The sequence below is a fragment of the Apiospora aurea genome (assembly GCF_038362705.1).
Source record: "Apiospora aurea strain CBS 24483 chromosome Unknown utg000006l_segment0_segment0, whole genome shotgun sequence".
Classification (NCBI taxonomy): Eukaryota; Fungi; Ascomycota; class Sordariomycetes; order Amphisphaeriales; family Apiosporaceae; genus Apiospora; species Apiospora aurea.
In genome coordinates this window covers 2,843,897-2,901,480 of record NW_027117393.1, presented here as the reverse complement: position 1 = coordinate 2,901,480, position 57,584 = coordinate 2,843,897, and the positions used below count along the sequence as shown (strand labels likewise).

The 57,584-nt window shown below is 53.6% G+C and overlaps 15 protein-coding genes across 15 annotated transcripts; 7 read left to right on the top strand and 8 right to left on the bottom strand.

Moving 5' to 3' along the window:
* Positions 1 to 2,166: 2,166 nt before the first annotated feature.
* On the bottom strand, positions 2,167 to 4,619 carry PG986_009462 (uncharacterized protein; the record flags this gene model as incomplete). Its single annotated transcript, XM_066845684.1, has 5 exons — positions 2,167 to 2,248; positions 2,327 to 2,387; positions 2,452 to 3,260; positions 3,315 to 4,247; positions 4,291 to 4,619. 5 exons carry the CDS (start codon positions 4,617 to 4,619, stop codon positions 2,167 to 2,169), a joined length of 2,214 nt encoding a protein of 737 aa, XP_066698082.1.
* Positions 4,620 to 5,813: 1,194 nt separating this feature from the next.
* PG986_009461 (Di-trans-poly-cis-decaprenylcistransferase) lies at positions 5,814 to 6,997 on the bottom strand (the record flags this gene model as incomplete). The annotated part of the gene is made up of 3 exons (XM_066845683.1): positions 5,814 to 6,390; positions 6,449 to 6,708; positions 6,776 to 6,997. 3 exons carry the CDS (start codon positions 6,995 to 6,997, stop codon positions 5,814 to 5,816), a joined length of 1,059 nt encoding a protein of 352 aa, XP_066698081.1.
* A 1,466-nt stretch (positions 6,998 to 8,463) lies between these two features.
* PG986_009460 (uncharacterized protein) lies at positions 8,464 to 9,354 on the top strand (the record flags this gene model as incomplete). The annotated part of the gene is made up of 2 exons (XM_066845682.1): positions 8,464 to 8,718; positions 8,794 to 9,354. The coding sequence occupies 2 exons, from the start codon at positions 8,464 to 8,466 to the stop codon at positions 9,352 to 9,354; spliced, it is 816 nt and encodes a 271-aa protein (XP_066698080.1).
* Positions 9,355 to 11,420: 2,066 nt separating this feature from the next.
* PG986_009459 (involucrin repeat protein) lies at positions 11,421 to 14,229 on the top strand (the record flags this gene model as incomplete). The annotated part of the gene is made up of 3 exons (XM_066845681.1): positions 11,421 to 11,594; positions 11,657 to 14,041; positions 14,140 to 14,229. Coding segments are annotated over 3 exons (2,649 nt in total), but the record flags the coding sequence as incomplete, so codon positions are not given.
* Positions 14,230 to 15,550: 1,321 nt separating this feature from the next.
* On the bottom strand, positions 15,551 to 16,525 carry PG986_009458 (uncharacterized protein; the record flags this gene model as incomplete). The annotated part of the gene is made up of 3 exons (XM_066845680.1): positions 15,551 to 16,036; positions 16,096 to 16,365; positions 16,445 to 16,525. The coding sequence occupies 3 exons, from the start codon at positions 16,523 to 16,525 to the stop codon at positions 15,551 to 15,553; spliced, it is 837 nt and encodes a 278-aa protein (XP_066698078.1).
* A 5,713-nt stretch (positions 16,526 to 22,238) lies between these two features.
* On the bottom strand, positions 22,239 to 25,140 carry PG986_009457 (ribonucleotide reductase; the record flags this gene model as incomplete). Its single annotated transcript, XM_066845679.1, has 5 exons — positions 22,239 to 22,282; positions 22,348 to 22,646; positions 22,708 to 24,848; positions 24,908 to 25,065; positions 25,122 to 25,140. The coding sequence occupies 5 exons, from the start codon at positions 25,138 to 25,140 to the stop codon at positions 22,239 to 22,241; spliced, it is 2,661 nt and encodes an 886-aa protein (XP_066698077.1).
* A 1,622-nt stretch (positions 25,141 to 26,762) lies between these two features.
* PG986_009456 (uncharacterized protein) lies at positions 26,763 to 28,222 on the top strand (the record flags this gene model as incomplete). The annotated part of the gene is made up of 3 exons (XM_066845678.1): positions 26,763 to 26,855; positions 26,915 to 27,092; positions 27,156 to 28,222. 3 exons carry the CDS (start codon positions 26,763 to 26,765, stop codon positions 28,220 to 28,222), a joined length of 1,338 nt encoding a protein of 445 aa, XP_066698076.1.
* A 215-nt stretch (positions 28,223 to 28,437) lies between these two features.
* On the bottom strand, positions 28,438 to 29,986 carry PG986_009455 (uncharacterized protein; the record flags this gene model as incomplete). The annotated part of the gene is given in 2 exon segments (XM_066845677.1): positions 28,438 to 29,247; positions 29,261 to 29,986. The coding sequence occupies 2 exon segments, from the start codon at positions 29,984 to 29,986 to the stop codon at positions 28,438 to 28,440; spliced, it is 1,536 nt and encodes a 511-aa protein (XP_066698075.1).
* Positions 29,987 to 32,278: 2,292 nt separating this feature from the next.
* On the top strand, positions 32,279 to 33,732 carry PG986_009454 (uncharacterized protein; the record flags this gene model as incomplete). Its single annotated transcript, XM_066845676.1, has 2 exons — positions 32,279 to 32,564; positions 33,188 to 33,732. 2 exons carry the CDS (start codon positions 32,279 to 32,281, stop codon positions 33,730 to 33,732), a joined length of 831 nt encoding a protein of 276 aa, XP_066698074.1.
* Positions 33,733 to 34,492: 760 nt separating this feature from the next.
* PG986_009453 (uncharacterized protein) lies at positions 34,493 to 34,876 on the bottom strand (the record flags this gene model as incomplete). The annotated part of the gene is made up of 1 exon (XM_066845675.1): positions 34,493 to 34,876. One exon carries the CDS (start codon positions 34,874 to 34,876, stop codon positions 34,493 to 34,495), a length of 384 nt encoding a protein of 127 aa, XP_066698073.1.
* Positions 34,877 to 35,447: 571 nt separating this feature from the next.
* PG986_009452 (carbon-nitrogen hydrolase) lies at positions 35,448 to 37,535 on the bottom strand (the record flags this gene model as incomplete). The annotated part of the gene is made up of 3 exons (XM_066845674.1): positions 35,448 to 35,505; positions 35,616 to 36,487; positions 36,969 to 37,535. The coding sequence occupies 3 exons, from the start codon at positions 37,533 to 37,535 to the stop codon at positions 35,448 to 35,450; spliced, it is 1,497 nt and encodes a 498-aa protein (XP_066698072.1).
* Positions 37,536 to 38,528: 993 nt separating this feature from the next.
* On the bottom strand, positions 38,529 to 39,860 carry PG986_009451 (uncharacterized protein; the record flags this gene model as incomplete). Its single annotated transcript, XM_066845673.1, has 1 exon — positions 38,529 to 39,860. One exon carries the CDS (start codon positions 39,858 to 39,860, stop codon positions 38,529 to 38,531), a length of 1,332 nt encoding a protein of 443 aa, XP_066698071.1.
* Positions 39,861 to 41,307: 1,447 nt separating this feature from the next.
* On the top strand, positions 41,308 to 44,317 carry PG986_009450 (DNA mismatch repair protein; the record flags this gene model as incomplete). The annotated part of the gene is made up of 2 exons (XM_066845672.1): positions 41,308 to 41,527; positions 41,631 to 44,317. The coding sequence occupies 2 exons, from the start codon at positions 41,308 to 41,310 to the stop codon at positions 44,315 to 44,317; spliced, it is 2,907 nt and encodes a 968-aa protein (XP_066698070.1).
* Positions 44,318 to 44,773: 456 nt separating this feature from the next.
* PG986_009449 (vacuolar membrane protein) lies at positions 44,774 to 47,949 on the top strand (the record flags this gene model as incomplete). The annotated part of the gene is made up of 5 exons (XM_066845671.1): positions 44,774 to 45,025; positions 45,084 to 45,209; positions 45,272 to 46,147; positions 46,201 to 46,536; positions 46,600 to 47,949. The coding sequence occupies 5 exons, from the start codon at positions 44,774 to 44,776 to the stop codon at positions 47,947 to 47,949; spliced, it is 2,940 nt and encodes a 979-aa protein (XP_066698069.1).
* Positions 47,950 to 48,603: 654 nt separating this feature from the next.
* Positions 48,604 to 50,306, top strand: PG986_009448 (uncharacterized protein; the record flags this gene model as incomplete). Its single annotated transcript, XM_066845670.1, has 4 exons — positions 48,604 to 49,006; positions 49,184 to 49,482; positions 49,717 to 49,836; positions 50,268 to 50,306. 4 exons carry the CDS (start codon positions 48,604 to 48,606, stop codon positions 50,304 to 50,306), a joined length of 861 nt encoding a protein of 286 aa, XP_066698068.1.
* Between the last annotated feature and the right edge of the window lie 7,278 nt (positions 50,307 to 57,584).

The window sequence follows — 57,584 nt, the reverse complement described above, 5'->3', positions numbered from 1 at the left end:
AGTCGGGAAATCCGGGGTAAAGCCTAATGCTAATGCGCCGCGGCGGCTCCCTATAGCCTAGCCTACATAGCCATGCCCCTTGTATATCATCAAGTACCTGATGCACGTTGGGGCCAATACTACATAGTCGTCTCGTCCATCCATTCACCGCATTACATAAACTAGAGCAAACATAGCGTCATTGGACATCATTACTGTCTGACTTCCAACCTCTCACGTCTGACAACTAACGACATATCAAAAAGAGCAAACAAACCCCGAATAAGGTGTAAAAATAAATACAAAATACAACCCAATAAGCCAACAATTAATTATACAAGAACCCTCGTATCGATCACATTGGCCAGTCCGTCGCCATAGCCGATCTGGCGAGACATCATTTCCATTCCGGCATGCGCACTAGACCTCTCTGACTTACCTGCCTACCTACCTGCCTACCTACCTTAGGTAAGGTACTCTTGGTACCGTAGCGTAGCTGCGATATCGCATACAGCTGCTCGTTCCAGTCGGCGCCCGCCAAGGTCGTTCGTGCCCAGGGCCGCGACAAGCTTTCGTCCCTAAACGACACGGCACATCAGACCAGTGTCAAATCATCAGCTGATGGGCGATGGCGAGGCATGGATCGTGTAGGAGCTGGAGCGAAATGAGAAGGAGGACAAGAGTGACGGTGACGGACTGACTGACCTGACAGACTCCAGAGAGCCCTGACTCTTTCCCATCCACCGACATGCGGAATCTAACCCCCCGTCAGCCCCCTCGTCTCATCCCCCGTATTCCTCCCATGGTTCTCATCTTCTTCTGGCTCTTGCAAGCTTGCCCAGGGACCCAACAAGAACTGACACCCCCGCCTTGGCATATTCTAGAAAGTGGTGACAGGGCGGTAGGCTTGTAGGGGTAGTTCGAATTAAAAATAAGGGGACCTGGATCTGTGGCCGTTGCCAACCGAACCATGCGTACGTACGAACCACTGCCGGGGGGGGGTACCAGCTTAAAAGTCCAGTTCATCCACCTAAAGCTTCACGTGGGCAATTTTTGTTGGCGCTGGAACCAAATTTGTCTACTATTTTTCTCGTACCATGTGACCCCCTCACGGCCCCATCCCCCAGACCAGGGGGCCTGATAGGTCAAGGAAACACCCAGTTACTGAAAGGGGTAATAGGTAAAAAAGAAATACATGCCACTACATGCCACCACAGTAGGGAGAGGAGGCAGAGAGAGCTAACGCGCGAGCGGGCAGTCGTTTGTAGCCGCTGCCTCAAAATCGATCTATTCTATGTGTGTCTGTTTACTGATCCAGAACGGGGGCATCTCCTCTGTCTCTCTCGGAAGTCGCACCATCCCTTGCGGCGGCTTTGGATCCGTTGTCAATCGACATGCAAACCACTCATCTCATCTTCTTCGCGATTCATCTGGACCCTCATCCGTCTCCTGCAAAACCCGAAAAAAGCTGCATCTGGCTGTCGGGGCTGCTCTCTTGTGTCCAGCCGGGATTTGGTGTAGGCAGGCAGGCGACGCAGTCACCAGGCGTGCATGACAGGATGCGAACTTTAGCCAATCGTCGGATCTTGTCCAGTCCGATCGATACAAAGCCACTTCGGGCCAGCTGAGCGCGCGCCATCCCTGCTGCCGGCCTTAGGAGTTACACAGGAGGCCCCGAAAGTATGTAATAGAAATTGGACCATTTCCTCGGGAACAACACCTCCCAGTTTTGCATCCGTAGGTCGTTTGATGGCGCCATTCCAGACACCGGCAGACATGACCGACATTGGACATCTGCATCACGTTACCGTGCCTCCAAACCTCCATTTCGTCAGCTCACCGTATTCGCACGTAGTCGCACGCAAGACCGTTTCCACTTAGCTGGCTTCGGTATACGTCGATTCGAACAATGTGTGTGTGTGTATACATGCAGCCCCCTTTGAGGGGGCTTCTATCCGACAAGCATATTGCGGCGGCGTGCTGGAACATCCAGTCCAGTCAGTCCTGCCCCCAATTTATAATTCCATTTCATATCCTCATTACGCCTCGTCGGAGTGCTGTTGCTGTTATAATGAAAAGGCCCCCGGGGTATCAACATAATGATTTATCCAGACGACGCAGGTCTTCGTTCCGCCCGACGCCAAAATCGACCCCCAAGAGGCAACCCAGTGCCACGAATGGCCAGAATCAGTACTTTAACAATGCGCAGCGCTTGCGCCATGGATCAGGTATTCGCTTCCAAATACTGTCCTCGCCAACGCCCGAACTCCTTCAAATGTGATTGTGATCGCTCAATGTTATACGGGAAAGCATCTAAATGCGCTCGTTATTGACTCCGAGCGCTCACCTGCCATTCACCTTCTTTCCGTTCTTCATGCGATTCTTGCAATTGTCGCAATACCATTTAGCTGCAAGCAAATGTTAGCGTCCGACGCATTCGACTCATAGGAAGCGACTGTGTTTTGAACTTACTACTAGAACTTGGTGCCGACTTCAGACCAACACATCCGAGATGGAACCACTCCTTGTCGCAGTCATCGGCATCGCACGCCACCATCTCCCCGTAGGAAACGCCGTTGCAGTAACAGTAGCGTGGCTCGTTGGCATCGATATCGCCATCCTCATCACCATGTGCGCTGCTGTGGGCGTCCTCATCCACGGCTTGAGCCGCCAGTGCAGCTTGATGAGAAGCCCCTTTCTTGTGACTCCGTTTGGGCTTATCAGTCTGCGCATTTCGCGCCGACCGTGATCTTGACTGATCAGGGAAATTCCCTAGGGCAGGCGTCGATGGCTTGCTTGCCCGGCCACTTTTGGTCGTAACCACTGTGGTAACGGTTTGTTGGGGCGTTGGTGTGCTGTTTGGCTTGGGTTCCGTCTCATCCTTGGCCACAGAGCTCTTCCTGCTCCCGCCCAAAGCAATGTTTGTAGTGAGGCTCGGCTGCGGTGTGTCCTCTTTGGGGTTCTCGGTTTTGACAGGCACGGGAGTCTCTTTCGGCTTGACCTCTGCAGGCGGCCGCGACCCGTTCTGAGCGGCGTTTGCGTCGGAAGCAGGTGGTACAGCGCCATTGGGCCTATTCGAAGCAGATGAAGACGGCCGGAGTTTCGCGTTGTCAATATTCGATACATTCGAATTTTGCCGCGCCCTTGAGGTGACCGGACGAGCCGCAGTAGCAGATGGCGCAGGCGAGCTTCGAGCGACGGTCTTTGGGTCGATCAAGTTGGGCATAATTGGGGAAGTAGCTGCAAGCGAAGGCGAGAGGGTGGAGGGCGGGCCGTTTTTGCTACACCGGGTCAGATATACAATACTACGTTTTCAGGATATCGCCAACACGTACCTTTTCTTTGATTGCCCATTGACAGTAGGCAAAGCTTTGCGTTTCTTAGAGGCTGGGGCCGTTCCAGCTTCTGGAGTTGGAGTTGCCCTAGGGCTAGATGTCTTCGCCTTCGGGGCGCTGTTGCCGTAGACGCCGCTCAATGCTCGCTCCATAGGTGGTGCTCCGTTCGCGGTCTTGTCTTTATTATTGTCGACCTTGCGTTTCTTCGGTGCCGAGTTGCCGTTCACAGGAGGTCCATTGGTAATTCCTAAGCCGACGGGCGTGTTCGCGTCTGCCGCCGCCTTACGTGACTTGCTGCCATTTGCGGCCCTTTTGTTCGGCTCGTGCCTCTGTTTCGCAGTGTCGTGATCGGCATCCGCATCGGAAGCATGCTGCTGCTGTTGCTGCTGCTGCTGCTGCTGCTGTTGTTGTTGTTGCTGTTGCTGCTGCTGTTGCTGCTGTTGCTGCTGCGTTTTTTGCCCTTTCCTTGCAGCAACAGCTTGTTTTCTGGCGTCACTTCTAGCGGCCGCCTCTTCAGCGAGGGCCTGAGCGGCCGCCGTAATCGCCTGGGCACCGTCACGGCGCGATCGCTCGGCAGCGTTTGCCTTGTTGACCCTGTTCTCGGGATAAGCCCAGTGTGTAGCGCTGCCGTATTTGGCTTCCTCGCTGAATTCATTCTCGAGGTGCGGCCAGACGTCGTCGGCGCGACTTAATTGCTTGGACAGCGCTTCGTTGGCAGTCGATATGACGTGGTTTTTCTCTTCTAGAGACACTAGCATCTCTTGGATCTTCAGAGCAGTGTGACGAAACAGCTGACGCCGGGGGAGATTGGCTGGGTCGTACAGCGAAGCGTTGTAGCTCTCGTCGGCCGAGGGCGCGGGCGGCAAGCTCCCGTTTGTACCAAAACCGGTCGAGCTATTCTGGGCGCTCATGGGCGCGGAGCCGGGCGCGACACTGCTCGCATTGTCGGTGGTCGGTCGAGGCTCGGGGGGTTGACTTGAGGGCAACGTCGACGAGCTGGAAGAGGGTGTCTTCGGGAGCAAAGATCTTGGCGTCGACCTCCTTCAATAGGGTAAAGTGGCGGACGAGATCTTTAGGAAGGGATGTAATGGCATCGGTGAAGTGTGTAATGGCAGGGAAAATGTCGATAGGTTGGTCGCGGCCATGCGCCTCCCGACCGGCCAAGGAGGACGCAGCACCGAGCGCGGAGGCTGATGATCGCTGAGGATTGGTGCGGGCCTGGCGAGCTGGCTGAGCTCGACGACTCGAGGAAGGGGTGCCAGAGCTAGGCCCTGCCTCGGATTGGGGAGGCTTTGCGGTTCTCATGGTGGCCTGGATTGGAAGAAGGAGGTGGTGGGCAGTTGGGGTGGTTGTGTTGAGTCGTGACGAGCAAAGTCGTGTCTCGATCGTGCTGGGGAGGGACGCCGCAAGAGATGAAAAGTTGGATCTCTCGAGCGCCGCGAAAAAAACAAGCCGGGGGGACCTCGAAGTCTGGGATAGAGGAAGGGAGACTATGTCATATTGCAATAGAAAGTATGAGAACCTATGCGCAGAAACACATGATCGAGGGATGCTGCTGGGAACGTAGAGAGGGGATGCGCAAAAAGTGATCCAAGTGACCAGCTGCGAAAGACCTTGGGTTCGACTGCAACTGCTCGGGAGAATGGTGGTGGATGGGATGGACCTGGCCTACAGCTGGGACTGGATACTGGATGGGATTGATTTGATGCACAGCGCTGTTCCCGGCACAGCACAACAGCACAACAAGCTGCACCACTAAAAGCACGGCGACTTATGGGCGGTTGCCCGTCCCGGACTAGCTGCCAGTGCCTTTCTCGCGCAGCGCCAATGCGAACCGCGAAATGGCTGAATGGGGGGGGGCTCAAGTTTATCCGAAGCTGATAAGATAAGATCAGGGCGGTATGATCTCATCCTCCGACTTTTATGCATCTTGCACATCTTGGCTGGAAAGGGGGTCAGCCTTCAGTCGCTTCAGCCTTAAGGTTACCTAGTCGTCGGGCGAGCCGATCCACGGCGTAAGTGTCTAATTAGCATTGAATACTCAGCTTTATAGGTGATGTAGTATATAACAATTGTACGAGGCTATGAGGCTACCTACCTACATGTTCGTTCCTTTGAACATCCAGTGACGGGTGGATCTGTGTTTTCGTACCGCACTTTTTGGGGGGAGGGGCAGATACACGATATATGCTTGAAACAAATACAAATCTACTTTATACACACGTTTGATTTTATGTGCTATATACTTTGGGGTCACCTATGGTCTACATGGGTATGCTTGGTGTATCGCAGCTTGTAAGTGGCAGCTGCCACAACATTAATAAGACTTCCTTGAACAAATTCAACGCCTGGGGTGCACATTCTATAAAACGCTGAGGCGCACCATCAAATGCAGCAAAGAAACCCGTCCAACTGCCGACGGGGAACAAGCAAAAGACTGCGCTGATGCTCTCGACTCCCGAACAACAAAAACCTCGCTACTGATAGCCATGCTCACCCTTACTCCGTCTTAAGTCGCCTGCCTGACGTGCCCTCACGCTCCTTCTTCTGCCGCCACTGCCACTCAAGGAGCACTGGAATAAAGTGCCACAGGTCCATCTCAGGCCAGAAACACTTCAGGAAAAATATGTGTGTATCTTCGTGACACTGCCACAGCATAAAGTCACTCAGTCGCATCACGTTACTAGTCCGGATGAAGATGTCGAGTGGAGGGCAGTCGGCCGTATACATGTGGCTGTTGATAGAATCCACCGTGATCGACTCCGCATCCTTGAACGGGATCGCCTTCTCCTTCCCCTTTGCTTCGGTTCGGGGCGAACCCGGGTTGAGCGTTGTTGTGGACGACACTGAATCGTCTACATCTGACTTCGCAGCCGGGTCCGGCGAGGCCTCTCGGAGTGATGTGGATGAATCCGTCCTCTTAGGTTGCTTGGATCTGATTGTCTCGGTAATTCTGGCTTGCGAGAAGGGCGTCGCTGGGGGTTCGGATGGCATCGAGAATTCATCCACTGTGGCCTTGATGGCTGCTGTCATTTCTGCTCTCGAGGTGTATGGGAAGCAGATGTTGAGTACCGCGCTAAAAGTAACGCCATTAGCCCAGTTCAACGATGCTTCAACGGCGGCAAACCACGTACTCGGTATTGTGTTTAGTCATCTCAATGGCTCTGTCGACAAAGGGCAAGACGTCATCAGGGATCAAGGCACGCTCTCCCAGCACGCGAATACCGGCGCCGTATCGATCGAGTAGCTCTCCGTGCTGGCACAGTTGTTCGAGCTTGAGCTTGGCCATCTTCATCAGCCCGCTAACTTCGGATTTCGGTCGGTTGAAGTTCTCGATGCTGAATGCGTAAACGGTGACGACCTTGACTCCGCACTTGTAGCATACTTCGAGTACCTGTCCGAGGCAGAGTGTGTCAGCTGTCAGTGGCCAAATCACCAAGTCTGGCTGTCGGCGCATCTACCTTGGCAAGGGCCTCGAAGCCCATATTGTGACCTTCTATCGTCTCGATATGGTTGTTCTTGGCGAAGCGGCGATTGCCATCCATCTCAAAGGCGACATGCTGTGGGATAGGGCCCTGTCGCAAAGTGCCAATCAGTGTTTCGCGGGCCTGCCTAAGAGCCCATGCTATGGGTGGCAGTGTAGCAATCCATCTCTGGACGTTCGCATCCGCTTTAATAGACATGGTGCCGGGTGTGAAGCGCCGAGCAGGAAAGAAGAAGCCGTCGCGTGGGTGTCAATTGAACTGGGTATCTCGTGATGCTGCAGTTGGCGCCGTCGCAATACTCGCAATACTGGCTCTGGGACAAAAGAAAGAACGGGTACGAATGCCAGAAGTGGGCTGGGCTGGGCTGGGGCGATGCGATGCAGTACGATGCGATGCGATGCGATGCGATGACTTTATTCGTAACACATAATATAGTTGTGTAATCCTTTCTTTTTCTTCTTCTTCTTCCCGACGAGGCACAAAGGAATGCTCTGTTGAAGGCGTACTAATTACACAAACATGGAGGGACAGCAGCAGAAAACGAACGGACGGCGACTAGTATTTGTGGTCTCTAGAGGCTTGGAGGTACTGTGGATGTCTTGGTTCATTCCTGCGTGGTGTGGTCAAAAACGTCGCCTTTTTGGACGTGGACGTGGACGGCACGGAGCTTGGGCCATTCGTCATTGGTTCATTCAATTTCGCCTGCCTGTCGCTGCTACCCTTGCCCTTGTCGGTCGGTCGCTCTTGAATTACGAACTACCAGACCCCGGGTGCGAGGCCCGAGGTCGTCGAGGTGGTGCCATTGATTGGAACGAAATCGTGGCACATGAGTGATTGCAATCCAGCAAGAGCAATGGCGCATGGCCAGCCTCGAATATGGAAGGTTCAAGGCTGTTTTTAAGTCGAGAGGAGTCTGGAAGCTCGCCTTTCGCACCGCAACTGCGGACGCTGCTGCATTTTATGTTTCTGGAGCTCAGATATCAAGCCCGGCAACTTCCGTGCAGCTGGACGGTCCCCCGAGTAATGGATGCCTTGGTATGTATGTATGTACATAGGTACCCATCAGGAAGACAGTAGCCTGCAGCATGCTCTTTTGAGAGTTTGGAATACTGGCTACTTGCGTATCTTCAATTCTCCAAAGCCCTCAGGCCAGCATGGTCAGATCGTTGTTCTGATTAATGTCTCGTATCAACCTGGGTTTATGTGAGTACGGAGGTGTTTCCATGGTCCCTATCGTTGTTTGGTGGTGGCTAACAAGGTGCTCAGTGCTCAGTGCGCGCACGGCTCGCGGCTCACTCACAGCTGTGACATGTGCTTCTAGCAAAGAGCGGGGCATCTGTTTAATGGCTCGTCGCAGCGCTTCATTCGCTAATTCCATCCACCACCCTTGCGCTTAAGGACAGACTGACACTTCAATTCAGCTCAAGTCCACGACCTAGCCTCGCATTCCCATCTTCGACCGCAGTAAGGCTGAAATAACCTCCCACTTCTGATGCCACGTCCGTCATCCGGAAAGCCTACTGCATGCCGATAGAACACTACGCACGTTATATATAAGCGCTGCCATAAAGATTGGCTGTTCGCTCTCTACCTGACCCTCGGCCTTCTGATCGCAGTCCCCATCCAGGACTCTTGTCATGACAGTGAACAGGTGACGTGGTATCATGTCTTTCACGAACGCACCCATCTCCCGTGGTCTTGTCTATGGACTCATCGGCACATCCATTGCTGCCAGCCTTCTGGACGTCAAGCACTACTGCTACATCCTGGTCGACACCCACCTTTGGCGGTTCCATCAGACATGGCGGACGTTGATATTCCAGCTATGTTACACCAACTCCTCCGAGGTGCTCTTCGCCGGCATGACGCTATACCATATGCGAACAATTGAGCGTTTCTGGGGATCGAGGAAGTACGCTGTAAGTTGCCGAGGACGATCGCACGAGGTACTCGCTCAGGCTATACTTTTCGTTGATAACTAATGCAACTGGTAGTCTTTCATCATCGTGACACTAATGCTTACGAGCATTTTAACCCCTGGCATCCTCGCCTTCGTCCTGCGGCCACTTACCCTCGGTCTGTTCAACTATCTCCCTGCAGGACCGACACCGGTCATATTTGCGGTGCTCGCCCAATACCATGCTATGGTACCGCACATGTACAAATACAGACTGGCCACATCGTCGTCCGCGCCGGCAAATGGGCAAGTCCCCGGCATTACGTTCTCCAACAAATCGTACATCTACATGATGGCCGGCCAGTTGGCACTGTCGCAGTGGCCCGGGTCACTCTTGGGCGCTCTGATCGGCTGGGTTGTGGGATACTCGTGGAGAATGGAAATCTTGCCACGATCGTTGACCAAGTGGCGGCTTCCCGGCTGGATGGTGGGAGTCCGTACGCAGCGACGAAGTGAGGAATTCGAAGGCTTGAGGCGCAGACTAGAAGGGGAGGACGCGTCGACCGCCACGACCAGTGGTGCACAAGTAGGAGGAGAAGCTGGCCGACGCAGAACCATGGGCCAGCAGTTCATGGACACCTTTCGAGGAGCTTTCTAGAAATCGTTAACGAGACTATATCCTCTGCTAAATAAAGCGCCTACCTACGTACATCCGTCGAAGCCAATAAGTGATGCGTGGGAGCTCGGCCTGCAATGAAAGTATATGCATGCAGTCCTTCCGGATTTGGGCCCGCTGCCGTGGATTCGAATATCGGTCGGTCCCTTCAGATGGCACACCAGGGCGTAGTAATAGCTGTCGCTGGCCGCAAGCTTCGGAGAGCGGCTCAGGCGTGCCAAAGTTGAAGTTGACTGAGGCCAACGCGAGCCTAGCAAGTGCGATCATAGCTAAACGATGCTCAAGTATAAGAATAGGCTTATAGTCAACGCTAATATGTACGGCTTACTATTTACGAAGTGACTCGTACGGCGGCCTGCGTACGGAATGCAGTAGGCGCTGGCTTGTATCAGCTGACTGAGCCTCGACACCCATGCCTCCTGCCACTCGTGCCCAGCGGCAGATAGGCGAAATTAACGGCATGCACGTATCCATGTATTTATGTAGGTATATTCAATATTTCTCTCTCCAACCAGCACCGCTGCAACTGCAACGTGGCGACGCGGGTAGAAGAAACATCAAAGGTTTGCACACAGCCCACTGCGCTTCCTCAAGCATTCCCGCACGCTCAATCGGCGGTCATCCAAACCTACCTATCATCTAACATACCAGGCCCGCGCCGCTGGCAGGGTCTGTGTGGGTGTTTGTGCTGTGTAATGTGTTCGGCTGATAGCCGTGCCGCACAGATGTCGGCAGGGTCTCACTTCAAGCTGTGCGACTGTCCACTTCGCAACCTTACTCTTAGGAACGCTGCCTCGCACGCCGTACGCGTAGCATGACCTGGTAGTTCTTAGTCGGAGGAGGCGATGCACACCACGAGTGTGTGCCGAAGCCAAACGTTGGCTTATTTATAGAAATGTTTGCGGGTTGGCTAAGCGAGCACACGACTGCGTCGGTCACATACCCTAGTAAGCAGCATGCAGTAGGCAAAAGACGTCTAGAGAAGCATGGCGAATGAAGACGCAATATTAGCGGAACCATTTTTGGACAGACTTTCTGCCACGCCAGCCACGCACGTTACGCCCGGGGCTAGCAAGAGGAAAGGAACGAGGCAGAGCGTAGGAGTCGATGTGATTCACCAGATTCTTCTGGGACTATTGCCCTTCTGGGGGGCTAGCTGGGGATCCCGCCAGGCCGGCGACCTGCGCCGTTACTGTAAATGGCAGATTAGCAGGGATTGAGGGGGGGTGTTGCAGTGTTCCAGCATGTCAGCCATTTCTTGTTTTACATACGCCCAATTTAACATGCCCCTAACGAGTAACTTTCTTTCTTGCGCTGACCCGCCCGGACCTGCATAAGCCGCCATTTCCATTCTTCAAGGTACCTGGAGCAGCGATGCAGCGATCCGGCGCTGCCACAGTACCGCATGTTTGGCAATGGATTTCCTCTGCCTGCCTGGCCTGCCACACCCAAACCACAGTGACCACACCCCATCATCCCATCCTTGTCCATCTGTCGTCCAACCCCATACTTCAAATGTAATAATCAGCCGCCGCCGGCAGAAGCGTTCCATCATCAATTCCCAATTCCTCCTTTTTTCCCGGTTCTGCACTACACTCACTCACTACATACCACTTTTCCTTCGATCGATACCCGGCACTCATTGCTTCTTCGCTATAATCCACTCACCTTCGCCCGCCCTTGCGCCCTATAATAAGACTTCTTGTTGGATAATTACTTTTCGCAGTCCTCCCGGCCTTTGTCTTCTCGCGCGTGTTCGATAATCTCCGCGTTCCCTATCTGTCTGGTGTACCCCGTAAAAAAGTTACATAGCCGCCCGGAAATTTGGCCCTCGAGTTTCGCGCGTCTCCCCATCCATGGTACGGAACCATCGATCGATTCCGTAACGAACACCAAACCGCGGATCAGGAAAGGTAGAGAGAGGAGAAAAATTCGGAAAGAGCCATAGGTCGCTTCGAAAACTATACCATGTCTTTGCTGTGACGACGAGTGCGATCCATTCAAGATTGTTATTGTTGGTGCTAGGAAGTCGGTCGTAGGAGTCCAAGATGAACGCCTTCTCTAGTCGAGGGCCGGGTGCCAATGGCTACGAGGGAGGAGGGATCCGACCACTGCAACCATTGCAGCCGTTGCGCACGAATCAGGGACCGAAACCAAGTCTGCTCGTCGATGGTTACAGGCACGAGGCCGATAATGGCGACACGAAGCCGCGCTATAATCCTGTAGGACATGCCCATCTTGACCATGCCCGGCCGCCCCCTAGCATACTAATTTACTTGCGTAGATGAACCCCGATAGAGTGCAGAGCTCGGTGCTTGTAGATCTGAAAGACCCCGTGCAGGTACACCTGCTTACCGAAACTGCTATGCTCGACAGCAAAGAGTACGAGATCCTGTCCCAGGAGGAGGTGGACGACTTGAAGAAGCAATGCCAACTCCTCAACCAGCGGATAGAGAAGACGCGCTCCAGTCTGGCCATCCAGTCCAAATATCGAGATGCTGCCATCTCCATGGCCAGGCTATACTCGCCGACCAACCCCAAGCGAGGCCTCTTAGGGAACAGAGCATCTGGAGGCGACGCCGCTCGCGAGGCGGAAGCTGAGCGGGAGGCGATACAGAAGAAATGCGAAGATTTGGCCTCGGAGCTCTGGCAGTTGGAGAAGCGCGTGATGGAACCGCAAAGGAGGCTGCTCCAGCACACCGCCGGCATCCTGCAGATGACGCACAAGGTTGCTACCAAGGGCACATCAACCCCCAAGATGCCATCGCTGAACGGCATACCCGCAAGCCCCGAAAGCATGTTTACCGGGTCGAATGGTCGGAACAGCCTAGAGCCGCCAGACGACTTACTATTCGACGAAGGAAGCTTGTATCAGTCCATCGAGGACATGGCCAACTTTGGTGCGGATATTCCGAAGAAGAATACCATAGAGATACCCCCAAAATCGCCCGTACGACAACAAACGAGAGAACTGACGGAGGAGAGTGACCGGTTACGCATGGAAAACATCCAGCTCAAACAAGAAGCGGATTCTCTAAGGACACAACTGGAGGAACTTAAGGGGCAAGGTAACAACGACCAGCTGATAACCGACACAGAACGGAAGTTGGAGATGTACAACCAACAGCTTCGGGAGCTCGTGGTGAACGCGAACCCGGCCAAGAACAATGCCTACAAAGCACCTCCTTCTGGTCAGCTAGAACCCGGCGAGATGATAGGCAGCCACCTAGACTACCTAGAAGGAGCGCTGGCAGAGATCAGAAGCAGCCAAGGCAACAACCCCGAAGCTATAGAGGCCTTCCATACCGCCAATCAGCAGATGCAGGCGCTTCTCCTGTCACACGGCAGCGTTGGTTATCCTAGCCCACCTCTAGAGGAGGCTGATCTAAATGATCAGTTCGATTACATGCAGGACGGTATTCGCGAGGCAGGACAGCTTATGGAGCGAGCCGCGGCCCTTTCGACGGCAAGCTCGGCAGACAAACAAAAGGGGGAGCAGTCCGAGGCTGTCCTTATGGGTCTGTGGGATATCATCCAGACAGGCCTAGCAGATGCCGAGCAGCGCAAGCGCGACCGTAGGAAGACGCGCATGGACAAGGGTTACAGTCCCGAGGAGGAGGACATGTCCGACAACGAAGGCTTCGACCCCAATGAGACTTACTCGCTCCAGGCCTTCTCCGCCAAGGTACAGTGGCTCTTCTCACAGGCTGCTAGCCTCAAGGATAAGCAAGGTGTCCTTCAGCGACAGATCAAGCAGCAGCGCGAGCTGAACAACAAGTCGGACGTGGAGAAGGAAGAAGCCATGAAGGCCAAGGACGAGGAAATTGATCAAACGCGTAGCCAATTAGCCCAGCTAGAAAGGGAGGCGGACGGCATACGCCAACAGCTCTCCGACGCCCTAACGGAACTCGATACAGCGCATAACAGCCAGAAGATGGACTCGGAACAAGAGGCAGCTATCAAGGAAGCCACGGAAAAGCTCAAGGAACGCAACGCCAAGATTGCGTCGCTGGAAGCCGACAGCCGGGATATCCAGATGCGCCTGTCAACGGCCGAGGCCAACGTCGCCATTGCCAAGGCGCAGCTTCGGGACGCCAACGAGGCCAAGAGCACGGCGGACAGGGCCGTCGCCGCGAAGGAGGCCGACGTCACGGCCAAGGCGGACGAGCTAAAGGCCAAGCAGTCCGAAATCGAGGAGCTGATGGGCCAGTTGGCCGAGTTTAAGATGCGCGCAACCATGGCCGAGGCGGAGCTGGACGGTGCCTACGGCAGCCGCCGCGAGCGCGCCCTCGAGGCCGCGGCCCTGTACGACAAGGACGGCACCAAACAGCTACAGGCCCGGGTCGACGAGCTCCAGCCTCGCGTCGCCGAGCTCGAGACGGAGCTGCGCGGCACTGTCAAGGACCTCAAGGACATCACCAAGCAGGCCATCGATGCCGAGGCCAAGATCGCCGACCTCGAGGCCGAGCTCGACAAGACGTCCCAGCAGGCCCGCCGCGAGAAGGAGGAGCTCCAGGAGGCCCTCGACCGCGAGAAGCTCTCCCGCGGTGCTCTGAGCCCCGGCATGGTGCCCCTTTCCCCTGGCGGATCGCGCGGCAGCTCCATCGTGACGGACTCCTACCGCGAGGCCCTCCGCTCCGAACGGAAGAAACACGACGAACAACTCAGGGTAAGTACTGATTTTTCTCATGTACACACTCGCCCAGACCGAGCCACTTACACCCAAATGCCGAAACGTAACAAAAAGCTGACCAATCTGCAATACAGGCCGAGCAAGCAAACCGCAGAAAACTCGAAGAAGAGCTCCGCGCACTCAAGAGAGCCCAAGGCCCCGGCAAGAGCCCCCTCAGCCCGCGGGTATAACCTCGAAAAAGTCCTTGCTGGCACCTCCATTTCGACTCCTATCTTTTGTTCCTCCTTTTTGCGGTTTATATCAGGACCCCTCACGATTGTTACTCATTATATATGCCCCCCCTCCCCCAACACACTCCTATTCCTACGCTGTTTCCTCGCTTATTACTACGTCCTCTGGCCTGGTCACAACACATCTCTTCGCACACTTATTCATCCTACCTGTTCGCCTGTACAAATTACTCTTATCTCTCACGACACAAACGCTCTACATCTACCTACCTACTTCTACTTGTTGGGTATCGGGTCTATTTGGATTTGGACATGCGAGCCCATTCATATAGACTGCGCTCCATTGTTGCTTTTCGCTTCTTTTTCTGGCCGTTTTGCTTTTATTTTATATTTTTTGGGTAGAAAGGGAATGTGGGACAGGGCAGCTGTGCCTGCCTCCTTTTCCCCTTGGAGAACATGTGGTGGCACTTGCATTGGTTGGTTTGGAGGGAATGAAGACTATTGGATCTATCTATCTTGCTGTTTGTTGCTACTATAGTACATATTTGGTCGTCCGGGGTGACGGGTTAAGAAATGGTTACAGCCGGAGTGGTGGACTAGGCGAGCACGCCTCACATGATGATGTGTATGTATTTTATGTATTCGAAGAGAGCCACTATATGCTTGGCTGACACATTGCGCTTGCCCATTGGTAGGCCGGGCGTCGCTTGAACACCGACTTGCATGTTATATTACCTTCCAACATGGTCGTGAACATTGAATAGAGTGATCATACATAGAGGGATGATAACTGCTTCACGTAGGAAATTCGCAACGTTTCTAACAGAAGAAAACTCGGTGGGAACGTTGCCTAGTGGTAGGCTCGGAGGGCGATTATACTCGAGTTAAATATCAAATACTACAACAGAGAAAATCATGACAGTTTGGGACACTTGCAGAACTTTGGTATGCTGCCACCAGCGTTATGGTCTTTTATCAATAGTGACTTCGTAGCTAGAGAGCCAATTTCCACTACCTGGACGATAAGCGTCCAGGGCTGGGTATCTTAAATCATACGGTATTAGTGGCCCATCATCCCAAGCCTCGTCCCCTTTTTGTACATGATACAGAACCCCAGCTGACAGGCCCTATTGTAAGTTCGTTGCGTCGTAAAAGCGATGGGACCTTTACTTCATCCCCACCCATCAAAGTCCATGCATGAAAAACCAATATCATTATGTCATCCGTCATTGCCTTGCGCGCCAGAAATGTTGAACGTGTAGAAACGAAAAGAGCTCGTAACGTCTTCGATGAAATTAGGAAGCAATCGACGACTTTACAGCATCATCAAACCGAAACCGGCAGCGGCAAGGAAAGCACCCGCCGGGGCAATGGTCTTCATAGCAGCGGGGTTGGAAGAAGTCTGAGAAGGAGCCTCCGGGTTGGTGGCGGTGGAGGTTGACTCGGCCTGGGTCTTGGTGGTGAAAGTGCTACCATCGCTGGTGACAGTGGTCTCGACCTCGGAGGTGTTGGTGGTAACGGAGGCAGATCCAGACTGAGTCTCGGAAGGGCTCGCGCTGTCGGTTCCGCTAGCGCTGCTGAAGATGGTGGACTTGCCAGTGGAGGTGATGGAAGAACCATCAGACTCAATGGTAGTCACAACGTCCTGGGTGCTGATAGGGACGGGGACGCCACCAAAGATGGTAGTCTGTGAAACGGTGGAGGTGATGGTTGATCCATCGGAGGTGATAGTGGACAGGATGTCAGAGGTCGTCACTGCGCTCTGGGAGCCTGTAGCAGTTGCCGAGCTGCTCAAAGAGTCCTGTATATTTTGTAAGTATTCGATCGAAATGGATGTCAGAATGCAACGTGGTCACTTACACCAGACTTGCCAGTAGCAGTCACAGTGGTGGTGGCAGAGGGAGCCGAGCCAGTGACGGAGCCGCCAATGCCTTCGATGTCAACACCAACGGAAGCGCATTGGGTCTTGCCCCACATCTTGACGACGGCGGCATCACTCTGAGGGCAGGATTGATCCGAGCAGTCTCTAATGCCGTAGATGAAATCCTTGTTGGAGCACAGACAGCGCCAATCACCGCCGCTGCAGTTGAAGTCGGAGGCTTTGTTCACCATGCTGGGAATGCAGACAGTCTATATTGAGGTAGAGTTAGCACCTAGTTTGCAAGGACGGTTTCAACATGCTTGATGAGTGCAGGGAGATAGTACTTACGCCACACTGAGGGAAGTTATCAGGGAGCGACTGGGCCGAGACAAGGGCGGAAGCACCCAGGATCATAATAGCACTCTTCATTTTGGCGGGTGTGTATTGGTTCGAGAGATCTGGCGACGAAGAACGCGTGAGTATTGTACGGATGTGTTTAGTCTGAACAAGAAAATGATGCTCGAAACGGTGCCAAAAGGACAAGATAGACGAGAAGGCTTGTTCTGCAGAAAGACAAGACTTGGGAGATGCTGTGGATGTTTGGACGAGAACGGTGAAAGTCTGAAAGTTGGAGTGCGATGTGGAAGAAGAAGAGACTTGGGAGACGAGCAGAGGGAATTTGGGGATTCAAATGGGCCTCGACTGCAGAGATCTGTCTTGGTTGGACGTTGCTGGGAAGTCTCGGGGAGGACAGGAAGAGAGGCAGGGAAGGTGCGATGGTTGGCGTGAGAGTTCTGACCGATGATGTGTACAGAAGCCATCTCAGATTACTCGCGGCAGGTGCAACTGCGACTGCGAGTACAGAGGCTGGAGTTCTGACGAGAGTACATGTGTGCAGTTGCAGCACGGTATAGGGAAGGTGGAAGGTGGAAGGTGGTCCAGGGAGAGGGAAGGAAGGAAGGGGCCGGCAACACTTGAAGCCACACTTGCATCCCATCCTATTGCATCCCATTCCATCCCGTGTTTCGTTTCTGATGTCTGGCAGGCAGCCCCGTTCCGGCAAGCAGTGTCCGAGCAGGTGGGTGACAATGTTGACTTACATCTCTTGAAAGTGATTAGTGGGAGTATTAGGTACCTAAAGTAGGTCGGGATATGGTATTAAGGTTAGAGGTCGAAGAGTGAGGATCCTTGTGTGGTGGTTGAGTCCAGGGAGAGAGTCGAAGGGGAGGGAGGGCGGCAGGTCGTTATATAATCCCATCGTCTACCATCCGCGAGCCGGCAAACCTGTGTTTCCTTGGTCCTGCAACTCAGTTCAAGCCTGTTCTACAGACCGACGATGCAGACCTACTACGTAAGTCGTGTATTGACTGCCCTCTTTTTCCATGGCAGCTTGTCATTCGCTAGCATGTCCCATCCATGCCATGCGGGTTTAAGTTGCTTTGCAGGTTGCAGCCGCTAGCAGCACGTCGTGGTATTTGCACCAACCTCCCTCTCCACCTGCTCTAAAAGCTCTGCCCCTGTCTGCCTGTCCTCTCCTACCTCCCAGCAACCTATATCCCTGCCTAGCACCTGGGCATCGACCTCCCTGACGAGCCAGCTCCTGCTAGTACCGCAATCATCACCTACGTCCGCATCAGAATCGTTCGCATTTGTTTCCCGCCCGCCTTCCCTAGTTCAATCGGTGGCTGTAGCGTGCCCGCCGTTCATGTCAACCCGCCATTGCTTACCTACACTTACCTCATTGTGGGGGGGTTCTGTGACCCGTTTTTTGTTTCCTGGGAATCGAAGCTCCGACAGGAACTACATACAGTACATCATCACCTCTGGCGGGCCCGGCAAGCCGGCTCGTTCAGGCTAGTCTGTGTCTTGGAAGGGAAGAGGATATGCATATGGGTTATGATATCAACAAAGAAGTGATCCATCAATTGACTGCTGTCTGGCTCGGCGCCATCGTGGCAGATCTCCGATTCTACGGTTGCGACGGCTCCAATCGAGAGCCAACAGCGCTGAAAGAAGAAAGCACACCAACGTCAACCAATCTACTGCTGGTAGTGTTGGCAGAATGCTGGTACTACTAGCCTTGTTTCCTTCTTCGAGCTGCACGACGTAACATTGAAGGTTGATAATGTCTGCAAGCCATTGTTTTTCAGGATACAGCGACCTGGGCATGGGCCTGGGCCTCGTCTTTTCCCCCCTACCCCAGTCGCCCACCGCCCCTACCCCCTACCTACTTACTACCATGTGTAATCGAATAGTTCAACTGTTCTGGTCAATAAGATTTGCTCGACCAATGGCATGTATGTACGACTAAACCTATGCCCCTGCCATTTCCCGACCATGATATCCTGTTTTATACCTGGCCTAGCTCGGATGAACATAGTGTGGTGCTACCGAGCTCGTCTTGTTGATCTTGATTACATAGTCAAGCTCACCTTGCGGACTGACGTCCTCTATTTGATGCAGCATGGACCATCGGATTTATTGCCTACCTAGTTGTAGATGTCTTCATCGTCACCTGGCTGGAGATGGATGGTGTACATGCAATTACGGCTGGCGTGCTGCATGTTTCACGAACGATCGGTTTCAAACCATCATCGCCTGCACCTGCACCTGCACCTGCACCTGCAGTCCCAGCTGTACATACTTTACCTATGGCCTGATGCTTGCTGTTTCCATTGGGAGTCTATACATCGGATGACAGACAATGCATGCGATGGAATAGATGAGAGGCGGGCAGCGAGACGGGCCGGCACCGTCCACCGACTTTCGAACGCTACCCAAAACAAGGCACGACAGCAGTGTTGCTTCTGGAAGAACGCATCGCAAGGGTTGAGGTCAAGATTCGACGATCGAAGTGGCTGGAGCTTAGTTGTTGGCAAGAACTCATTGGCTAGCGGGGTCCCGCAAAGCCACGTTACCGGGTTGGGCCTGGCGCAATGTTTTTTCACTGCGAGACTGCTCGACAGTGAATAACGGCGCTAGCCGGCCAGCCATCCAGAAAAAAAAAGAGAAAAACAAAAAAACCGGGAAACAAGACCTTGGAAAAGGCAGTGACGTGGATCGACAGGCTGTCCCACAGGTTGACATGGAAACACCACACAGCGTGTGCTCGATGCTTCTGGACGCCCGCGTACATTGATACCTGCCTGTCTGCCTTCCTGCCTGCTCGTCTATAAATCAATAAGGGTGAATGCCAATTCGAACCATTTGCGCTCATACTTGGCTAGCGCAACCGCAAGTGCCAGCAGCACGATGCGGCAGAATCCGCATTGATGTCATCCAGTTGCCAGAACGGGAACCTCTCAAGCTACATCGAGTCTGTACCCCCCCACCTAAAGCGATCCTGGTGGCCATGCACGGCGATCCTGGCTGGAGATCTCTCCAATCTCTCGACGCTATGCAGCTGAATCCCAGAAGCAGGATGGAGCCCGTCGGTCCCAACCGCCTTTCATTCACATTTTCTCACCAGGTACTACGTGGAGCACGCTGGAGAGTGGATGGTAGTGGCATGCAAACGCTTAAACTGATATTGCGTGTCTGGTCGGGGAGGATCATCTAGGTTAGGTGCTCGTGGAAGCCGTGGCTGCGTGGCACGGTTTTCTGCTGGCAGCAGGTGTATGCCGAGTAGGCCGTTTTCGCGTGACGAAATAGCACCCCTCCCTCGGCCCCTCCGCCTTTCCCTCTCGCAGAGCAAAGTTCAGCTTGCAGTCAGGCAGTCGATCATCTTTCATTTTTCTTTCGCGTCCAATCCAGTGTACCTAGGTACGCCTCTCCCCACAACCCGTGGGCCATGGCTGGCAACTCTGTTTCTGCTTTGACAAGGCCCAGATCTCTGTTCGCGACCTGTCCCCGTCCATCGGCCTATCAACCTCAAAAGTCTATCAGAAACAGTTGAGCGTCACCTGGACAACAACTACAAGGATGCCACCAAACCATGTTCGTCATCGTGTGTGTAAATACCCATCTCCCCCCAACGCGGTGTGAATCTGGGTCTTTCTAGTGCGAAAATGACGAGATCGACAAAAACCACCCACTCACTGCGGCTCCAGGATAGTCACATCAAGTAGTGATCAATAGCTGAGTTGTTGCTACTAGGGTCGGCTTACGTACAGCTGGACATCTGGCTCACAACAGATGTCGGCTAATGACAGCAGAGGCCTCCCTTCGCATATTTGCCTTGTTGCCCTCTTTCCGAGGAGGGGAAGCACGGGGAGTTGCTGCATTCTCGTTAGGTGAAACCTGCCTGGGTGTATGCAAACGGGCAGCCCGCTTGCCCAATGGGTGTGTTCCCACGGTTTCCAGCGATGACGACGCCCATGAGGGAAGACAACTACTCTTGGGTTCTGTGGACGAACACTGATCTACAGCTGCCAAAAGGCGACGGTCTCTGGGCTCGACACGGGCTGATCTGCCGCCCAGAACGGATGTTCTACCCAAGCCCGGTTCGATTGAAGGATTGTCCGCATGTGAGCTAGTTGGCTAACCTAGCTGTGTACCGACATGGCCGAGTTGGCTACCGTCTTTTGGACATGACGTCTCAATGGTAGCCGGAAGCCATCGTCCGACTTTGGTGTTTCATTGCCTATCACAAAGAAGCTTACCTGCTTTGGTGGCCGTTCTAGCCATTTGGCCACACCAACCCTGTTGCGTGGCGAAGCCTCGTAATATTGAATAGAGCCAGTTGCACTATCGGTATACACAGATACGCCCAGCCCGACAGCAATGGTTACGTTGCTCACCGCGTTACTTTGGCCCTGCCAAACGCCTTGGAGAAGCGCCTGGTAAAGATCGTCCCGGATGCCTATCATTTTCTGTGTGACGATATGCGATCTCGATACCCACTTCGACGTTGTTCAAAGGAAATTTGACCGCCCTGTTTGTGGTCGCAGCAAATCTCGGCAGGTGTGGTAAGTGTACGGTATAGGGGCGCCGTAGAGTATGGTTTCCTGTCACTTGCCTACCTACCGTCAATCTCTGGTGTTTGCGGGACCTAAACCTGCGGCCACTTTCTGATGGCCTCGAAACGGCTGCTGTATAATCTTGAGTTGCAGTCACTTCCTGTCGCAATACGCATAGAGAGGGTAGAAGGGTTAATGCGACCATTTCACCACGGAGACGAATTCATCTTCACGTGACCCTCTTGTCTCGCCAACTTCATAAAAAATACGAGTACAAAGCCGTCAGCTCTGCAGATCGCGCACGAGGACATTTTTCCTTCTGTGAAACATTCATGTCTCGCAATTGACTCTTCGCTTTGATGGTTCAACCGAAGCTGGTTTGTTCTAGAAGATCAGCCCCCTGGCCCAGCCCCTGACCCAGTCGCCCCTCTATTGACTGCAGCGTAGAGACCAGATGCATGCAATGTTCGGGTCCCTGGGTTGGAGGCCCTCTCTGACAGTCCCTTTTTGATTCGGCCACATACCTAGTTTGGTACCACCAGTCTTGAAGAGCTTGGGCAATCGTTGGAAGATATCAATGCCTGTTTTTGGCCTAAGCCTGCCAAGCCCCCTTTTCTGCTCCAACAGTGGTCACCATAGCAGTTGGAAGCTAGTAGGTTAATACAACATGGTTTACAGTCAGCCTTTCCCCGCGATGTTGTTATCAAGCCTTTCAGACTATAAAATCAACAGTGTCTGCCGATTGCACATTCCTATTATCTATTTGTCTCCTAGCCTTGGCTTTATGACGATGATGGTAACGGCCTGGACTAAGCCCAGCCGCTTGTTCAGGCGTTTACCTGAAAAGCACAGCAACTAATGTCACGTCAGAAACTAGGGAGTGATTGTTTAATATTTGTTCATTGAGCTCGCAAACCGCCTTGCCACCCTGCCCGTGAGAAGCACTGTGGCAGGCAAGGGACCGACTTACGAAAACACCAGGACCTGTTGAATGTGTATCTCTACCATAGAAAACCAAAACGCAAAATGGGAAACATAACCTTATCCATAGTACAATGCATCGATGCGTCAACGTTCGGTACCTCACCGCTTGAGGGACCTCGCACATGGACAAAACCCCCAAAAGCCATCAGGGCCACCGGGGGAATTGGCCGTAATCAAATCCCAAAACATTATGTATATCCATCATCAGCCGTCTCATATCGTCATCTCTTCCCGGAAACCTTATCGTTACGATGCAGCACTTAACCACTGCACATCACGCAAGATTCGGGGTTCTCAATGCTGCCTGTGAAGTTTGTCAGTTGATGGAACTCAAAACGCTTAATGCTATAGGGATACGGGGCAACTTACAGGCCAGCACAGCTTCGTTGTAGATATCAAACTCACGCTCCTTGCTCTCATCACCCTTGTCCTCTTCTTGGCCAGGCGTCTTCTTGCCCTGGAGAACTGGCTCAGACTCGTCCTTAACCTTCTCATCCGGCTCAGTGGGCAGAGCCTTGGGGCTCTCGCCCTCCTCAACATCAGCCTTGAAGGGCACGGTCTTGATTGGCGAAGGTGCAGGTTGCTGGACCTGGGCCGCGGGCGGAGGGGTGGTGCTTGGCGTGGGCATGCCACCAGGGCTGCTGGCAAGGCTGTTGTTCGCCATGGGTCTAGGTCCCGCAGCAGGGGAGGAGGGGTGAGATACGTAGCTGCCGGACGGGGGGTGCGCGCTTCTTCAGGGCTCCTATCCGTGAAACTTGGCTATCCTCAACCTTCAGCTGTTCCTGGTCCACGGTGAACTGGATAGGAGCAGCAGCAGCTTGCGTTCTCAGATAGTACATGCCCGTCTTCAAACCGAGCTTCCACCCCGCGAAGTGCATGCTGGTGATCTTACCCATGGTAGGATCACGCATGTGGATGTTGAGAGATTGGGACTGATCAATGAAGGCACCACGGTCAGCCGCCATCTGCACAACGGTACGCTGTGAGATCTCCCAGACAGTCTTGTACAAAGCCTTGACCTCAGCAGGGATGTTGGGAATGTTCTGGATGGAACCACCCTCGGCGATGATGCGGTTCTTCATGTTGTCAGACCAGAGACCCATGTCAACAAGATCCTTGAGCAACCAGGGGTTGACGACTTGGAATTCACCAGCCAGGACACGACGTGAGTAGATGTTGGAGGTATAGGGCTCGAAGCACTCGTTGTTGCCCAGGATCTGGGACGTCGAGGCGGTAGGCATAGGTGCCATCAGCAAACTGTTGCGAATACCGTGCTGCTTGATCTGCTCCTTCAGAGAGGCCCAGTCCCAGAGATCGGACGGGGTGACATTCCACATGTCATACTGAAGGATACCCTGGGAGACGGGACTACCCTCGTATGTGGAGTAGGTGCCCTCGACTTGGGCAATCTTCATCGAGGCGGTCAAGGCAGCGTGGTAGATTGTCTCGAAGATCTGCTTGTTCAGCTGTTTAGCCTCGGGTGATTCGAAAGGCATGCGAAGAGCCAAGAAGGCATCCGCAAGACCCTGGACACCAAGACCAATGGGACGATGACGCATGTTGCTGTTGCGTGCCTCAATGACGGGGTAGTAGTTGACATCGATGATCCTGTTCAGGTTACGGACGACAACCTGCGTGACCTCATGGAGCTTCTGGAAGTCGTACGTGCCCGAGTTGTAGTCGACAAACGCGGGCAGAGCCAGCGAAGCCAAGTTGCAGACGGCGACCTCATCAGGGGCCGAGTACTCGATGATCTCAGTGCACAGGTTGGAGCTGCGGATGGTACCCAAGTTCTTCTGGTTGCTCTTGCGGTTGCAGTGATCCTTGTAAAGCATAAAGGGGTTACCAGTCTCGGTCTGGGCCTCGAGGATGGCGTACCACAACTTCTGGGCCTTGACCGTCTTACGGCCCTTGCCCTCCGCCTCGTACTTCTCATACAGGGCCTCGAACTCATCACCATAGACATCAGCAAGACCAGGGCACTCGTTGGGGCACATGAGGGTCCACTCTCCGTTCTTCTCGACACGCTTCATGAACAGATCCGGAATCCACAGAGCAAGGAAAAGATCACGGGCACGGATCTCCTCCTTGCCGTGGTTCTTGCGGAGGTCAAGGAACTCGAAAACATCAGAGTGCCAAGGCTCCAGGTAAATGGCGAAAGCACCGGGGCGCTTGTTGCCACCCTGGTCGACGTATCGAGCAGTGTTGTTGAAGACACGGAGCATGGGCACGATGCCATTGGAGGTGCCGTTGGTGCCAGCAATGTAAGAACCGGTGGCTCGGATGCGATGAACATTGAGACCGATGCCACCCGCCATCTTTGAGATCATAGCACAAGTCTTCAGGGTGTCATAGATTCCCTCAATGCTGTCATCCTTCATGTCCACGAGGAAACATGAGGAAAGCTGGGCTTGGGGAGTACCAGCGTTGAACAGAGTAGGAGAGGCGTGTGTGAAAAACTTGCTCGACATGAGGTTGTAGGTCTCAATGACCTTCTCGACATCGTCTCCCCAGATGCCGACAGCGACACGCATGATCATGTGCTGGGGTCTCTCGGCAATCTTGCCGTTGAGCTTGAGGAGATATGAGCGCTCCAGAGTCTTGAAGCCGAAGTATTGGTAGTTGAAGTCTCGATCGTAGACAATAGCTGAGTCGAGCTCCTCCTTGTGCTTCATGACGCACTCGTAGGTCTCCTTGGCAATCATGGGCGATGCCGTGTTGTTCCTGGGGTTGACATAGTGGTAGAGGTCACTGACGACTGAAGACCATTGCTTCTTGGTCTGCTTGTGGAGGTTGGACACGGCAATACGTGCAGCCAGGATGGCGTAGTCTGGATGTGTGACGGTCATGTAGGCGGCGGTTTCAGCAGCCTAGGAGGAAGATGGGTTAGCAAAAGCAATCAAGAGTGGTTGGCAGCAGGCAAACATACCAGATCGTCGAGCTGTGCAGTCGTGACACCTCCGTATACACCGGAGATGACCTTTTGTGTGATGGCAACGGGATCGACATGGTCGGCGTCGAGGCCATAACATAACCTCGAGACACGAGCAGTGATCTTGTCGAATTGGACACGCTCCTGGCGTCCATCTGTTTGATTATGAGTCGGCTGTGCCAGAAAGATAGGGATAGGACCTGATACATACCACGCTTCTTGACATACATGGCGAAGAAGGTTGAGTGTCTTCTGACCCGACGGGGGTGGAGAGATCAGTTGAGACGAGGGGTATTATGAGCGAAGTCCTACAGCAAAGTAGACGTTCTAGCAATTGGGCCTCGGAATGATGTTAAGGCGGGAGCATCTACTGTGGGATAGGAGTAGAAGATGCTGGTATCGTAAAATGATGTGTGTTGTTGAGTGGAAAGTTGGGGTGTTGGAGGAACAACCATCGATTTTGCAAAGGCGGGCCAATTTAAATGGAAATCGCGAACAGGCGCGCCTCTGGATGGTGGAAAACGCGTCGAAAACAAGCTCGGATCAATTGATTGATGTGAAGACAGCCAAAAAGGGTACTTGGGATCTCTTACAAAGACGCCAGAGGCCGGGGGTGCTTTTCAGGCGCATTAATCAGCTCGAGAGGTGCAGGGATGGAAATCCGATACGGCTGGGGGGGGACGGAGCAATCATCAATGGGCTTTGGACGCCTACTAACACGCCAGTGGACGCGCTTTTCCAGCTAAAAACCACTTTACGCGCAGGTTGGTGGGCAAGTGGGGTGGTCGGACTCTGTGTCTTGTCTTACCACCCCTCTCTTGACACATGCACTTGACGTTGACATTGGCATGGGAGGCTTTTTTTTTTTTTTTTTTTTTTTTTTTTTTTACTTTCACCAATTGATACAATCATTGCACATGTTGGCCAAGGCCTCATAGCATCGATAGAGTCCTTTTACGAGTGACTAACATGCTGATGCCGGATGCAATGGCTTGACGATGTAGTGCCGACTTTACCTATAGGCACCCCAGTACGGAGTAGGCACCGTCGCATTTTTTTGATACCGTTGCCAGGCCAGGCCCCACGTACCAAGTGCGCGTTTCCCTGACAGCACTCTGGGGCCCTGTAGAGATTTCCCGTCTAGTAGGTATTATAAAGCAACCTGTCCTCCAGCCGATAGATTATGATACCGATAAAGCCAGTGTCTAGTGACCCCTATCATAGAGGTTGTAGATAGGTACGTGTGTGTATAGTAAGTAGTATTCAGCCCGCGACTGCACCTTCTCAACCAGTCCGTTGGTCAGTATATTGAGTGAGCGGCAGGTAGGTACACAGTATGGTAGGCAGCGTAACTTTGCATATTGAAATTCGAGGCACCCCTCTTCCCCGCCATTGCCATGGTCTTCACCAGATCCTTCAACAGGAAAAGGGCATGGTTTTAAATATAGACCACTGCATAGATCTACCTGCAATACATGTGAATACGGCAGCCTGGACGAGCGGGCTTGCATCAACACAAAAGCACGTGGTCAGTGCATACCTAGGCTACCTCTGAGCCGGGTAATCGACACGAAACCGCCTGCATCAAATGCCAAGTGCAGGTAGCAGCTAGCCAGCGACACTCACTGGCTGATAAGATTAAACACAGCCCTATACGACTATTCAGCTGCGTCGTGAGTCACCGTCAAATCTGACATTGCATATAAGATAGATGCGCCTATATCATGTACAAAAGTCAATGATACGACGTTGTTCTTCGTTGTTCGCATCTTCCAGTTTTAGAACTAGGCCTCCCTTCCCGCTCTGTTCAACCCGCTTTTGCGCGAGGCCCATCTCATCATCGGTTTCTACCATGGCGTCGGAGCTATCGCCGTCCATGACGACCCCGACCCCGGTCCCTGAGGCGGCAACTGGAGCCCCGGCCTACAAGCCTCGCTATATCGATGTAAACCCAAACAATGAACCCCAAGAATTTCCCCGGCACTGGCTGACTGTTCTCTGTAGATTGGCATCAACCTTGCCGACCCCATCTTCCGTGGCAAGCACCATGGAACCCAACGGCATCCGGACGATCTCAGCGCCGTGGTTTCGAGAGCCCAAGAGGTCGGATGCACCAAGCTGATAGTCACAGGCTCCGACTTCACGAGCTCCAGGGAGGCTCTTGAGATCGCCAAGCAGTACCGTACGTGTCCCCTGAGACGCTGATACTTTGGAAAAGGCTCTTTGATGACTGACTGAACCCCAGCTGGCACTGTTTATACCACAGCGGGTATCCACCCCTGTTCCAGCGCCATCTTCAGCAGCGCCAACAAGCATGAGGACACAGACGGCCACACCATGCCCTGTGACCCGGACCCCTCGGCGCCCATCCCGGTGGACCACGAGCCAGACCACGAGAAGACGCAGAAGATCATTGCGGACCTGCGCCAGCTGATCGAAAACGCGCACGCTCAAAGCGGCGACGGCCCGGGGTCCCTCGTCGCCTTCGGTGAGTTCGGCCTCGACTACGACCGCCTGCACTACTGCTCGCGCAAAATCCAGCTGCATTCGTTCGCGGCGCAGCTGGACCTGGTCCTGAGCCTCAAGCCGCAGCTGCCCCTGTTCCTGCACTCGCGCGCGGCGCACGCCGACTTCGTCGCCCTGCTGAAAGAGAAGTTCGGCGACAAGCTCGAGCGCCTGGAAAGGGGCGGCGTCGTCCACAGCTTCACCGGCACCGCCGAGGAGATGCGCGAGCTCATGGACCTCGGGCTCTACATCGGCACCAACGGCTGCAGCTTCAAGACGGCCGAGAACTGCGCCGTCGTCCAGGAGATCCACCTCGACCGCCTCATGCTCGAGACGGACGGGCCCTGGTGCGAGGTGCGCCCGAGCCACGAGGGTTGGAGGCTTCTGGTCGAGCAGATGAAGAAGGAGCAGCAGCAGCAGCAGCAGCAGCTACCCCTGTCCGAGTCGACGACGCCAGGTACTTCGACGCCCAGCAGCTCGGCTGCCGCCACTGCCGACAGCGCCACTCCGTCCGCGAACGGTAGTGGTGCTGCAACTCCTAACGGTCAAAAGCCATCGCAACAGCAGCAGTCCCAGAGAAAGGGCAAGAAGCCGCAAAAGAAAGAGCCGGAGATCCCCGAGCGGTGGAAGACAGTGAAGAAGGAGAAGTGGGTAGAAGGTGCCATGATCAAGGGACGTAATGAACCTTGTATGATTGAGCGTGTGAGCAAGATCGTGGCCGCCATCAAAGGGGTTAGCGAAGAAGAGGTCTGCGAAGCGGCTTGGAAGAACACGGTTCAGGTGTTTGGATTAGACGAGTCAGCATAAACATAGACACTTAGACAAAGCGCACCATGGATGGGAATACCCCTAAAATTGTCACACAAGAAGACTAGTGCATTCGTATAGGCCAACATGGCTGATAGACAGCCTTGCCATTAGTAATTTCCTTTATAGGTTACAGATCTATCCCAGCCCATGCTGCCGAACTGCTATTATACATCATTAATCATACATCATGAAGTTTGGTAGCATGTATAAGACTACAGCCCGGATCCCTTATAGCCCCTTATCCTACCATGCCGCACAGCCCCTATCGTGACGCCTTCCTCGCCCGTCATCCAGCCAGGCATCCGCTCGCCATCCACAATGCCCGCTTCCACGAGCTGCCGGATGCCGGCAAAAACGTGGCTACCGTGGAACGTGAGTCGCACCTGGGGCTTCCAATCTCGGGCATCCCCTCCATCGTCCTCGTCTCCGTCCTGTCCTCTCTCGAAGGCAAGGTCGACCCCACTCCTCCGTCCTTTGGTTCTCTTGTGCTGTTGCGATGAGGTGTCGTCGTCTTCCCCCACGTCTTCCGCATCTCCCCCACCTCGGCGCTCGCCTGTTACAGCAGCAAATGGGTCCTCGACCAAGATGTCGACACGTTCAATGCCCTTGCCGTCATCCGCCTTTGCCGAGTCACCAAATCGGGCCTGCGCCACAAGCCTGGCTCGTTTGGCTTCTTGCTGGTACTTGTCGTGTGTAGTCTTCGTTGACAAGGCGCGTTTCTTCCTCGCACCACCGGCCAAGCCCTCCGTCGCATCCTCGTCGGACAGGGGCGGGGTGGGTAAAACGGGGTTGAGCGGGGAGTCGGTCCTCTGGTTTTCGGAGGCATAGATGGACCAGCCGCCGCCGGCCGCGTTGGTTCGCCCGGCACCCTTGACATGGAGCAACTCGGCCAGGTTGCGGGTGGACAGATGGGCGGGTCGCAGAGCGTAGCGCTCGCGGGGGCGCGACATGGCCTTGGGGATGCCCTCGACGATAAGGGCGCGCAAGCTCTTGGACTCGCCCGTCGTGGTGGCGCCGGTGCTCTGCGAGTTGGACAGGTAGACGTGCGGCGAGGCGTCGGGGGAAGGCGATGTAGACGGTCCGGGACGCGTCGAAGCTGGTCGCGGCGCGCTCGCCGATCCGGTTCGAGACTGCCAGGCCCGTGTTGTAGGGCGAGTCGAGGATGAAGATGCGCAGCAGCCAAAGGGGCATGCCCTCGGGCCGGTCCAGGTTGTAGTGGGCTTTGACGTCGGGCAGGACCTCGGCCTGGAGGTTCTGCACAAAGGTGGACGGGTGGAAGCGCGGGATGGCCAGGCACTCCTTGTCCAGCTTCTGGGGGCCCTCGGCACCGTCTTCCGAGGAGGGTGTCTTGAGCCGTTGGATCTTGTAGGCGGTCCACTTCAGGGAGCCCGGATGATCGTAGAGGTACTGGATATCAGCCATGGCCAGCTGATACAAGGTGACGCCGTTGCGCCAGTCGCCTTCGACGATGCGGTCCACGACCTCGCGCTTGCTCCCTTTCCGTTGCTGCATGTCACTGTAGATGTCCCGAAGCTCCTCCAGTGAGCCGGCGGGCGGATAGAAGTCGTCATCGTCGTCATCTCTGCCTTGCAGCAAAGGTGGGCACATCGACTGGTTGGTCGGGTCCAGCCAGTCCAGCACCATGGAAAGGAGAGACGGCCGGGACAGGCGATTCAGCAGTTTGACCACGGCACTGTTTGAGGTCTCTACTGGTAATGATGATGGCAACCTAGCGGTTGTGGGCACGGAGAGGCGCGCCATGTTTCTGTATTTTGACTCACACGTTGAGTGTTGGGCCGATTGGTGATGGTGATGCTGTGGCCGCCAGCAGCAGCTAACGCGTCAAAACGCGTCGGACCTTGGACAGGATCAATGCCTGGATGGGCTCAGAGATGCGAATTTGGTTGGATATATGTCCTGTCAATTGATATTGCAGAAGTCGCCCGCTCCGTTTGATTTGATGATTGCAGATTGAGCTGATTCCCGAACAGCTCCTGTGCCAACAGCTTATCGCGTTAATGCTGCGCTCTCACCTCAATCTCAGCATTGAGTACTCGTATGTAGTGAGTGCACATGTTTACAGTACGTGCATACACGTTATGCACAGTTTATGCAGGCTTAGATAAGCCGCTAGTAGCCCCATTAATCCAGATCTAGATCACTTGGCATGTGATTGATGGATGTAAAGTGAAAAATTCAGAATGTAGGGGCGCAATCACAGGAAACCTGCTTGAAGAAGACCAGCGTTGTAAATATCGAAATTAGTGAAATGAAACTGCAACAATTTTCGTCGTCGAATGCCACGTACGATGCATCCAATACAGACTACACCTTTACCCGAACAACTGGGACAACCGTTAGTACTGAGGCTGAACCCTAGATGCATCTATCCTCCGGCACTCGGCGATTGAGAACGGATTATAGTCACCTAATCAGGCATTTTCAACCGAGCTCAGACACCGAAACTGCTTTGATTTATAAGCCATAAAGGCCACGATCGCCAAACTCTAGCGTGGTCAACAAGAAAGGCACTTGTCTCGGAATTCAAGCGGTGAACATAGCTGTTGACATATGCACAGTCCTCCTCGTAAGGGAATGAATGCTGGAGAAAGAGAGGCTACGCTTTAATCCATTTTTAGGAAATACGATGCGATGGAGAAGTCCCTGGTTCGTGCCTTGCCCAACACACATATGACCAGACCCCAGAGCCCAGAAGATGGGGTGTCAGGGTTACGTATCTTGTATGTGTAACGCTTAAATAGATTAGATAGACACAAGGATCTAGTCATCATAGTCCTGTTCATATGCTTCTATTCTGCGCAGAAGAGCAAAAGAAAAAAGAAAACAATTGGTTCAAGCTGTGCATCCAGCTAAGCACTGCTGACAGGCTTGGGGGCTGGCTGCCAGGCGTCCTTCTCGTTGCTTGGAAATCAAAAATGTAAGTAGGTATCGGATCAATGATGCAGACCAGACGACTCGACCCAGGTTAAGGGACGTAGCTTGCCGCATCCAGCCATCGGGCCACTCCACCTCCAATCAATGGTGGGCAGTGGGCGTTGCGGTTAAGGAACTCCGGTGGTGGGGAGAGGCAAAGAGAAGGGCATTGGGCACTTGGGGCATGGGAGAGTGGGTGCTGTTGTCTTGCCTTGTCTTTTTATATATATATATTGTTGTTCTTTGTGTCTCGGTGCCTCTTGGATATGACTGCATGTATATATATGCTCTGACCAGTTGCTCATCTGACTGGAGAATGAGTAAGCAAGTATGTCAGAGCTTATACGGGCTCGCAAGGTAATACTCTCGGTGTTCTCTGTGTGTGTGCGCGCGCGCGTATCCAGGTGCACATCAGGGTCTACCTGCTTGTAATAGGACTCGTAGCATTGAAGTAGGAGCAGGAACAGGTTCAACATGAAGCCAGGCCATGTGGGCACACTTCGGACGCCCTACTCGGGATTTACTCTGTAAATTAGGCCGTGCAGGCCAATCAGGGCCGCCGCAGGGCCGCCGATTGCCCGCCAGAAACCCACGCTTAGGGGTGGTGCCACTGCGCCTTTTGTCCATGAGTTGACTAATCCTTGATCAATGATGGAGTCGTTTTTACGAGCGGGTGAACTTGACGGTATTCGCATTCCACTCAAGAATGAACACTAGCCTTTCTTCCCTTCCCTTCCTGCTCCTCTCTTTTACTCCATACCACCACAACCCCATACTCGACTCTCGACAGCATTTCGAGAACCGAATCCGCAAACCCCGCGACAACCAACTGCTGCTGCCGGTTTGACTTGTTGCACACTTCCACTTCAAACCACCTCGTTCGACTCACCCGCAGCCGGCTTTGTGCGAACTTTGGCTACCGCCTGCTGCCTTTGTTTCGTGACCCACCCTTTGGCAGTCCACAAAACTTGAGGCTCGCCCTTCGAACACATCTCTGGCCAGCACCGTCAAATCTGAGGAAAGGAGGGAAAACCCGCTCGTCGCAGTATTGAGCAGGATTGGGACCACGAACGCAGTATAGGCGACGACTCCTTGTGTGGTCGCTGAGGACTGGCAAAAATGTCGCTTTACAATGGAGGGAACGGGGGGCGCCGAAATCTCAACTTCTCCCAATATCTGAATAATCTGAACGAGGTCTCGACCCAGGAAGCGTCTCCCGAAGAGACCTTCGTCGACGATGACCTCTCCATGTTCGCGGGGGAATTCATCGATTGGAGTCACACGCAGCCCGAGTTGCACGCGCCGGTAGAGGCCGCCGAAGTCAGTGCTCCGAACACTGATGCTGCTGCCGCCAATCCGGCCCCGGCAGCCAATTTGGCCCTGGATTTCACCTCCCCTGTTGCCGGTAAGTCGTCGGGAGACTACATCATTTCTTCTTAGCATCCATCATGAGGGATATTGCATTTTGTTGTGCGTCTTGCATGCTTGGCTTTCCATTCGACCATGATCGCATCGCACCCCCGCATCGGGTGACATGCGGTGCAATGATGGTCGGGGGACTGCAAGCCATGCATACGGTCAGCATCAAGCACCCGTCAGTTTCCAGCAGCTGGACGCGAATTCCTTATCATGGACACCAGCCAATCCTGTCGGCTCTCTTCTTGTACCCCACGCTGCCTCATTTCATTCCTTATTTCCATTGTCCAGGGTAATTGGCAGAGCCCCATTTTACTTGCCCTTTCGAGCTGCATGGCAAGTGCCTCGCGGGCTTACATACACATTAGCCGAGCTATGGCGCAATCGACGTTATGGTACCATACCCCGTGATCTCGGGGTGCCTGGGGGGAAAGCTCAGTTCATCACTGAAGCCCACCTGGGAATATCGCCATGGCGTTCACTGCTCAGGTTCTTGGGTTTATGGCCATCAAAGCCTGCCCGAGCTTTGCCGGATGTATTCAAATGAATAGCCAACCCCTTATCGTCGTCGCGTTTCTTCGTTACAGGCCTCCACTGACATGATGCCTCTAGACGAATTTGATTTCAACTTCGCCCACTACCCCAATGCGCCTGTGTCGTCATTCACAGAGGGCTTGAACTTGCAGCCTCTCCAGCCAAGCTCGCAATCGGTCTACCCGCCAGCGGCAACCCAGCAAAGCCCGTATGGCATCCCATCCGAGGCAGCAAGCAAGCCAGCCCCATCACACCCCGGCCGTTCTCGTGCTCGGCAGATGAGCCTCGAGGAGCAATCCCGAGTCGCCGCCGAAGAGGACAAGCGCCGCCGAAACACCGCCGCCAGCGCTCGTTTCCGAGTGAAGAAGAAGGCTCGTGAACAGGCCCTCGAGAAGCGGGAAAAGGAGTTGGGTGACGAGGTTTCAGAGCTCAAGAAGCGAATCACACACCTTGAGACCGAGAACAAGTGGTTGAAGAATCTGGTTATGGGAAAGCTGGATAGTAAAGACGCCAGCGACAACACCAAGTTACGTGCTGCCCTCAAGGAAGTGGGCAAGGATTCGGGCTCCGAGGGCAATGTTGAAAAGGAATCGAAGGCAACAGAAGTCGAGGCTTCGAGTTGATGCATGAGTTTTGGTAATGGATGATGATGACCGACATGCGAGAGGCGTTGATGGGGGGAGGGATCTTATGATTATTTATATGAAGGATGTAGGCCGGTAACATATGCTTGTGTTGTTTTTATTTGGTTTATGTTAGTTATATGTGCTTAGGAGGGCAAGAAATCCGACTCTCGCTAGCATAGGATGGAAACATGATAGGAATCCATGAATGGAGTACATGGAGTACACGAACAGATGGATATTACTGGGATAGGGTCCTTCCCACTGAGCCACAACTCCGCCATTTGTTGTCATTGCCCCAAGCCGAGTTGAAATGAGTACACATTCTAAATCGTCGTTTTCCTACCAAGCAGGTAGTCAGTACATAATAAGGGGCGAAATGGCATTGCCATTGGCAGTACCAACACATTATCGCTCATGTATGCTCATAGAATCGCAATGTCGCGTGCTTACTGTTTCACTTAGCTAGTTGGCAGCATTCAACCTATGCGGAACACCTACCCTACCATAAGGTAACCGAATAAACATTTAGAGGATGGTCATGAACGAAACCTAACCGGAAAGATATTAATTGGACTTATTCAATAGAATAAATGACAGAAGATAAATAAACGCTTTCGTATTTCAGATCTAGATCTAGGCCCTGGCACTCTTTTTCCTCTTTTCATTTTTTAGGACTCGAGCCGCAATGGGTTCCGTTCCCCATTATCCCCCTTTGCCATAAAGCCAACAACAACAACAACAACAACCCCTTGCTTGCTTACTGCTGCTTCCCGGCCTCCCCCTCTCCCGCCCCGTCGGCGGGGGTAGTAGACTTTCCTTCCTCCCGCAGCTTCTTCAGCCGCTGCTGATTCCGCTTGCCGATGATCCGCAGCGTGTTCTCCCGCTCGAGCTCGCTCATCTCGGCCCAGTTGCCGATCCGGCTCATGGTGCCGTCCTGGTGCACCACCAGCGGGCCCAGGTGGTCGAGCTTGAGGCCCTCGCCGCCGACTTCCAGCTGGCGGGCGGCGGTGCCGTCCTCGCCGGCTGCGGGGGGCTCCGGGAGGGGGAGCGGTTGGTGATTTGAGGGGGTGGGTTGGTCTGTGGTGGTGGTGGTGGTGTCCTGGTTGGGTGATGTGGTGGTGGAAGAGGTAGAGGAAGACATCGTCCTTGTCTGTATTGAGAAGACTTCGGGCGGTATCCTGGTAGGCAGTTGGTGATGGTACAGCCTTCTTGGTGCAGGTGTTTTCAGGAGGATCTTGCTAGGTAGACGTAGATATCTCATGCCTGCCTTTGTCTGCCGAGCAAAAACAATTGATTATGAAAATATGATTCTAGTAGTAAGTGCTACTGGCGAATCTGCTACGTAGATTCTTGTTGCGTATAAGTGGTTCAGGAGTTCTAGAACCCTCTGGTCGGTTTGGTATAAGGCGCATGGGAGTATTTTCTGATTGGGTACGGAAGCTGCTAGAACAGCTTGGCCTTAGCCACATTGCCACAGCCACTACCTCCTGGCGCTAGCCACGATGCCATGCTTCCCTTCGAGGAGGTGATGGAAGGTAGAGAGGGCCAGACAAAAAAGTATGCTGCTACATTTCTCATAAATATATTGTCAATTTAATAATTACATTATATCGTGCCTCTAGATCCAAGAGTTGAGCAGTCATTATATAAATATAAGTCATATCTTTCTCTAGCCGTCCTCTTCATCGTCGAGCAAAAGAGTTCGAAGTGACTCAATATGGCAAAGGATCAAGGTCGAGTCCTTCGACAGAGAATTTGAAGGAGTCGTTTCTGGGGCGAAATATGTTATTAGTAAGAGGACAGTGGCAGAAAGAAAGGAGGTATATGTATAATGAATGGTTGCCAGAAGGGGGTAAGAGAGGAAACCACACGAGACTCACCTGGAGTAGCTACCAGCGGCATCAAGATCCAAACGTCCTCTGATGCAATCTTCGAAATCGACATCGGCGTAGATGATGCCTTGGTCATCCTCCCACTGAGGCCCAGCAATCACATCGCCCATGGGCGAGACAATGCTTGAGCCGCCACGCGATAGGAACTTGCCTGTGGAAATAGCCGTCGTCGATTTCCTTGTGGTGGTGGCGGCTCCAGCGCCAACTTGTTGCTGCTTCTGTTTCTGTGCGTCGTCCACAGCCGAGACATCGACCCCTTCGTCTTCCTCCACCACCACATCTGCAGCAGCAGAGGCGGCCTTTTCCTTTCCATCGCAAGGAAGCACGATCTCGTTTCCATCATCATCAAAGATAGACCGTCTTCTCTCTTTCCTCGCCCTAGGTGGCGAGGAAGAGCTAGAGGTCGTGCTAGTAGCGCGAGGAAGGGCGATCTCGAATCCCTCTTCGGTGAGGCAGGAGTTACGTCTCCTCGTGGTGCTGCCATGGTGGGCGTAAGGTGGAGAAGTCACCCAAGACAGTGCCTCCCGATCGTGAGGGGATGCAACAACCGATACCGAGCCGCTTTGCTGCTGCTGCTGGGTACCGCTACTGCTGTGCACGCACATATTGGAGCTGACGACGAAGCAGCGGCCCTCGAGCGCGATGGTCCGCACCAGCCCGAGCCAGGTATCGCGGCCGTCCGCGGTGGGCGCCAGGTACAGGTTGATGTTCTGCTGGTAGAGGGACTGGCGGAGCAGGGGCATGTAGTTCTCCCAGCAGATGGCCGCTGCGAGGTTGATGCGCACGCCGCGGATGGTCGTCGTTACTGCTTTCAGCGTGGCTGGGGACCCCTGGGCCCAGATCAGGCGTTCGGTTCCAGTCTGTCCGCCAACTTGTCAGCTTCATGTCAAGTTTCAGTCTTCTATAGCAATGTGGTTGATATAAATTTGGTAGTTGTTGTTGGCTCATCCTGGATATGGAAGTCCCGGGATCAATGCGGTCGTCAGGCTGGTGCTCCAACTCCTCACAGAACCACAACCTGCAGTTCAATGCAAACAAGATCTTGGATAAAAGTACTCGACGGTTATTCCCGCAATTCACAAACCCCGAAATTTCACATCATCTTCGAGGCTCGCTTGTGATATCCTAACGTCAACCTTGGGCCATGGACCAAAGGTCGTTATAGATGCCATTTTTACGGTTGAAAGAAAGGGTTCTGAGTATCAATACCCAATGAACTCCGATAAGTATAGGCAGCGGTCCATATTGGTAGGTTATCCGCCTGGATACTCCTCTTACAGGCACATATTCAACTAGGAAAAGGAGGAGTAGTAGTAGTAGAAGGGAAGGTGTTTAACTTACTGGCTGGACTTTGCGCCTTTTCCCAATCATCCCTTGCTTAGGCGAAACGTATACGACAGAGCAGTACAGGGACCCGCCCGCCTTCTCGACAAGCCCGACCACGATGAAGACACCTGTATCCCGCGCGATGCGTTCGAGCTCTTCGCGTGTTCCATCGCCCCGCTGGTTCTGACCGGCGGTGGCCTTCGGATCCCTAGCAGCAGCAGCAGCAGCAGCAGCAACAACATCATCCGCGGCCTCCGCCTGGTTTCCAGGCAACTGCCTCCTGACCCAAGCATCCCCGGCGCCGGCACCGTTGCCAACGGTATCGCCCAAGTCGACAGCAGCCTGGAAGTAGCGCAGGAACTCGTCGCGGCCCTCGTCGGTCCGCGCGCCGACGCGGCACCCAAAGTCGGAGCCCCGCGGGTAGCCGCCGAGGTAGGCCTCGGGCAGCAGGAGCAGGTCGGCCTGGTTGGCCACCGCGCGCGCGGCGATCTTCTGCAGCTGGGAGAGGGTTTCCCGGGTGGTGCCCTGGGTCGCCGGCGATGCCGTGGCTAAGCGGATTGTTCCTTTGGGTGGTACTCCCATCTTTTCCGGGTTGTGGGAGGGGGTGTTTTCCTTGAGGGACAGTGATAGTGACAGGTAAAGTGATGCAGCTATATTGATAGTAGGGAATAATAGTAAATGGTAACTATTAAGGTTGTGGTGTTAGGTGGTTGGTCATATGATATGTTGACGGGTGAGGGGCTACTCTCGATTTAAGTAGGTAGGCTCGTGTCAGTAATGATGTATATATACTTCCTAATGTATGCACTTACATGCATCAATACGAGTGACTATCACATCACCCCCGCCGCTGGTTTTATGGGACTGGCCGGGTTATTACTCGCATCTCTCTCGCTTACTGAATGACCATCACAAGTGGCGACATTGGGTATCGTTTCAGTCATTCTAGTCGGGCTGAGGTTTGAATAGGGTCGGCTTGCATCTTCTTCACTATGATATCCTCAGGAACTCCAAGGAGTTGAAGGCACTTAGCTACTATGTGGCCCGCCATGGTCTTGGCCTTACGGCTTGCCAATACACTTTCCTAGATGATCGTGAAAGTTGTATGGAAATAAATTGCTCGAGGCCCCTGCATCATGTCGGACGAAAGTATGTCAAGGCTCCGCTCAGGCTGCTGACCATCGTAGTGTGATATTGACATCTCAGTAACACCCTGCCATATGATTTGCTCATTGATGATATTCCAACACGATATCATGGTATGCCGTGCTTCGCAAGGCGCTGCCAGAAGCTTCCATAATCATTCTTGCTTTGAATCCAATGTTCGGGTATCTTGTTGTTTATCGTGACTCTCGAGTTTCCTTGGTGGCCCCTTGCCCCTTACCCAAATCCCAGCGCTATTTCCGATCTCAGAATTTACCTGCTTGCCCTCCTTGCTGACCAACCCAACTCCGTGAAGCGTGTTCTAAGAAACTCAGCTTGGAACCGCAAATTTAAAAACATCTATGCAGCTGTAGAGCCCCGTTTCTACGGGCTGATACAACACTGTTCATATGCATCCTCCCAAAACCGCCTCTATTTCTCCTGAACATCACCGTGATCCGAGACGGTGACCTCTGGCTTTTCTGTTACATGCTCCCCCTCAGAAACTTCAAGAGGGCTGGCAAGAGGACTGGCGACTCCGCCAACACTTCCACTGATGCTGTCTGCCCTGCCATGTCCAAGGAGACCACTTCGTACGCTGGTGGCATCACCGGCGATGCTCTGTTTGGCATAGTAGCTGTTCCTTTCGCTAGGTAACGTCGGCACAATACCTGTAGCGGAGTAGATACTGGTCCGCTCGTTGTTAGCAATCCGCGAGGTCGTCTGATGCAAACCAGGCGTGGTTGGCATGCCGCTCCCATCGACATTGGCACTCAGCACACTGAGAGGCAGACTTTCTCGAGATCCTCCCCACAAAGAGGATGGCGCAAGAGCGCGCACTGAAGCATCCGTGTCGAAAGACCGACGTCGATGCCGGTTGCTTGATGAAGCCAGCGTAAGGATGGACGCATTGTCAGTCAAGAGATTATTTGCCGTTGCCATGTTGTAGGTCGTAGGGTGGCCACCGGTGCTGTGTTGAGCCTGGGCCTGGGCCATATGAGGAGGGATTGCCGAAGCAGGGGAGGCCGTGGGGAAAGGCTGAGTATATTGGACTGCTTGCAAATTGTTGTTGTTATGATTTGTAGCATGTGCATTATTCGCGTTGCCGTTGGCGGCCATGGACTGGATCGTCGTCAGAGTGGTCGTCAAGGAGCGTACCGAGGGGGCGGGTGACGAGAAGGTGCTGTCTCCCCCCTTTCTCGAGTCTAAGCCGCCGTTGGCAGTTCGGCTAGTGCCCGCAACCGACGAGGCCATGTGTGAGGGAGCATTGATTGACAATGTGGCATCGTGTTCTGTCGAGACTGTGGGAGCAGTGGATCGCGGAGGTGCAATGCCTTGCATGGAGGAATGGACGGATTCCCGGCTATGCGAGACCACCGACGTCACGCCGGTGTCATTTGTCGTGAGTGATGGATGGCTCTGGTGGTTTTCTGATGCTCCCACCTGTCCTGATTGCGGGTAGGGATTGTTCAATTTCGGGCCTCGCTTCTTGGAGCCTTTGTGGTTCCCATCCCTTTTGGACTGGCCGTGTCGGCTGCTGCTGCCCCCTTCGGCTGACGAGGAGCCATTCTTGAAGCCGGCGAGCTTTTTCACCCAATTCGAGAAGGGCCGTCGGCGGCCTGTTCGCTCCTGTCCATCTGGTAATTCGTTAGAGCTGGGGGTAAGCGGATGGGCATGCGGTGAAGTGACGATTGCGTAGATGGATTTGTGCGCTAGTAGATAAAGCGGGCACTTACCAGCAGCGCGAGTCGGGGATTCCGTCATGGCCATTTAAGCAGCGTTCCGTGCAATGTATCTGCGCCGCGGGCGATGAATACCAAAGTCGCAATGGTAGAGGGTTGTCAGACAGTAGAGAAATGAAGGTGATAGCAGGAAGCCTTTCTGTCACGAAACCAGGGCCAGGAACCGGGGGATAGATAATCAGCCAGGCACTGGCTGGCGGCACAGCCACTGAGGCTCCAGCAGAAGAGACAGCGATGGATCTTTGACTTTCTTGGGCTTCGCGCGACAGAAACCTTGAGAAGCGTTCTTGGTGCCTGAGCTCGGATGACGTGTGACGGTGATACCTACGTGCCAGGAGGAGATGTCGAATGAGCCGCGCTCTTTGTTGCCAGATCCAATGGGTGCAGCGCCGTCGATCGCATAGGTAGGTGTGCAGGTGCTGATGTGGTAGGTTGTGTGTATGTACTTAAGACAGAGGTAGGCTCGCGGTTCGCCTGGCCAGAAATTGAAGATGCCGAGCGGCTAACGGGGTGGTCCAATGAGATGATGGGATGAAGGAGGTTCGGGTTCCTTGTGCATCAGGTACCCGGAGTTGGGTGGTCAGTTTTTCTGGTCTGTCGATGGTGAGAATCGCATCGAGACCTCATCTGGCAATCGTGTTGTCGCTGGACGAACGACCTAGAAGGCCTCTGGTGATCCAGTCTCGGGGGGCTCGGGGCCTTGAGCAGGTGGATTTGGGGCCTGCGGAAACCGGCCGCATGGCACCCTGATTGGCACGCTGCGATACGAATACAGGGGGGCTGAAGGGGCCTGAAGGGGCCTGAAGGGGCAGGAATCACAGGCCCTATCCACCATCCCATTCAGCAGCATCCACAGGTGGGTGACAGGCGGGCTGACTAACAGCAAATGAGGCAATGGGGCGGCTCAGAACCCCGAACCCAGACCAAACAGCCCCATTTCCCAGAACCCATCAGTTGACTGCACTGGCCAGCCTCAGGCCTAAGGTTTAAGGTCTAGGCCCCCCCTCCATATGACCATAGCCCAGACCCTGAAAGGAATTGCATTCGTCATACCTGCCACAGCTGGAGCATCCCATCCTCCCTGTCCATCAATAGTCTAGGCTCTGAAGCCCCGGATGGCATCACCAGATTACGACGGCTTGCCTAATCAATACCTGGCACGTGATGCCCCAAAGCTCTCACCACCACGACCAACAACAACATAGACTTCACGTCGACCTATTCCTTTTGGCACCGAGCTACAGAGAGAGTTCAACAGGTGCTCTTTTGGCAGTATCGCAGATGCTGGTTGCTTGATTCTCGACTGGCTCGGGGAATCTACATACATCCACATAGCTCCCCAGATGATGCGCATGTCGTCACGGCCGATCTGCATGTGCACCACATATTGAGCTGAGCTCTGCTCAGACCTTCCACGAGCTAACGCAGCATCACAGGATGGGGCTCGGATTCACACTCTGTCCCTCGACATGTCAATCAAACCACTGCCACCTGACGTGGCTGCCCAGATCAAGTCTTCGATTACAATAACCTCCCTGAATGATGCAATATGCGGCTTGGTCAAGAACTCCTTGGATGCCAAGGCTACCAAGGTGATCATCGTTGTCGATTATTCCAGAGGTAATTGTACAGTAGAAGACAATGGCGAGGGCATTCCTCCTGCCGAATTCCGCGACACCGGTGGCCTTGGTAACCCTCACTGTAAGATACAAGCAGTCAGCGCACCTGTGCCTTACTGAGCTTCGGGGTTAACTCCTTTTCCGTAGGTACTTCAAAATTCCCCCTCTTCCAGATACGCATGGCAGAAGTGGGACATTCTTGGCATCGTTGGCTGCTCTGTCGTTACTCTCTATAACATCCCGTCACCATGGACACTATTCGCAGAATACAGTCAAGATCCACAAGTCAGACGTGATAGCACGCCATACTCCGTCCTTGCCTGATCAAAAACGGCTTGCTTCAGGTTATGGCACTCGAGTGACAGTACGAGACTTGTTTGGATCTATGCCTGTTCGGGTGAAGCAGCGTGTCATGACTGCTGAAAAGGGGCTGAACATGAGAGACTGGGATCGACTCCGGCATATCCTGGCAAGTCTTGCACTTCCTTGGCCAAGTCCCGTTACGATTTCTGCCCACGACTCTTCGCGCCAGCAAGGTATTGGTATCCGGAACAATGGAACGCCGCTACAAGATGCTTCGGGCAGTGGCCGTCGCTCCCAACTAGTCTCCCGCATTTCCCGGGTTCTATATACCGCCGGTCTTTCGGAAGAAATCTCTGCTGAATCATGGGTGGCCCTCAAGGCATCAGCAGGCGGAATAGAAGTAAGCGGTGCCGTCTGTCTAGTGCCAGTTGCAACCAAACGCATGCAATTTGTCAGTATTGGGGTTCAACCACTTCTGAGCGAGCAGAACTCCAGCATATTCTACGACGAGATAAACAAGATATTTTCCAATTCCAGCTTCGGAGACCAGGGAGATCTTGTTGAACCAGACGAAGACCAAGATAAAAGAATTAAAGGCCGGCGGTTCAAAACAGATGGCTACACGAACAGGGAGCTAAAGGGGAAAAGAGGAATTGACCGCTGGCCCATGTTCTACATCATGATACGTCTTGGTAACTCAATCAGCCCTGCTCAAGGTATAGAGGGTTTCCTTAACGAAGGCAGACAAGATCTGGAAACTACCATAGACATTGTCAGGGCCGTCGTTACCGAGTTCTTGAGAAGGCATCATTTCCGCCCTACCCGTATCAGACCTCTCCAGAGCGAACCAGCCGGTTTGCCACAGTCGGAAAAGGCTAGAGCCAGTCCTAAGAAAGGCGACATGGGCCGGGCTTCACCTGCCTCGAAAACAAGACATGCTACCCATAATGGTATCGAAAATGGTTCTCAGCCCACTACGGGCGATCTAGCAATGGCAAGGCTTCATTTGCCCATGATACCAAATAGATCCGAGCCAATCTTCAGCGGGTTCGCAGGTTTCAAAAGTGGGCGACAAGGTGCAATACCACGTAAGCCTACCGAGATGAAGAACACAGAAGTTCGAGATAATTTACGGCACAGTATCCAATCAACAACATCTGACTTACGAGATCAACGCACAGTACCGCCGCTGTTTGGCTCGTCAGGGAGTTTACTTCGGCCTCCTTTTCTAGACGCTGAATCCGTGGATGGCATGTCTTCTAAGGATGAGTCCTTCATCAGCCAACCTCAACTACACTCGCCAGAACCTGCAGCAGCAGACGAAGCTGGCTATCTTCTCTGGACAAATCCCATAACAAAGCAGAAGTCCGCCATAGACTCTCGGACGGGATTTATCGTGCCGACTGGAGAAGAGCCAGGAAAGCAAAATACGATGAGACCCCAAAAGCTGCGCCTTACAACGAAGAGGCCTGTCCAGCCACATCAGCCTGATACGGAGGAGAAAACTGATACATGGGCGGCAGAATTGCTATCTCACTGGCGCAATCCTATATTTGAAGCCTCAGAAGCGCTAGTTCCAGCAGCTTCCATCTCTTCTGGTGCCCCGAACTCGTCCTATGGACCAAAGTTGAAAACGGTCCATGGTTGCTTGTGCAGCCGGGACAGTAGTTTTGCAAGTCTTACCAGTGTTGAAGGGCGTATTTCGAAGGAAGCGTTGAGGGAAGCAACAGTAATCTCGCAAGTCGACCAGAAATTTATATTCGCCAAGGTTCCATTACAAGTTGGGCCTACCAACAAGGAGAACGCCGCCTCACTCCTGGTTGTGGTGGATCAACATGCGGCTGATGAGCGGTGTCGCGTGGAAGCCTTGATGGACGACTATTTTCATACACAAGCTTCAGACATCTCGCAAGGTGCTGTAGCCCGAACTGAGCTCCTAGACCAAGCACTCCAATTCGAGATTACAGCCCAAGAGCACGCATTGTTCGAGCGGTACGCTCCCCTCGGGAAGCATTGGGGTATCATTTACGAGATAAGCCCAACTACCAAAGCCTTATCTAGGGGTCGTAACCAAAACCACCCATCTCTAAAGGTCACCCGCTTACCCTCGGCGATCGTCGAAAGATGCAGGATTGAGCCCCGGCTCTTGATAGACCTGCTAAGGAAGGAGATTTGGCACCATGCAGAACACAGTAACGGTTGGACAGTGCAATCATCCCTGCAGGCCAGCCAACGAAACGAAGGCCGTGAGCAGGACTTGCACTGGCTCGCGAGGTTCCACCGGTGCCCTCAAGGTATACTGGATATGATTAACTCGAGGGCTTGCCGCAGTGCTATTATGTTCAATGACTTGCTATCCCTGGATGATTGCAAGAGCCTGCTGAAGAGACTAGCTGACTGCGCACTGCCCTTCCAATGTGCCCACGGACGGCCGTCCATGGTTCCTCTGGTTGATCTGGGCAACTCCATCATTCCACAAGAGGACGGGGAAGGTGACGAGGGAAGCTTTGGTAAACTATTACAACGCTGGAAGGCAGGTAAGCAATTGGGTGCTTAACACACATGTCTAAGTAGGTATACATACTGTAGATGCCCCTACCACCTTATCTACTTAGTGTTACGCGGCCTGCAGAGACAGAAAAGAGTCGAATAAATCATCAATACCCCCCAAAAACAATTTCCATCGGAACCGGTACCCAGGTTTTGAAGCCCGTGTATTCAGGTGACCTGTGTGACCTTCAGGTGACCTGCGGTGCAGCTTCCCGTGCTTGAGCGCCAAGCCACGTCAAGCACAGCCACTTCCTGCAGGCGGGTTGAGCTTAGGCTCCACACCAGCAACCGGAGTGACGACAGCGGGCTCAGGGCATCTTCAATACAGCGACAACAAGCGCCATGCTACCGTAATAAACCAACTCGTTCGCTCAGATAACTGATCATGGCATTGCTTTTGGTAGGTATCCATGACCCTGTACAGCCAGTCAATCCGTTATTCGGTACCGAGACTAACCTCGAAATGCACCGCGCAGTGGAAAGCATTCGACTTCTTCGAAGTGAGCCAGGTCAAACTGGGCGACGACGAGACGCGATCTTTTTCGAGAACAACGAGGTATCTAGCGTGTGCTCTGGCTCCGACAGCCTATTCCTCGGCAGCTTCGATGGATACGTGCGCATCATCGGTCCGAGCTGGAAGGTGGTCCGGAGCTTCCAGGCGCACGAATCCGGTCGGATAGCACACATGCGCCAGGTCGAAGGCACAAGCCTGTTGGTTACTGTTGCCGTAGGTGAAGCCGATACAAACGGGACGATAATAAAATGCTGATAAGCAGCAGGAAGACCTGAGCAGCGAGCCGGTATTGAAAGTATGGGCCCTCGATAAACCCGTCAAGAAGACGGGGCTTCCGACCTGCTTGAGCACGCTCAGTGTACACAATGGAAGGAAGCAGTACCCGGTAAGCCATCCTGGATGGGTGCGTGTTGAATTTCACCTAACCGAGGTCCTGACGCGTGCTAGGTTTCTGCCTTCACGGCCCTTGACGACCTCTCGCAATTGGCAGTCGGGTTTGCGAACGGAGCAGTCACGGTCATACGGGGCGATTTAATCCACGATCGAGGGACGAAGCAACGCATCGTATACGAGTCGGAAGAGCCAGTTACTGGTGTGGAATTCATAGGCGATTCTAAGGCCAACACCCTTTTCGTCGCAACGACATCCCGACTCCTGAAATTGGTCATTTCCGGCAAAGGTCAAGGCCAACCGCCCCGAACTGTCGAAGACTCCGGGTGTGCTGTCGGGTGCATGACAACCAACAAGAAAGATGGCGATGTCATTGTAGTCCGAGACGATGCCGTGTGCTACTACAAATCGGACGAAAGGGGGATATGCTTTGCCAACGACGGCGCGACAACATTGGCCTCAACCTACCAAGATTATGTCGCCCTTGTCTCGCCGCCTTCTTCCTCGAGAGGCGGCGACTCAAACAATATGCGGCGTAGATTCGGAGGCGGAAGCACCGAGTCGCTCTTCAACGCCTCAACCTTCACCATGGTCGATCCCAGGTTGCAGATAGTTGCACATACCGAGACTTTAATATCCAAAGTGAAGACACTGTTTGAGGTATGGGGTGATCTCTTCATACTGACCGACGACGGTAAAGTCAATCGATACCATGAGAAGACTCTTCATCAGCGTCTAGAGCTACTCTACCAACGCAACCTGTATCCGTTGGCCATAAACCTGGCCAAGGAATCGGGCATGGACAAGCAACAGCAGAACGTCATCTACCGCCGGTATGGTGATCACTTATATCAGAAAGGCGACTACGACAATGCCATGTCTCAGTACATCAAGGCCATTGACAATACAGAACCGTCACAGGTTATCAGGAAGGTGGGTTTTCGCGTCGAAATACGGGGTGCTTGAAAACAAACTAACACACCCAGTTCCTCGATACCCAAAGGATACATAATCTTATTGAATACTTGGAGGAGTTGCATGAACACCATAAAGCCACTGCTGACCACACGACACTACTGCTGAACTGCTACGCCAAGCTCAAAGACGTTGAGAAGTTGGAGAAGTTTATCAAGTCTGAAGGAGACCTCAAATTCGACTTGGATACAGCAATCACCATGTGCAGGCAAGGGGGTTACTTTGACCAAGCTGCTTACCTTGCCACGAAGCATGGCGAGAATGAGTTGGTTGTCGATATTCTGATAGAAGATTCCAAGAACTACAAGGACGCCCTTGACTTCATCTGGCATCTGGACCCTGACTCTGTAGGTGGATCTTCGCTCACCGAGAGCCCGACTTGTAACCGGTAAGCTAATCAAGGCTTCTAGGCATATCCGAATCTGATGAAATACGCGAGGGTTCTTCTTGAACATTGCCCGAAAGAGGCAACGCAGATTTTCATTGACTACTACACAGGGTCATATAAGCCCAGAGTGCATGTAGTGTCCCCGGAGCGACCTCCATCGCCATCCGGTGGTGCGCTCGGTGGACTTGCTACCGGGACTGCAAATGCAGTCCAGAACCTAACCAACTTATTGCCTTTGCCTTACATGAACAGCTCGAATATTTCCACGCCTCCTTCTCAGGGGCCGGCTCGGGTAAAAGCTGGCGACAATGAACGGACGATAGACCCCAGCTTGATTGAGGCACCTGCATACGAAACACCAGCTCCTCGGACTGCATTCTCTTCGTTCATAGATCACCCAGAGGAATTCATCGTTTTCCTCGAGGCATGCCTGAAGGAGGAGTACCTGAAGGACACGGATAAGTCCGATTTGTATACAACTCTATTCGAGATGTATCTGCACAAAGCCAACCAAAAGAAAGGCGAGGAGCGGGAGGAATGGGAGGCCAAGGCGAAGAATCTCATCTCTGGTCGAGACATGCCAATCGAGAACTCCAACATTCTGCTATTGTCACACCTGTCAGCGTTCCGCGACGGGACAATACTTGTCAAAGAGCAGTCAGGTCTGCTCTTCGACATCTTCCGCTCTTACACTAGTGCCAAAGACACGCGTGGTGCCATCAAGGCGCTTCGCAAGTACGGGCCCGAAGAGCCGCAGCTCTACCCCGCTGCACTTGCGTACTTCACCTCCGACCCAGCGGTCCTCGAGGAAGCGGGCCCGGAGGAGCTGGCCAGCGTGCTCAAACGTATCGACGATGACGGGCTCATGGCTCCCTTGCAGGTGATTCAAACACTCGGCGCCAACGCAGTTGCCACCATGGGTATGATCAAGCCATACCTGACTGAGACTATATCGCGTGAACGGCGCGAGATCGCGGCGAACCGCCGGCAGATCAACAGCTTCCGCAAGGAGACGGAGCAGAAACGGGCCGAGATCGCCGAGCTCGGGGCGAAGCCGGCCGTGTTCCAGGCGCAGCGGTGCCCCGGCTGCGGCGGCGCGCTCGAGCTGCCGGCTGTACACTTCCTCTGCAAGCACAGCTTCCACCAGCGTTGCTTGAAGCAAGGGGGCAGCGACGGAGCCGAAACGGAGTGCCCCGTCTGCGCGGGCAGCAACCAGGCGGTGCGCGCGATGAAGCGGAGCCAGGAGGAGCGGGCCGACCGGCACGACTTGTTCAAGGACGCGCTCACGAAGAGCAAGGGCGACGAGCGGTTCAAGACAGTGGCGCAGTGGTTCGGACAGGGGGTTATGGGGAGCGGGTCTGCCATCGAATAAGAAGATGAACGAGCGTTTTAGGTCATCTACAACTAGTCTGTATTACCCCTTTTGATGAATATGAAATGATACGAAGCATGACCCAATATTGGGCTTCACCCTTACAAGCATCGTTTCTACGCGTGAACTATAGGGGGCTGTGAGGTGTTTCGTGGAACTATTGCGAGCAGGTGATGAATGTTTCCTTGCTAGTTTACTGCTTCGTACTTGATGTTGCTTTGACACATGACAGGAAGTTGTGTGCTGGTGGCGCTTGTTCTACTTGCCATCCTTCACACCACAACTGCCGAAAAGTGCTGCCCTCGTTCCAGTCGAGAATGAGCTGAAATCCGTGACGGGCATGGTCTCAAATGCAAAAATCAATAACGGAATCTTGGCGTCCATACAAGCGAGGAAGGCCAATCAGAGAATCCAAAACTCCGTGCGGCTGAGGTTGGGGTTGTTGATGGGAGGGAGCATGCCATGCCCTCAAAAGGGATCAGCTGGGCACTTCCAGGAGCTCTTCTTCTCGGCCCTAAGATATTGACACCAGAAACTATTGACGTCCTAAGATCAAACTGTAGATCGATGCCCATCCGATCTAAGCTTCTCCTCTTCTAACCTCGGCATACTAAGTGCCCGTGGCATCTAAGCTAGGTACCTAGATAGTTCGTAATGGATATCCCGCCGCCTATTCCACCCCGACCTCCGGGGTACGAAATCCACACGCCCATCCCGCCCGATGTCAGCAACGACAACAACAAACCGCCCTTGCCACCTAGACTCTCTCCTGCTCAGCAACAACAGCAGCAGTATCAGCAGTACCAGCAAGGCGCTTGGACTGGCTATGCCCAGCCTCCATGCTCCTTCCCTGCCCAGGCGCCACTGCCGCAGGCCGTGTCGTTCTCTGGTGACAGCGGCGGCGGTGGCGGTGGTGGTGGCACACCTATGGCCAGGTGGACGCCGCTGTTCCACCCGGACGGCGCGCCCACCCCCTTTTCGAGGCGCTCATGGCTGCCTTCTTTGGACGTCTGGATCCCGGCCGGGCAGGGCATATTAGGCCGGAGGCGTTATCGGGGTTCTTGGACTTGAACGGGTTTCTTACGGAGGACAACATTTGTAAGTGAATCTTGCTTTCCTTCCACCCATGTTTGCTCATTTCCCCAGCTGTCAAAGCACCAGATAGAAACCCCTCCTGTCGTCAACAACTGGTACGATGACTACTGACCCAGCAATGATGGACGCTGCCCAACAGGGAAATCAAACCTCAAAGGCGGCAACTTCCTCTACACGTCCGAGGACCTAGCCGACTACGAGCTCAAGGCCTGCTGCGAGGCGTGGTACTTTGACCACAAGACGGTGGTGCGCCACCGGGGCCGCAACCAGATCCCGTACGGCGGCATGCCGCTCCTCAGCCTCCGGGGGTTCACCGACATGATGGCGGTCGAGTCGGCGGGCGAGCCGGAGCGCGGCTGGCGCGGGCTGAACGCGGCGCTTCGGCACTACGGGATCTGGCCGGCCATGGGGCCGTTGCCGCGGGAGGTTTTTTTGCAGGTAAGTGAGGAAGCTGCTGTTCATGTTATCGTTATTTAGCTTCGCCCCTTTCGTACACGGCTGTACATGTGCGCATGAGTCTCTAAGGTGACAGGAGAAGACCACGCGGATGTGTAAACGAGCATTCGGTACCTGTATACGACGCCCGACTGAATAATACCATTCCATGCGTGTACTGATATATATCACTAAAACTCTTATGGATTGTAAACTGACATGTTGTTTGACTCGCAGGATATGCCGCGTCAGCTCCAGCAGCGACTTGAGCAGGTCAAGATCCGGAGCCACCGCGCCGCTCAGGAGAGACTCGATGCTGCGCGAGTGCAGGCACAAATCCAAGCACAGGGCCGCCAGGTGAGTTGCAAACCTTCGCAGACCGACTATGATGCGGTTCTATTGCTATGCCAAGGCATTATCTGCTTCTTTCCCGCTTCCTCCATAACTGCGCCCCAGAGTTGCATATCCTTCGGTTATGAGCGCCAGTGCGTTGCGGTGATGGGCCGCATCTTGCCACACCGAGATAGCCGAATATGCAACCTGTTTGACGTCCCATCCCATTCCCATCCCAAGTCCTTCCTTATCTTCCTTCCTTCCTCCTGCGCATCCGGGTCTCCACCACCCCGGGTTTGAAACCCACCTTTCCATTGCTAGTTGCTAGAAACATACCTTGCCTGACTCGCTGACTGACCAACGCGAACTACGACGCAAGGCCGCGCTGGACCTTATTGATGGCCCCTATTATAGACGGATATACTAATCACTGGGATCCCCGTATATCAGCACAGCCCGTGGCCCCAATGGGAAGGATGGCCGGGATCGTTTGAAGGTTGTTCGGATCAGAGATGGAAGAAAGAGTGGGCGCCGGTTCTCGGTAGCAAACAAACTACGAGGCGATACCGAGGTCATGATTGTTCCGTCAGGAGATTTGCGGGTGGCACCAATAAAACCAACATCAACAGCATTTTCTCCCTTCTCCCGCCAGCCAACGACATCCGTGGATTTGACCCTGTCACACAGTTCCTGCATGCTTTTTCCCTCTCGACCAGTAGCGCGCAAATGTCGTATTATTTCGGAAGCAGGGATATCGTTATTTTCTCTCAAGGGGTGCACGGCAAGCCGGAAACGTTAATTCGGGGCAGGAGGGTCACTGCTACTGCTAGGGCGGTTGTGCTCCTGGTCGCGTAGTAGGAGTAGTAATATCACGAGTCAGATATATGCGTCTCTGCCCAGTTCCTTCCTTTCGGATCTAGGTTGAATCGATGGATTTTACCATGGGATGCAACGTTATCCTCACCACTCAAAGAGGCCATGCGATGATGCCGACACCAGCCGCTTAGCATGGTAGTTCGACGTTGATGATAGCTCTTGCCCGTGACGAATCAGTTGGCGCGTCCTTTGGCGCACCTCGGAGCACTCTCCGAGCGGCGGCTTCCAGCGGCCGCGAGTCATAAAAAAGAAAAGTCGGCGATAGCAAGGCACTGTGTGCTATAATATGGTGGCCAGAACCACCCAGACAAGAAAGTCTTTGGAGCCGGGTTCTCTTCTTCGGGCGACTTGGCGGCGGGGCGGCAGATAGAGTAGAGCAGGCGACAACTTTGCCCGTCGTAGATGGACGTCAAATCCTCGCGATGGTGTAGGGAGATGTGCTTGCACCTTGATGGCACATTTACTGCCACAATCTCGCTGAAAGCCTAATCGGCCTGGTGTGTCTCGTCTTCGGCCGGAGCCTCCCTACCTAATTGCTAGTCTCGTCGGCGGGCTCTTCTTATTTTTCTTTCTCCGCCTCCCGCTCGATGGCCAGCCGCGATGGACCCTGGAACGTGACGGGCCCTAAGAACGGAGAGGAAAGAGTTGCGCCCCTCCACACTGCCTGGTCTACTCCCCTCCTTTTCCGCCCGTATGATGCAACTCACTCGCGCAAGGAAAAGGCCGTGGCAGTAGAGCGACAAGCAAGTCCAACGTAGTATCGTCTTTACTTAAGCGACATGAGACATCCGGGCATCGTGACAAATACTCTGGGAAAGGCTTGGTACTACTGACCCTCCCGGATCAGAGTGTGGCTGCCGGACTATGTAGGGGGTGGAAGGGATGAGACTGACCTCGAACTTCACCTAGCAGCGACCAATCAATGCGGGATGGCTGAAGGTGGTGGCGCGGACGGCAAGCGTCATCCATGAACAAGTAGATTGAGGGTGTGCCTGATAGCTCTCGATAAGAGAAAAAAGGCTAATGAAGCAGTAAAGTGTGGCTGGCGTTTCGACTTCTTTGTAGTGTGTGTGTGGGTGGACTTGGTTGGGGGAAACGAATGAAACCTATCGAATCATCATGGATAGCCGGGTAGGGGCTCGCGTTGTCGTTGGTTGTTGGGAAGCCGGAATGGGATGTGTGTGTGTGTGTGTGTGTGTGTGTGTGGGTTATCACATGTCGAGGCGAGGCATCCTTTTTCCTTCTTTCTCCCCCTACGTACAGCAGTTCCCAACTCTTGGGTTGGGGTTCTTCTTTTGTTGAGACAGGCTGGGCAGGCTTGAAAGATGCAATCGTGTTAGACATATGTATCGAGGGCTGAAAAGAGGCTCTTTCACTTTCGGTTGGGTGTGTGGCTTTTGCAAGTTTCCCGATGCGACGTCGAGTTGAGTTGAGTCTTGGCCTGGGCCGTTCCCCAAATTCAACACCGCTTCCTTCTGCCCTGCCCCGTGGATGGAGGTGGAGATGGAGATGGAGATGGAGATGGAGATGGAGATGGCCATTTTCAGACGGCGGCAGACCCAAAGTATGGGGGAGACTTACGTCTTACGTACCGTACATACCCCATTGATTGACTGATTGACTGAACATCGAAGCCGAACCGAGGAGACGGCCGTGGACGGAAACGGAAAGTCTAGACGACCGGCCTGATAGTCGTGCCACAATCGATTGGATTTGACGCGGCAACAGAACGAACGAACGACCTCGGCATATTTTCAATCTTCGACTACTTACATACCCAGAGGCACCGACACCCGACGCCGTCTAAACTGCTAGCCATGCTCCTCTTATCGTTGATGGGGATCCTACGCCCTTATGCACGGCAAGGGAAAAAAAAAGAGAAAGGAAACTTTTGATGAATGCAATGCGGGTCGATCACTAGCAGCAGGGTTTCGTCTCCCTACCTACATTGCAGCATCCGCATGCCCATCTCGCCCAATGTAAGATGACGTGCATCGTCGACGTCTCAGAAGACGTTCGCTCGCAGCAGAAGCAGCCCCGAGGAAACCGAGGGCAGATTCCGATCCTCTCTCCATGGATGGTGGTGACGTGAGTATAGGCACCTTACTTGGATTCCGTAAAATCTACACTCCTGTTATAACGCGTCCTGATGAAATGTCCTGATCTGCACCGAGGTTTTCGCGTTGGCGTTACACCAAGCATGGAGCGTCGCTGACCATGCATATGTGCATGTGTATACATGGACTGCACTGTACACATCATAACGCATTTCGGCTTCGGGTGTTGGTTGCCCTCTCGGCCGATTTCCACCTTGCGTCCATACCTGCCTAGGTATACCTTCCGTTCATACCGACGTACATCCATACGTACAAGTACATCTTTGTAGATATCAACGGAGGACGCTAATTTAGTCCAGCCCCGTAGCTCTCTCTCTCACTTGCTCCGCCAAGACGCTGCCGGTTCATTGGAGGATTCCGGGAACGCCCAAGCTGACGATCGCCGCTTTCCACGCATACTGTTGTTCCTTAGTGGTAGATGCATGTTCGACCGCAAGCGCCTTCTGCATATGTGGCCGAGGTGGTAGTGTGTACGTAAGGCCTTTGCTCAGGTAGATCCATGTGGGGAGACCATTCGCATCCGCCGAAGGGGAGGGTGGTAGTGGGAGGAGGTGCAAGTAGAGGGAGGGGGACATCATCATCTTTGGAGAAAGGGAGGCAGGAGGGGGAAACACCGACAGCCACCTTCTCTAGCACCGTCCAATCACGCTGTACAGAGCTGCCGCACTCTATCTTCTCTCGACTGCAAGAGTAGCACCGGGCACCCGAGCTAAGGCCGGCGTAATGGGTAGCTGTCCACCGCCGAGCGCTTAGCAGTCGGAGGCGGAGGATTGGGGCCTGACGACCACATGTTCTAAGTATATCACATCGTCTTTGGGACTTGACGAGTGAGTGGGCATGATTCATCGCCCACCAAACGCAAGCTTGCTCTTGATGATTACATAAGGAAGGCAAGTACATAGTTGTCCTAGGTAGGAACTGTCACCAAATCGGCGTGGTTCCTTTGGAATGGAGTCCCAATGCCTATATGCCGACATGTGGTTTGCTTTTGGGGCTTGGTGCTGGCCACCCGCAACGGGGCAATCAAACTTGTGCTCTCCTGCTTCGACGTGTCACCTGCGGTTTGGTATCATACCCTTGTCCAACACCCCTCAGGTTCAGCTGGCTTGCCCTAGAATACATGTACAGCACCATCTCCGAGTTTGGAGGCTCGAGCCTCGCTTCGAAAGCCTATATCGATGCTGGATAGTGGCGTCATCTCCATCGCTCTAGCCCGCTCGGCTCGGCAGTGTGGCTCGCAAGATATTGCCGGCCGGCTAACGCGGACGAATGCTGATCTCTACTATATATCACTTACGTTTAGCGACAAGAGGCTACTAGAGTCTAGACAAGAAAGTGTTGATGGCCCGATATCTGAAGGGCAACGCAGTCGGCGTGGCTTGCTGAGAGCGGCGGTTGAGGGTCCATTCGCGTCTTGCAGCCATCTCAACTGGGCTGGCTGGCTGGATATCGACGGCATCAAAAATCAGATCGACCCAGCGGGGTGTTATGGAAGGAAAGGGCCACTATCCCGAACCCGCCTGCCTGCCGGGGACTTGTATGTATGTATGTAATGTACATGCAAGCTTGACGGTGATCCGGGGATGTATTTGTGTTTGCATGTATATTATATAACGTCCATTCTGTCTCTCCCTCTCTCTCATCAAATGACCTATCACATCCAAGTGTATGAGGAAGAGCCGTTGGACTGGGTGTTGAGCCCGAAGGGCCCCCCTGGTCAGCAAACATATGACGGAAAACCGACCTGTCATATTTGTGATGGAAACTCGAACACAGTACACAGCCGCAGGCAGCGGCACGGTCGGTCCTGTATGCAAGCGAGTACGCAGTAGACAGTAATATGTGTGTGTGCGCGCGCGCGTGTGTTACCCGCATACACATCGGGTTCACGTAGCCGCAGGCTTCCTAACCTCGATGGCGCTTGAGGCGGAAAATCCCAAACGGCACAAGCGGCTCGTGTAGTGAACGCACAGTGACACCAAACGCCGCCATGCCCTGCGGCCTTTATTGCGCAGGGAGAAACAGTGAAGACCTCCCTCGCTTGGGGGCGAGATGGGATCTTGGCAGGATTTCACGGGGTTGCGGAGGAGGAAAGATGCCCCTCCTTGACGGAATAGACCCTCCATCCATCCATCCACACACCCGTGCGATTCGTCAGCTGCCATACGCGGTAGCGTAGCAATCGCTAGTTCTCACGTCGTTATAGAATATGTAGGCACTCAGGCAGGTCGATATGAGGCTGCATATCGCCGTGTGTAGAGGAAGGAGGAGGAAGAGGAGGAGGAGGAGGATTATTGAAGTCATCTCCGTGGAGTAAGATCTAATCAGCAATTGGGTGTGATGGGACTACGACTAGTGCTGGATGGCCGCTTTTGGTGTCGTTGATCCCCAGAGACTTGGATGGACTGGGTTTAGGCCGAAATGCAGCTGGAGCAGCTTCGGGTATAGCGTCCTGGCTGCTACTAGCCGTACCTCTCACATCCCTGTGCCATGCGCTTACGCCCCCCCCTCCGCAACTGTTCCTGAATTCACCCAGAGCAGAAAGGGCAACAGCGGCGGCGGCCTGTCATCATTGTTGTCGTCATCATCACCAACCCCGGACTTTTGTTATTGCCTGTCATGTTGTTCGCAGAGAAGTGGGCCAACGTGCCTTTGCGCTTGATTGCTCCGTCGTTGGTGCATGGCTATACTATACAGTAACGTGCCGACATATCGATAGATTTCCGGCCCCTCAGCACCAGATGTGTCCGGTCTTTGGCTCATTGGCTGGGGACTAGAGGGGGCGCGACAAGTTCCCTCTTTGGGTAAACGGGGGTTTGTCTGGGCTGGGCTGGCCCTCAGGAGTGACGATGCGCTCAAGTTCGATGGGGGGGGGAAGGGGACAGAGGGAGAAAAAAAAAGAAAAAAAAGAAGAGGTCTTGGCGGGGCGGGCTTCACGATAATGCGGCCACACCCGGAATCTGACCCCATCTGCCTATGGTAAGCGGTGCCTCGTCTGCTTTCGGTATACCGGGGTACCTGCTCTCGAGGGTCTAGACCACGGTCCACCACTCAGTTCCCGCGATCGCAAGGCTATTCTTGATGCATCGTGAGTTTTGGACAAGAGTAACGCGCAGAGTCGTAGGAGAAAGGGGCAAAGGGAGACCCGGGCCACCCCGCAATCGCCTCTATTGGCTGCGGAATGGAGTGGCGTGTCGTGGCCCTCTCAAGAACCAGACGTTCGTGAGAGAAGACCCAGTCAACCTACGAGCCCCTAATCGCATCTCTCGCGATGTAGTAGATTTAACAAGTCATATCCACTAATGGATAGGTGTGAGGTAGGGAATGGTACCCAACCAGACCAGCACTTTCCTGCCCCTTCGAACCACCACATGCTAGCTAACAACACCATGGAAATCTCACAATGCCATTTATTAACAAGTACACTTGCCTCGGTCCGCTCTGATACCATATCGCAGTTGTACTTTTACTTCTCTGCACGTGTGCGTGTGTGTGTATTTATGGACGAACCTCATTCGCAGTTGGGGCTTTGGTGTGGTTGTGTGGCCGTTTCTTCAACGACATTTTTCAACCCCAGAATGTTGCACCCCGCTACGAAACAAACCCGGACATCAGCGGGGCTTTTTTTCTTTCGGGCGTACATACAATTGGTGGCGCGCTTCATGCCCGGGCCAAACCGCGTCGCTGGCTTGGGGTTGGGGTTGACAAGTGTGTCATGAACTACATACAACCTTCACTAGCCAGTGGAATATAGTCGCTATCACCAGGCTCTTTTGACTTACAGTGGTTACAAAATCGGCCAGTCCGCCCGTCCTCCGTCCTAACCCAATCTGCCAAGATTGCTGCACTCCGGGCCAGCCAGCCTAGCCTGCGATTTCTCCCTCGCGCTCTCTCACTCTCTCGGAGCCCAAGGCTCTTGTTGTCGATCAGCAGATCAATCCTGCCTGATTGCAGAGTGTAGTGATGCCCCGAGCAGCAGGGTGTGCTACAAGCGTGTACTTGGCCGCTAGTGGACGGAGCGTCATCGAGTCATAACTTTCGTCCGAGATCCAAGCAGGCATTGATCACCGAGTGAGCAGTTGAACGAGTATGCATGATGGATGTATTCGGTATACCTCCCTTCGCTATGAGTATTCGTGGTTCCTCACACGAGCCAGACCGTTATCCCCGATCTGATATCAATTGGTGCGATTTGACTTGTCCCCAGCTCTCGGCAGAAACATTGAGCACTTCCATGGCATGGAAGTGATGGGCCACAGAATGTGACGAGTCAGTAATAAAATCACCACTACGTACCTACGCCTCGGATCGCAGGAACAAGAACGACAGAGTTGGCACTTTGCAGTAGCGTCGCCCATTCCCTCCAATGAAGTGCCACACCTTCCTCCCAGTTGAGCCGCTCTCTTTCTTACCATCACCGATCGGCCGACTTACACAAGAAAAGAAACGCCTAGGTAGGGGAGGACACCTTGATAGCATACACATCAAGCGGCCGTGGAAATAAACCGGTCAGTGTACGGATTTCAAATTTTAACAGCACTTTCAAACTCAATTTATTTTACCACGAGCACCCTATATTAAAAATCCTTTAAATTTCAACACGGAAGGATTTACGCTTTGCTTTATATTATAGTATTTCTTCTCGATTTTTAATTCCCTCTCGTAAATAAAGAATCTATTAAAAGCATGTACCGTCGGGATAAGCAACGACCGGTTTTTTTTCTCGCCGGGGGGGGTTTGACATGCAACTGCAGCCGAGTGTTGTAACCGTCGTATTGT